Genomic DNA, 72,089 nt, shown 5'->3' with positions numbered 1-72,089 from the left:
AGTGGCAGTCATCTGTTTGAAGTTGGTAAGGAGTTCTGTTCCCGTTTCATACCTTATCGGTAATTGAAAATGGGTTAAAAAGGTTGTGGCTAAGGTACTGAAGTTGTCGAACGAAGCTCTAGGCAATTCAATGTACCATTTTGCCGCTGGACCCATTAATGTCCTCTGAAAGAGGCGAAGTCTTATCGAATCATCATTCAGGGTGTTCGATGAACACCATAGATGGAATGTCATCACATTTTTCGACGGATCTTCACCTGGATTTCCATTAAATTTAGGAATATCTGACGGAAGTTTATGCGGAATCGCTGGCCACCAAGGGGCATAAGCAATTGGATCATTCGTCAGCTGGTTTAGATCTGGTAATTCTAGAGTTGCTACAAAGGGCAACTGTTGGTTTAGGTTAGGCGAAGCATATCCAGGATAAGATGGTATCGCCTGAGCAATGGGTCTTTGCAGACCAGCATAATGCTGGCAACTTTGACAAGGTTGATGGGCATAACCATTATTGCATGGTTGCCCATTACTTACAAAGACTTGTTGCTCAGGTCCTTGATATGATTGTTGGAATGGCGGTTGTTGAGATTGAACCAGCTCTGGTTGTTGGACCATTTGCTGTTGACCAATACTGGGTGATTGACCAAGATGAGGAGTCACAATACTTGTTTGAGCCTGAGTCGCTCCAAATAAGGAGGCACTACCCTGAGATTGTGATTGAGTCGTTGAGACAAGATGCTTTTGTATTGCAACCTGAGAAACTTGGGGTTGACATACAACATGTAGCGCTTGTACTAGCGACGCATTCACCATAGCAGGTGTGGTGGGAATATCCAACACAGGGTGTACTGGTTGCATTGAATATACAACCCCTGGTTGTCGAGGTAGTATTGGTACCCAACCGCTGGATGTAATTCCAGTTTGACCTGAACTTTTTTGTAAACTCCCATATGGTTGTTCTCTAGGAGGGAACAATGAAAGAGCATACTACCCTCCATACGGTGGAAACCCAGTACTTAAAGGGTAAATTGGCCTTTGAAGACACATTGGATCAATTTGTTGAGTTTCAACATAAGAAATACCAGATGATAATCCGGATGAAGAAATAGGAACTAACCATGTCGTCGTCCCTGATGGGACTCCAGCTTGTTGTTGAGGACTATTTGTCGGGATAGATGGTATACCAGCGAACATCGTTGGAGTAGCGGCAGTAGGCTCTGCCGCTGTTGTGTCGGACGACACAGTCCTAGACGTCGACGGTTGTTTAGACATATTGATTCTATCCAATAGATTGCCTAGCGATTCTACAGGAACTTCACTGGTGATAGACTAACTTTGAAGATCAACGAGGGAAAGGTGATGATTATTCCGCTTAAAATAAATTTTATAACGACGCTTTTAGACACAACTTGCTTTTTCACTTTTAAAGAGTCGAGAAAAAGCTAAAGATGACTCTAGTCTCCTTCGATGTTTTAACGAGCCCGAAGTGACAAATGCTCGGATGGAATTTTTCAGTTATAGAGTTTGAAAAAGGCCAAAAGAAACTGCTCTGGAGATCTAGGAAGAGGGTGTGCCAAACCTTTCGCAAAACCACATAATACGTTTTACGGTACGGGTGGTCAATCTTTGTGAATGCTGTGTTCACTGCATTGCGATCAGTAGGGCGGCCGACACGAATTCCTATGGATAAAAGATATATGCCTATAGGGGTCTCCCAATATATACGCGACGGTACGTGGGAGCACAAGTCCGTATTAGTGCCACCGACTCTCAGGAGGAATCACCCACCTTCGTCGAGATCGACAGTCACTACGTTTAACGACGCCGGAACACGTCTCTAGCTTAGACCTCTATGTGTTTGCGTTATGTTTCAAAGCGTTGTTAGGTTCATTCAATATATTTGAAGTTGATCTTTTTTAAAGTTTGCCTTTCAAGGTTCACCACGAGATGTTTTGATAAAAATTCCTAAATGCAGTCTAAGATGAGAAGCAAGCTTTTTCAATCTTTTCGACTTATGAAAATCTTAACTACTGAGGGAAAAGAAAGACATCATCTTTTCACACAGATCAAATAGCATACACTAATGCAATTTTTCCCTAAATCAACATACAAACTTATCAAATGCAAAATGCATAATGCAGGTATTTCTTTTCTCTTTCTTAATGTTGATGTAATACAAAAGAAAGCTGTTGTATAACTTTGAATTCAATTTCAAGTGAAAGCAAACAAGCTTGTCCAAAATCAAAAGACACCTTAAGATTTACTTGTCTCGACACTAGAAATATATAAATTCAAACCATATGACGAAAGAAAAAGCTCAATCAGCTATGAACAACAAACAAACTAACACTTAAGATCGAAACGACAGTTATCACAGGTCTAGATCTAAGAGGCCACAGCAAGACTAGTTCACTTTCGTTATGGGAAACTGCAAATGATATAAGAAATACACAAAGAACAAAAAAAGTTTCTTTATACAACCGAGGCGGAATAGTGGCAAGGAAAGTTGGTTTCAGATAGGTACATTGACTGGTAACAGGCTGAAAAAACAAGGATGAAAACAGGGCAATAAACAACAGGGAACCCCAGTAGCACTAGGAAAAACTGGTTCAGCGCAGGTGGTACACTGTCAGTTTGACATTCAGCGCAGGTAGCCCCTTCGGGAACTGCGCTGAAATGCAGACTGCCTTCACAGTGCCTGCACTGAAGAGACAAACTTTCGTTTTTCTCAATTTCCGGGTCACAGATTGCTCAAAAATTCACTGTTTTTGGCCAAATCAGAAGCTATCAGTCAAGTACACACTAAGGGATGAAAAAGAGGATGAAAAGCTATCACTAAGAGCTATTTAGAGTCCTTGTGGATCATCTTTTCAAATCATAAACTTGCCCAGAAACTGAGCTAGAGTAGTTGCCCTCTACTTTGCATTTGAAAGATCCAAATGCAGTCCGATTCGGTACTCCCTGTGTTTATGAAATGAATAGAAAAAAACACAAACAACCAAAAGATACGATCCCCAGTCGAGTCGCCAATTTGTTGTTGGGAAAAGTATCCAATACGGAATGACCCTATCCCACTCTAAGGGTGATAGTACCTCAGCAACAACTGAATGCAAAGCTATTTAAGATTACTTCTTTAAGAGATGTAAGAGAGAGGAGGAAGAGATCCACTAACCGTTATCTTCCGCTAATGATTGATCCAATCTTCCCTCTTTGCTGCTTGTTCCCAGCTCCTTGCTCTTTCACTGGCCTAGCTACACAAAGATCTTGCAAAAGCACAAGAAAGGGAAACTACAAGAAGTATACATCCATGATTGATTCAAGGATTAGCATAAATCAAATATACAAGCATCAATATGCCATTGAGACACATGCATATAGAAGAACCTCAAATGCTTTATTAATGGAAGAAGTAAAGTCCTGAGAGTGTTACAACCATAAGAGTCCGAATCCAGCAACACCTCCCAATAGAAAGAAATCTCCTCTTCACCTCCTTCAAAGCAATCACCCAATAGTTCTATACTCAAACCAACAACACTTCCTTACATTCACAATATTCCAGCCTCCTTAGACCTCATGAGAGAGCTCTATATATAGGAGTTTTGGAGAAAGGATGAGTCAGCTTGAGGCTGACTAGTGTCCTCTCCCACTTCAGTTATTCTTCAGTTCTTGAGTCCACTTGGAGTTTCTTGCTTCCACTTGGAGATCTAGATCCTCTTACTCATCACAAGGCGAATTCCCTGATCCAAGTGTCATTTTGGAAGCTTCCTGGGCATTTGACACCTTGAGGAATGACTGTGCCACTTGGCCAATCTCGCCTAGCGCAGGTAGCCTTCATTACTGTTGACATTCAGCGCAGGTACAGAGTGGAGCAGTTGAAATTCAGCGCAGATGCTCAGTGGAGCAGTTGACATGATCCAGAATTTGCTTGTTTTTGAGTGTTTTCAGGTGGAGAACTGATATTTAGTGCTGTGGTTTGCTGACCTTGTTCCTCTACGGGTAGGAACAACATGTTTAGGGACTTTGGATCCCTCAGATTATTGACATTTCATGCTTCATGCTGTAAGGCACAAAAATGTCTATAACACCTAACCTTTTGGATGAGACCTTGCTACGGGAGCCTCGATGTGGAGTAGCAGGAAATTACTAATTGGGTAGAGACAGATGTGGATGGAGTAGCAGAGAGAGCAACAGTGTAGGGAATCCCAGGACAGCGCATAGCTAGTAGGCTGCAACAATGTGAGAGGCACAAGTGTTTTGCACAGTGCTAGGTGGCACAGAGAAGTGTGTAGTTGTGCGAGATGCATGGAGATGTTGCAGTAGTACAGATGTCAGAGAGGGAGCACTTGTCAGCAGTAGGTAGAGCTTCAACATCAGAGTATGTTCTTAGCCCAACAGAGTGGTCAGTTGGGAGTGTTTTTTGTTCCAAGTGTTGTTGGAGCAAGTGGACTGGGAAAATGTGTTGCATGCAGAACATTCCAGAGTTGCAGGATAGGGGTTGTAAATAATCCATATCTTGTTGAGAGGGAGTGTTTAAAATGCAACAAGATGATGGAGCTTAGTGGAAAGGAGTCACCTTCACTAAGTGGGCCCATAGGCTATTTTTGGCGCGAAGTCTATTTTTAGACTATGTCTATTTTTAGACATATTGATCATGGTCTATCAGTTGCAGGATGTTGTTTATGGATGATTGGTCATGTTGGGAAAAATAGATGGACTTCTATTTTTGGTTCACAACGGAGTGATCAGAGACTATTTTTAGACTACCAGGCTAAAAATAGAAAAAGTCAAATATTATTAGCCCTTAGTAATATTTGGACTCTAAACATTATCTTATTCTCTTGGAGCACTTCAGTTCGAGCTATGGATGTGAAACATGCAGTTGAAAAAAGGAATCATGTTGTTTCTTATGTGTTAGTTGAGCTATTACATGGAGGACTTCAGTTAGAACTCATGCATGTGAGTTCTGTGGAGTTGGATGTGGAGTTGATGGAGTTGTGTTCAGTTTGACTTAGTTGAAATAGTTGTACTTAGTCTAACTGCAAATACACTAGTGATGAGTGATGTGAATTAATTATTAATTAATTCACTAATTATTAGCTCATAAAGCAACTAAAGAATACATTAGTTAACTCAGTGCATGGACAGTTCAGTGGAGACAGGTGTTAGAGGTTGAGATTGCTATCAGTTGTGACTATAGTTGTGCATGAGGTCTTGCACAATCAATGGGATTGAGTTATGCCAATGAGGATTGTGCAGTTTGGGGCAATACCAAGGCAATTGTAGCTTGTGCCCATGTGATTTTCACTTTGGATTGTGCAGTGGAGGCAGACAAAGCAGCAGAGGAGATTTGAACCTGTGACTTGTTCGGATCTAAGCTAGTTTTGTGTGTAATAGGTGGAGATAGTATTGAGTACTTGTGAGGAGTATTGTAATATGTATTGTTACATGTTCTCAATCATTATAATATATAGATAGTGTGGGTTTTTCAGCTGTATGCTTTCCCCGGGTTACATACTGTGTTAATGTGTGCATGCGATTGATGTTTCATTGTTTTTAATTCCGCAAAATTGATGATCAACGTAGAGGAGGTTATGTATTGTGCATGTATTCCGCAATAGTGTATAATCGGGATAATCTCTATGAATAAGTGTCATATTATTCAAAATTTCTACATGATTCTGCTAGCTTCGCTTTATCCTCAGCTGAACTGTGATCACATAACTGCATAAATTGGCCACAATCCTAGAAAGGTATTGCACCCCTCTGGGCATGTTTCTTCATCTAAAATTTGAGCCTTTGATCTTTGAGGTATAGTGCATATGATTTGGATGGCTGCCTGCACTGTAATGCCTCCATTGCCCAGCTGGCCATGTAGGCTAACTAGGCTTCCTTTTCCTGTAGTTGTCTTTTCAAAATCGACACTTCATTTTCTGCCTGGGATTCTTTTTCCTGTTACTGTTTCACCAATGTCTCACTGTCTGTTTGGGGTTCCTCTTCTTGTTGTTGTCTTTTTTCTGCCTCACTGTCTGCCTGGGGTTCCTCTTTTTGTTGCTCTCCTTCTAATATTGATAGCTCATTGCCTCCTTGAGGTTCCCTTTCTTGTAGCTGCTTTTTCAAAATTTCATTTTCTTCCTGCAATTGAGTTCTTTTGATGCTTTATGTATGCCTGACCATGCTCAACTATTTTATCATCTCTCTCAACCTATTCTCCATGTCCTGAATGTCTTCTACCCCTTTTTATTTTGCAATTTGCATCCATGTATGGGTCCAGACTCTTTCCTCCTCCGGCTCGAAGAAAGAGGCACTACAAACTTTTGTGGGATGATCTTCCCACCTTCCAGAAGGTCGTAGTAGGAGCCTAAGTTAGGCTAAGGTCCAAGCTCTGGTATTTGTTTTTCCTTAACTTCCTCCCAGCTCTATTATTCTGCCTTCTTTTCAAGTTTTTTAGTTTCTTTGAGCTTTTCCAATGTCTCCTGTAGATAGTTTTGTGCCTCCTATAGGACTGCTTTAGAATCCATTAATTTAATCATTTCTTTCTAGGTAGAGGTCTTAGGACTTCCTCTCTCGTAAGTGATGGAGATTTTGGAGGGAGATTCCTCCTTTGTTATAGTAGGTTCATCCTCAATAATGATGGGTTTCTTTGAAGGTGGCTAAGGCTTCCCCATCTTGATTCTGGTGCTCTTTCGAGCTTTGAAGTACATAGATGGTTGTCTTTTTCTTCTCCCTTTTTGCTTGGCTAGAGTACTAAGTGCAACAAGAATAGCTGCTTCTTTTCTTGCTAGTGTCTCAGGAGACACTTCTTCTTCTTGTTTTTCTTCTCCTTCATTTGTTGTTTTGCCTATTTCTGCTGGTTTTATGTTTGTTGTCTCTGACTCTGTTGTCTCCTCTGCTTGTTTAGCTTCTGCCTTTCCTGTGGAAGCCTTTTTCTAAGCTATCTTGGGTTTCTTCTTTTCAGTTCTTGTTCTCTTCTTTTTCTCTGGTGTGGTTTTCCCCTTTTCTGCTTTGGATGTTGTTTTCTTTTCTGCTTTAGGTTCATCCGTGGTGGTGTCATGCTCCTCATCTCTTCTCTGTTTTTCTTCTTTTTCTTCTTCCAATTGAATATTTGCTGCTTCTTCATGGATTTCCTTCTCAGGTTCCTCTTTCTACTCCTCTTCACTGCTAGATGGACTTAGGTCATCTGTGAGAGTTTTTTTGTCATCTTCTTTAGTCATGTTTTTGAAAATCTCCTAGGCTATAGGGATTGTGTATGTGTGGAGGGCATCCTCCACTAGTAATTTAATGAGCCCATGGTGAGCCAGCTGGTCTGGAACCCCTGCATTCAATTTGGTGCTACATTCTATCAAGGATAGGAGGAGAAAATATGGAACACTGAGTTTTCTAGATGCAGGCAGGTCCATGCCATATCTTAATTCATGTAACAGACTAAAATGAAAACCATAAACGATGTTGTATATCCCTTCATAGGAGATATACTTCATGATCTGATAGCTGACTTCACCCCATGGATAAGGTATAATTGTCCTTCTAATCCCATTCTTATCCTCCACAGGATGTTCATCAGGTTGGAAAAAGGTCTTTTTAGCAACCTGTCCTAGTGGTTTTTCTTCTTTTCTCCAGGGGATCCCAAGTGGAAGACTTGTAATTCTGCTGATGAACTCTAGTGTAAGTTCTATGGTTAGACCCCTAAAACTGACTGTAGCATGAGTTTTTGAAAGGGATCTTAAAGACAATAAAAATTCCTCTGTAATTTCCTCATCATACGCATGAAATTTTTCAAAGAAAGGAATCCAATTTGCCCTGGTAAAGAGGGCTACCACTTCTGGGTGTTCATGCAGTTTAGTGGAATTCAGAGGCTCCTTCCTCATAAAACCCCCCACCATGATGTTCAAAGATTGCTGAAATGTTTCAGGTGAGGAGGAAGACAACAAAGTTTCAAACCCAAAGACAGAGGAACAACTGAGGTTTTTTCTGGAACCAGAGAGAATTTTTCATGTTCTTCCTTTTTGACAAAATCAATTTGCAATTTTCCTTCCCTTCAAACTCTGTTCTCAAACTTAATTTACTTCTCAATCTGTTTGAGGGAAACAATATCTTTTAAAAAACAGAGTGTACAAGATAGTGTTTTTCTCCTTTTCACATAGTAAGCAGACCACCCAATGCAAATTCATTGTTTTACAGGCTTAATTTCCTATGGTTGCATCATTTCTTTACACAGGAGAATACCATGGAGGAGAAAGAGAGAGACTTTCAGTGCAGAGAGTAAAATGAAGAGACTGTATATATTCCAAAAGAAACACAGGCAGACTTTTGTTCTCACTTTTTATTTCTTTTTGACTCAATACTTTGCTTCAAATCCCACCACCTTTTGTAGATATATAACATGCAGAGTGGATTTTCTGAGCCTACCTTTTTTGAGCTCGAATTTGGCATAAAATCCCAAATTTTCCCTCTACAGAGCTGTTCACTGGCCTTCCTGTAGAAAGGCTGTTGTAGACTGTGTTTCCACTCCTGTAGAGTGTGATAATGCTCCTGTAGAGCTCAATAAGAGGAAGGGTTTCAAATCTGATAGAAAACAACTATTTCAAGGTTCTTAAGGCGGTAGGTAAGTTGTTGCAGTCGAGAGCATGACGATGCGAATGAAACAAAGTTGATGAAGGGATCGACTGCAGCATACTTAAGCTTATGGCGTGTTTTGCGGTGACAAGGTGAGGTGGCAGGAAGGGTATGTTATCTTCATCCAGACCGTTGGTCCCTACTACAATTCCATTATGATACTTCATGCCGCCTGCCCGCAATCACTTCCATCATTCCCTTTATATGCCACCACCACTACCTGTTTTGAGTTTTTCTTCCTGAGTTGACTGAACACACGTGCCAATTTCACCCACTGAACGTTGTTTGAATTGGACGAGGCTTATTTGAACTGGATGAGGGTAGCTAGTTAGCTGGCCACCGATTTCATTTAATCACAACCATCTCAATGGTTCATGCAGTTTCTAAATCATATTCATGCAAAAAAGGAACAAGTTTAGTCACTTACCTGTTAGTCGAGAATTGCGTGTTGTCGTGTTGTTGCATGCTTAGGCTTTAGCATTCTATCCATGGATTTCTATTGCTAGTGCCTATGGCTTTTGGATTGGTTTCTCAGCTTCCTTGTATAGGTGATCTTGAATGAGGATCCTGCTCCTTGCATGTTCTACACATCTGTGGCTGCATTGATTCTGCTTCTAGAGCTTGATTTTTAAGGGTATCAGCTGCTATGCTTTGTTGCTATCTGATGTGTGACTATTTTTCTTGTGTAAGCATCCTCTGGTTGGATCTAAGCTGCAAGAGTCTGCTTCAACCTTCAGATTTGCATGCTCATGCTGTTGATGCTAGATTTTAATGGGACAGTGACTTGTTTTGTCCATATCTCCCAAACGGTATACTGGATTGACCTAAAATTTTCTGAGCATGTTTCCATCATCATTATGCACCTCCTATAGAAACATTATGGTCAATGGATGCACGGATTTCAAGAAAAATTGAAAATGTCTGAAGGTGATGGAGGCCAATTTCTTGGAAATTGTGCACTGGAATTGGCTGAAATTGCTTGGTCATGTTAATATGACCCATATGCATCTCCCCATGAAACAAGTTTTTAAATGGATGCACGAATATGGAGAAAATGCAAAAATGGCTAAAGGTGACGAAGGTTGATTTCTTGGAAACCGTGCACTGGAATTGGCTGAAATTGCTTCGGCACATTGCCATCGTCCCTATACAACTCCCCACGAAATTTTTTTTAAATGGATGCACATTTTTCAAGTTACAGGAAAAACACATTTCTGCCCTATGTATTTTTGTATCAGAGCATTCTGCAGTTTTTTGGACAATAAGAAAAAAAATGAGCTTGGGCTGTAATGCAGAATTGGAAATGATGGAAGAGAGGTTTGAAGATTGCAGGGGGATTTATAAACCCTTGATGAAGCTTCCCTGTTCCGCAAATTGCTTTTAAAATCCATCTCTAGCTCTCTGTAATTTCTACAGGAGTCTCCTGTAGAAAACACGGTTTTTAGAAAAGAAGCATAGTGAGGTGGAAAGAATGTCAAGAATGATGGAGAAGGGTGAGGGAAGGTAGGATAGGTGTTTTTATTGGTTTCAGAGATTTCTTGGCACCTTCTACTACTTCCTGAAGTTCTCCTACAGACTTGCAATACAACTCGAAATTCTTTTTTTCTTTTTCTTTTTCTTTCTTCTTTTGAAAACAACTAGGGCACCTCAAGGGGGTTTTCACCCTAATTGTCTGCCCTGGGCACCTCCAAGAGACGTTTTCACCCAGGGATCTTATTCTCTTTTTTTCTTCTCTTCTTTCCAACCCATTGACCGCCTCATGGAGGTTTTCAATAAATGAGCCAATCTGAGGTGCCTCCGAGGAGGTTTTCATTTTTCTTTTTCTTTTTTTCTCTACCCTACCCTACTTGAAAAACAAAATCATTTTCAAGTATAATAATACCTCCAATGGAGCCATGTACACATCGAGATCATAGACAAAATGATGTGGAGGCTTGAAATGCATTCTTTGATAGGTAACCGATTTCAGAGACCAAATGATTTGACTTTGAAGGGATCAAGCATAGTCGAGGAAGATAGTGATGCTGCAACTTACTGACTGTCTAGAACCATATTGGAATATAGTTGTGATATCCTTGGTCCTTTTACTGATCTGGATCATTCTTCATGTTTTCTTCTATCATGACCTTCACATCTTCCTCTTTTTGCTGATTTTTCTCTTGAATACATGGAGGATTTGATGGTAACCATGAGGGAGCTCTCTCGAACTCTGATTCTAATGTCTTCTCTTCATCAAATGCAACCCGTGGTTATTTGATCTTCTCTTTTGCATCTTCTTCTGTTGGATGTGAGCTTTCAATGATATCAATATAATCTCTTTATTGCAATACTCTTCCTGAGCTATGGTAAATATGATTGAGCTCAAGAGGAGTTGTTTGGAAGTGTTGTACCTTAGCATTGTAATTGGATTGAGCTATTCCAATGTGCGGGTTTGGAAATGGTTGTTCCCCACTATACACTTGTTTTGCTATCTGTTATTTGGGTTCATGTTTGGTCAAGTAGGCATTTGGGGTTGCCTTGGTGGAGCAAGAGGTGATGGTTGTGGTTGAGTAGGTGGTGGAGGCAAAAGAGTGGGAGGAGTGTTGTACTAGGGCCTCCACCCCTGATGAGGTGTATTCCACTGAGGTTGTAGCTGAGCATAAGAGTGAAATGAATGAGCAACTGACTGAGCATGGTATTAAGATGGATATGACCAAGGAGGGGGTGTGGACTAGGAAGGATGAGTTGGGGGACCCCAAGAAGGTATGGATGTGACTTGGTTGGGGTTGTAGTATGCCTGAGATGTCCCTTGCATCCCCTATTGATATGGTCTAGGTCCATGCAACCTACTTTGGTCTATGTAATAGGTCTTTTCAGTGAATTTTGCGGCCCCTTGGTTTACAACTTTAAGTTTGGGCAAGGAAGGGCACTTATCTGTAGAATGATTTTCTTCACAGATTGAACAAACATCTATAGATTTCAATGGGCATTCATTCCTAGGATGCCTCCTGGTGCACCTAGGACTAAAAATGGCTAAAGCCCTTTCTAATTCCTCTTGTTTTCTTTTGATATGCATGGCAAGAATCTGCCGCATCTCACTTTTGAAGTCTTCCCACATGGTTCCAATTTCACCTTTAATGGATGAGTTGGAAGAAAAGGTACTGCTCCCAACATTTCTATTTTTAGCCATTGGCTCCAAAGGAATGTTTTCTTCTTCTTCTTCCCCTAATTACCGAAGGGTGTTTCTTGATTGTGGCCACCGAAGAAAAGAGAAGGTTGGTTGTGTGAAGCAGTAAGGGTGTTCGACAAACATTTTCCTGAATTATCTCTACTCCTACGAGGCATGAAAGGAAATCTTTTTGAGTGATTTTTGTTTTTTTGTTTTTTTTTCTTGTACCTGCAAAACTACAATTTATTAATCAAACAAATTGCAACTAACTGAAATGAACTTGCTGAAATGAAATTGTAGAATTGAAATGAAAGCAAGGAAATGACTAATCTACTTTGTTGAAATGGAAATTGAAGAATTGAAATGAAAGCGAGGAAATGACTAATCTATTTTTGCTGAAATGGAAATTGTAGAATTAAAAGGGCTAATCTACTTTTGCTGAAATGGAAATTTCAGAATTGAAAGAACTAATCTACTTTTGCTGAAATGGAAATTGCAGAATTGAAATGAAAGCAATGAAATGACTAATCTACTCTTGCTGAAATAAACTACATAGAAGAATGTTGTAGTAGAAAATAGAAGAAAGCAGTAATCACAAAATAATCTGACGCTTCCCAGACAATGGAGCCGAAAAGTGGTGAGCACCAGTATTACAGCAATAATTTTGCAACTCCTGGGGCTTCGTACTTTACTTTTATCAACCCGGTAGTTCGTAACAAACTTGGAAGCGACGGTGATGTATTCACAAGTACTAGCTCTTACCGCAAGCTGTCACTTGATCAGCTGGCATAAGTTCGCTAGGATTTTAAGCCAACTTCTATGAGTTCTCAGAAGAATCTTTGATTGTGATGAAAGAAAACTAACTCTACAGGGGCTATTCTATTTGCAGAAAGAGAAGGAGAACTGAAATGTAACGCAAACCCTAACAAACCCTAGCAAACCCTAATTTACTTATTAACCCTACTTTTGCAAGAAAAGAGATGGAAACTGAAGAAATGAGTGCCATTGACTAATGAAAAGGTAAATTGCATTTATTCAAGCTACTTCTGAAAAGAAATGAGAAGAAAACATATTTTTGTGCTTTTGAGTGTTTTTATGTGAAATTATTATGCTTGTGATTTATCTGGTTGTGATTGTGCAGAGGTTTGGTGGAAAGGAAGATGGAGTTGGTTGTTGTAGAGGTGGATGAAGGTGTGGAGAGGTCTTAAGAAGCACTTAGTACCCTTCTGAAGACTTTCATAGCGATAGGACTTCGAAAAATCACTCACGGGAAATTATACAGGAGGCTGCAGGGGATCTACAAGAGGAGGCCGAGAGCTATTTTTGGAGTTTTGAAGGTGGAAAAATAATGGGGAAGGGTTACTGAAGGCTAGATGAAGGTTTTGAGGTTTTAGAGCATGTCAAAGAAGATTAAGAATGAATGTGATGGTTGGATTTGTTCAAATGGCAAGAAAGTGGCTTTATGGAAAAAACACAGAAATTAAGGCAGATTGGCGAAATGTTGCGAATGAGTTGGGAAATCTATTGAAGTGGGTTGGTGCTAGCTATTTTATGGATGTATGGTGAGCTGAGATGTCCTACAAGAGATATGTACATTTACTTATCAAAACTAACCAAATAAAGAACTAACTATACCATGAAAACAGAACTTTCTCTAGCTTGACCTAATTTCTGACCTACAAACAGAAAATGCTAAATAGTAGCCAATGAACATAAAGGCATCCATAGAGAGCTATGGTAAAAGAATAGAAAATTATCTAAGAAACTGAATCTGAACTAATATCAACTTTTCCAAATCAAGTTATCACACTATCAGTTGCATGGAAGAGCAAAAACTGTGTTTTTGGTGGCAACAGTAGTGCCTTGACCTCAAATCATAATCCCAGGAAGGGAAATGTTACCAGGAATAGTGTCTATGCAGAGCTGCTAATCCCACTAAGGCTGGTAGCTACCTTATAAACAAGCAAACTTAAAACTACTTTCGTTTTCCTTCATGAAAGATAGATGAGAGAAGAATAAAGGAGACCAACCTCTGTCTTGCGCTTGGTTCCTTGCTCGATTCCTCTCTCTTTTGATAGTCCTTTGCTACTTGCTTTCTTATATACCCAGCTTCACCGAGTACCTGTAGAATCAAAGTAGCATAACACTATATGAGAACATAGATCTATTATCATAAGCAATATAGGATCAGATGTATATTAACCATACAAATGCACAAAACATAAATCATACAAGAGTATGGAGGAAAACTTGAATAGCTTTATTGATAATCAAGAAAGAGACAAGAGAATTACAACCAATTGCTCTGACCCAGCATCATCCTCTCAACAAGAAGCCCATCTTCACCTCATGAAAAGCTTAGATCACTAGCACTATGATATTGCAGCAATAAACCAGCAGCACTTCCTTACAAGATACAAAATTCAAGCCCTGGATCTTTGGGATGAGGGATCCATATATAGATGTCTACAAGGGAGGTGAGTCAGCTTGAGATTTGATTAGTGTATCCCCTCTGATAGTTCTTGATTCCACTTGGTGATTGATGATCTCTTACTCATCCCTGGTCGAATTCAGAGAGGCAAGTGTCACAGGAGAAGTTTCTGGAAGGTTCCATGCTTTTCCACCTTGCGGATTGACCCTGCCATTTGTCCCTTCTTGCCTATCGCACCCCATAGAAGGGAGTTTTGAAATGCAACGCACCTACTGTGTGTATTTAGGTGGTATGCAATGCACTTTTCCTATGGAGCAGGTGAAATGGTGCAGTTTTGACCAGTTCTGAGTAGTTTTCCATGGAGAACTTCTAGGAGATGCCGTAATCAGTTGACCTTGTTATTTTAGGGGTTGGAGCAACACCTTTAGGGACTTAGGAGCCCTTGGTTTATGGACATTTATGCTTGGGGTTGTAGTGCCCAAAAATGCCTATAACAATTGCCCCCTAAAGCATGAGGTTGTTAATCTTTTTGATGTTGGGTGAAATGCTTTATCATGAGGATCCGAAGTTCTTTCAAGCTGGAAGGAGACCTGTAATAAGATACAATACAATACATTATCTTCATAATATTTTCATGATCTAGCTGAGGCTTGCACTCCCATGCTCAGCTTTATAAATTCATTTTCATGTACATAGGACAGACAATCGTATGAGTGTAGACTAATGATTCTGGTAGAGCCATCATCCCTTAGATTGGATGATTATCTGTGCAGAAATGATGTACATTTGATGTCTTTATTTTCCTGAATATATATCGCAGCCCGGATGGATGAAACTAGATCTGGGGTCTTCAACCTCGTTCGATCTTCACTCAAAGTACAAGTCGATCCATGTGAGAGATGTTCTGGAGTTGAACATGGAAAGACATCGCCTAATTAACAACCAATGATGTAAGTTGTTAACAGGCGCGAGAGGAATCACCGATAATGATAATGATCCTCAAGGTACTGCAGGAAAATTCACGTGGTGTGAATAAGGGACTTGGCATCGAACACAACGTAAAATCTTTTGGTCGAAGGCCATTGATGTAAACCTGTTTCCGAAAGTGAGAAGCTTGCCATTGAGGCATGCCGGCTTCAAAGTACTTAAAGGGTTGTTCCTAGATCGACTTCTTGGATAATGAGCTGATGTCAACAAGAAGTGATCCATCATAGGAGGGCCTTAATGAATCCCACATCAATGACATGGAATGGAGAAAATGATTTTAATGGAGGTGAAAACAATATGGTGATATATGGTTCAGGGTGGCGGTCATGAAAGGATGGAGCGAAAATATATTATAGTGGGTGAGACACAGGTGAATTCTCTGAGTGACTTCTCTTGAACATATCGGCGACACTGACATGATGGATTGGTAGCATTAACCCCAAATGTGGATGGTGTGATGGAACCATGGTGATATGACCAGTGAATGGAACAACCCAACCCGACTAGGATGCGGAGTGAAAGTGTCATGTTCAAGAGTGACTTGCTACCAACAAAGTTTCTTCAAGTTTTCTTCCCAATTTTTCCCCAGTCATTGCTAACTAGTACCTCTTTATTTTTGTCAAGCTTGAGGAGGATAACATATTCTTGTTCTATAATTTTCCCTTCGGGCAAACCCATCTGTTAAATTTGCAACTAGGGCCAAACTCCATGTGGCTCAGCTTATTTATGGCAGCTGATATTTTTATTGGATCCCTCTCGTCGAGAGGTGTAGGATTGATCCAAATATCATCCTATTCCGATAAGTATTTATGGAGATATGAATTTATTTCATTTATGTAATTATTATCAAGCCGACCATCACTTATGTAGGCTCTAGAAGTCCAACCGACATTTCTATTCAACCTCTACATTTTTAGTTTAAATTGGTGAGGATTCGAAGTCATTTTGGACATGTATTCTTGAGGTGATCTCCTCTCCACGTTTGGGTTTTTGGAAGGAGAGAACCAAAAGATACACTTGCCCAAGGTTGATGCCCTAACCGCAGGAAGCCGCAGACATATGAGGATGAGCAGCAGATAGAGTTGGATACGAGGCATGCAGGCTCTAATCTATAATGAATCCGACATCACAACTCTTATACGCATAGCGATGAATGTTGAACGTTGGCATGGAAGCAATCCGCATGGCTCTTTTTCGGTTCTGAGATTTGGGTAATTGTTTGCAAGGGTTAAGGTACGAGACAACAAGATTATGTTTCGTATGGGTTAGGCTGTCTCATATCTAAATGGATTTCTCACGGACTCTCTCACAGAACTACTATGCTTTGTCTATAGGACTTTTACTCCACAAGGCTTGCTTGCTCAATCCACGGGACCCCTCTCGCATACCTGATCTGAACATGATCTCGAATAGGTATAATTGGCACTTGGATAGTCATTATAATGCTATGATATCATATAACATAATGTCATGATCTCATATGACATCTTTATATTATCCCTGGTCTCGACTTTGTGATATATAGTCTCTGCAATGTATGGTGTTAATCCTTATGCATCTATATATTGTCTATTAGTCTCAGATTGATCTTATACGTCTGTAACAACTACAGTCTCAGATTACATAGATTTTTGGGCATCAGGTCATTGCATTAAGGGCATCACACCGACACTACATCCATGGCACATTACTATGTGTTGATTAATAATAAGTATACACATTATAAATGGCGTTTGATTTATGGCTCAATGATTTGATCTCCTTTGCTCTTCAGTAGCATCACTCATTGAATCTTGGAGACAGTCATACGAACTCAAATACTTTTGGATGTTTTGAAGAGAAGTTACAAGTATACGCAGTTAAGGAGAGACAGACTTCTCATATCCGCAAACAAAAGAAGATTCACATTAGGTGCAGTCATGGCAAAATCTCAGGTACATGATCTAATTCGATGAGGACGCAACATTAACTAAGGTCTGGTGTAGGTTCCATTCTCAGCATACCTGTAGGTGCAGTCTAGATGAATCTCAGATCTCATACTTTGTAGATCATGGATGGATGAAGGAGAAAGGACTGCAGATAAGGTTACAACATTAGCATGAAGTCTGTGCTATTAATCTCGGCATATACATAAGTGTTTTTGTGCCCTTACTATCCTCACTGTCTGGGTCTAATTGAGATCATATTAATCCTGTAGTTGCTATCTCAGTCTTAGCATTGATGTGATCATGTTGGAGAGTATTTAAGTGATGACTGTGTTTACTACACTCTAAGCATAATCTGCAGTGATAAAATGGCTTACCTGTAGCAGCCCTATCACAATGAACAACAGTGATAAAATGCCATCTATCAAGGCAGGAACATGATGATGATGCACATTAGTATGGGCAACATGATGATGAATGATGATCATGGACATGAAGGGCAGCATGATGATGGATAAGATCATGGACATGAGCAACGTGATTAGTGAAGTATTGTGCAGTATGAGTGGTACAACAAGAGAACCAAATGCAGCACGATGATAGGTGAAGGAGTCACCTTGGAGAATCAGTTGAAGCAGAATGTCTTCAACTGATCTCATTGTTATAGAAGATGATCTATGCTTAGATCTAGACAAGTCAAAGTATTGACTTCTGTTGTAATTGTACTCTCTCTCTCTCTCTCTTTCTCTGCTGAACTTTGAAGATAAAAGAAGATTTGATCAAAGGGTTTCCCTGCACATTGTGGGGTTTGTCCCTAGCTTGCGCCATATCTTGTGTCATCTTGTCTTGGCTTGTCTTCTGCATATTATATTTATGTTCTATCTGCAGTTTATCGTAATGCTGATGTGATTGCTAACTGCTAAAATTTAAATAAATTTCTCTAGCATAGAACATACCAAAAATTAACATGGTATCGGAGCTGAGGTGAAGATAATGCCCAAGAAAGAGTGAAAGAGCAATCACCAAAGACAGTTGGGACAAGACAGAAGGATCAATGGGTTCCTCATAATTCACCTAGAGTGAAGTCAAAGTAGAGAATGTTATTAGAATGGCGTAGCGGAAGATTATGATGGTCCATCTTAAGATCACTTCATCGGGAAGTTCAGATCTAAGGGTGGAAGGAAAGGCGGATGCCTTGTTGAAATAAGTTTGGCCGTTATGCGAAGGAGTGTTCGAATGGCAGAGACACATCTCTTGATGAAGATAACAATCATTCTTGGGGCATCTTCGAGGATCAAAAGAATGACTGGTAATGCAGGTCATCAAGGAAATGGTCGACTCTTCCACGAAAGCAAGGAACCCCAAAATCTCTTTTATGTACCTGATCGAACTTGATGTCCATCTCAGAAATGGAAGTCAAAGGTTGCAGGGTGGCACTTATCGATGGAAAGGTACGTGTTTGAAAATATATCTTTTAAAGATGTTTTTGAGTTCAGGGTTGTATCAAGTTGCAGGAAGTCCACTGGGGACCATGTCCATTGACTCAGCTCTAGAGGTCTGTGAGTCAAATGGTGACTAGGATGCCTGAATTCAAAAAGGAGAATGAAGGTACATGTCTGAAATGTACCAAAGGAAAATATTATAAGGGGATCATTCCCCTCATGCAGCAGGTCCACCGGCTTGGAACAACCCGAGGAGTTTGAGACTCATGATCGGGAATCTCATGTATACAGGTGGAAGAAATCCCTCTATGGATTGAAGAAAAACACCTCGGGCGTAGTATGAGAGGATTGATAGCGGTCTAATGCAGCTGAGATTCACTAGGAGTGAAACCGATCCAAACCATTACTCGAAGGTTGTGGATGATAAACCTCTCTTACCGGCACCTATGTCTGACAGGTGCAGACCCTCTCATTTATAGGAGACAGAGGGAGTTGGATTCTGAATGTGGGAAGATAAGATGCAAGCTTGTGACTGCCTCGAGGATCTTAACTTTTAGAAGTTATATGGTAATGATGTCGGACCAGATTTGAGAAATGCCTCTGAGTTTCATAAACTCATTCGCGTTGATGTTCTTGGAGAACCTCCGTTTGGACATCTTTGTTGCCGTTAGCATGGTGAGCTCATATTTGGTTGAGCCTCACTAGATTGGTGCCAAGAATCTTCTAGGATAACTTCCGGGCACAATCTCTCATGAATTGAGATACACTACCGGAAATATGAAACCACATGATTATTCGAATGATGAGTGGGCAAGAAGTATGGAGGATCACTAGCGCACTTCTCAGTGCTATTTGGAATCTGCCTTGATATCCTAGATGAGCAGGAAGCAGAAGTCGGTGACTCTGAGCACCGCCAAGGCAGGCAAAATACATTGCTGATAGTATGGCCTTCTGTGAGGCAGTCTGGTTGCTGAAGCTCTTCAGTGAGATGTTTGTACACATGATGAATACCACTGTGAATCTCTGTGACAACCAGAGATGGGATTCGATTATTGAGGAATCCTGTATTTGACAATTGCTCCTGCAGATAGACATCAATTACTGCCTTATTTGGGATATGGTAAGTCGATGATCAAGAAGGCTCCATCACACTGAGATAATGTACAGGACAGAGCCCTGAGGAAAGATCAAATTTGTGATTTTCCTGAACGACTTGGAGTCATCGAGAAACCTTTGTAAAAGGGTCCTGCATGCTGCATACATTGAGCTCTAGGAGCTTTGGGGGGCTTGCAGTTCTATTGGAGCAACATACGACCACAGGGTGACTCACCCTCCCCTGGTGGTGTGCACTGAACAAGATGATTCGCTCTCTTTTGGGACAAGATGATTTGCTCTCTTGTGTAGCAGGATGATTAGTTCTCCTGTGAGGCCTGGATTGATGTGTTCTCCATGGCGATTGTAGCAGGATTGATGTGTTCTCCTGTGAGGCCTGGATTGATGTTTTCTCCATGGCGGTTGTAGCAGGATTGATGTGTTCTCCTGTGAGGCCTGGATTGATGTGTTCTCCATGGCAATTGTAGCAGGATTGATGTGTTCTCCTGTGAGGCCTGGATTGATGTGTTCTCCATGGCGATTGTAGCAGGATTGATGTGTTCTCCTGTGAGACCTGGATTGATGTGTTCTCCATGGTAGCCTAGATTGATGTGTTCTCCTGTGAGGACAGGATTGATTAAGTTTTCCTATCGAGGCATCCTACCCATGCAGTTTGGGACTCATGGGAAGTACCTCTCATCTGATCAATGAGAATGGAAATGAAGTTAGGGACCACAATAGTACCGATGGACTCATCATTGTATCTACCGTACTCCATATGCTAGGATGTCCTCCATTGATCTGGGACCAATGATACTGGTCTGGGACCAGTGGTAGGAGTTGTACATACTATGACGCTGACTTCGGGTCGGCTGAGGCTGGTCTAGGACCAGTGGTACATACTCTGAGACTGACTTCGTGTCAGTGCAAGAATATTCTGGGACCAGTTAGAGTCGTACATACTATGACGCTGACTTCGGGTCGGTTGAGACTAGTCTGGGACCAGTGTTATGCACCCTGAGTCTGACTTCGGGTCAGTGGAGAATGGTATGAGACATTCTCGATCAATTGTTCTTCTTCATAGGTCAGCAGAGCTGAGCAGAGCAGAGCTAGCAGAGCCAACAGAGTTGAGCAAAGCAAAGTAGAGCAAAGCCAACAGAGTTGAGCAAAGATGGGCAGAGCAGTGCAAGGCACTGATGGCAGAGATAGTACAGTCGGACATATGGATCAATAGATGGAGTTCCCCCTAGTTGAGAGGGAGTGTTAAATTGGCAACTAGGGAAAAACTCCATGTGGGTCAACTTATTTATGGCAGCTGATATTTTTATTGGATCCCTCTCGTCGAGAGGTGTAGGATTGATCCAAAGATCATCCGATTCCGATAAGTATTTATGGAGATATGAATTTATTTTGTTTACGTAATTATTATCAAGCTAACCAGCACTTATGTAGGCTCTAGAAGCCCAACCGACATGTCTATTCAACCTCTACATTTTTAGTATAAATTGGTGAGGGTTCGAAGTCATTTTGGACATGTATTCTTGAGGTGATCTCCTCTCCATGTCTGGGTTTTTGGAAGGAGAGAACCAAAAGATACACTTGCCCAAGGTTGATGCCCTAACCGCAGGAAGCCGCAGGCATATGAGGATGAGCAGCAGACAGAGTTGGATATGAGGCACGCAAGCCCTAATCTATAATGAATCCGACAGCACAACTCTTATACACACAACGATGAATGTTGAACGTTGGCATGGAAGCAATCCGCATGGCTCTTTTTCAGTTCTGAGATTTGGGTAATTGTTTGCAAGGGTTAAGGTACGAGACAACAAGATTATATTTCGTATGGGTTAGGGTGTCTCATATCTAAATGGATTTCTCACGGACTCTCTCGCAGAACTACTATGCTCTGTCTATAGGACTTTTACTCCACATGACTCGCTTGCAAAAATCCACGGAACTCCTCTCGCATACCTGATTTTAACATGATCTCGAATAGGTATAATTGGCACTTGGATAATCATTATAATGCTATGATCTCATATAACATAACGTCATGATCACATATGACATCTTTATATTATCCCTGGTCTCGACTTTGTGATATATAGTCTCTGCGATGTATGGTGTTAATCCTTCTGCATCTATATATTGTCTATTAGTCTCAGATTGATCTTATACGTCTGTCACAACTACAGTCTCAGATTACATAGATCTCTGGGCATCAGGTCATTGCATTAAGGGCATCGTACCAACACTACATCAATGGCACATTACTATGTGTTTATTAATAATAAGTATACACATTATAAATGGTGTTCAATTTATGGCTCAATGATTTGATCTCCTTTGCTCTTCAGTAACATCACCCATTGAATCTTGGAGACAGTCATACGAACTGAAATACTTTTGGATGTTTTGAAGAGCAGTTACAAGTATATGCAGTTAAGGAGAGACAGACTTCTCATATCCGCAAACAGAAGAAGTTTCACATTAGGTGCAGTCATGGCAAAATCTTAGGTACATGATCTAATTCGATGAGGACGCAACATTAACTAAGGTCTGGTGTAGGTTCCATTCTCAGCATACCTGTAGGTACAATCTAGATGAATCTCATATCTCATACTTTGTAGATCATGCATGGATGAAGGAGAAAGGACTGCGGATAAGGTTACAACATTAGCATGAAGTCTGTGCTATTAATCTCGGCATATACATAAGTGTTTTTGTTCCCTTACTATCCTCACTGTTTGGGTCTAATTGAGATCATAGTAATCCTATAGTTGCTATCTCAGTCTTAGCATTGATGTGATCATGTTGGAGAGTATTTAAGTGATGACTATGTTTACTACACTCTAAGAATAATCTACAGTGATAAAATGGCTTACCTGTAGCAGCCCTATCACAATGAACAACAATGATAGAATGCCATCTGTCAAGGCAGCAACATGATGATGATGCACATTAGTATGGGAAGCATGATGATGAATGATGATCATGGACATGAAGGGTAGCATGATGATGGATAAGATCATGGACATGAGCAATGTGATTAGTGAAGTATGGTGCAGTATGAGTGGTACAGCAAGAGAACCAGATGCAGCACGATGATAGGTGAAGGAGTCACCTTGGAGAATCAGTTGAAGCAGAATGCCTTCGACTGATCTCATTGTTATAGAAGATGATCTATGCTTAGATCTAGACAAGTCAAAGTATTGACTTCTATTGTAATTGTAATCTCTCTCTCTCTCTCTCTTTCTCTGCTGAACTTTGAAGATAAAAGAAGATTTGATCAAAGGGTTTCCCCACACATTGTGGGGTTTGTCCCTAGCTTACGCCATATCTTGTGTCCTCTTGTCTTGGCTTGTCTTCTGCATATTATATATATTTTCTATCTGCAGTTTATCGTAATGCTAATGTGATTGCTAACTGTGAAAATTTAAATAAATTTCTCTAGCATAGAACATACCAAAAATTAACATCATCGCTATGTTTTAACGAGCCTAACGATAGTGAAACTCGTTCTTGTCTGTTATAGACAAGTTTGTCGCTATTAGGTTTTAACGAGTTTAATGACAAAGATAACTCGGTCCTTTTCAATTTTAGAGAGTCTGAAAAGGAACGTAAAGGAAACTCCAAAAATCCTTTTTCTTCATCTAATCCCTTAAGTCCGAAAAAGTATAAAATAATATGAAAGGGGTGAATTTTCGGTAGCAGCTGATTTCAGGTAAGGTTTGGAATTTTCCAATCATGACAGTGTCACAAGGATGGCTAACAAGATCACTCTTCGCAGCTGTTCCTCAAAAGGGGTAAACAATCAAGTGTAGGTGAATGATCAGCCAATACAAAGTGGAGGTGATGATGAGAACACGACCAAGGCTTCAAAGGCTGAAGTACTACATTCATGATGGTTATTTACCAGAAATTGGTTCATTTTTTATTTTAAAATGAGCTTAAATGCTGGGGGAAACACTTGCTCATTGCTTATGTTTATTTTTTAACGAGCATGAAGTCTGCGTTAAAACTGCTCGATCCAGTCATATCATAAGGATGTTTCATCTAAGATGCCATTTTTGTGGAGCTTGCACCTTACAAAGCTTTGCTCCGGATCCTTTCTTTATGCAAGTTAGGAAACGACTAATCCTATGAGTTTAAAGGGTTAGAGGACCTACAAATTTAAAAAATAAATAGTCGCTCTTCACTTGCATGCCAAAAGGTTTGCATGCCCCCAGGTATAGAGCAAGATTTCCAGGTTGCCAAGAAAGTTTCATCCGCGTAGCAGCTAAAATTCTTTCTCGGTGATGCCTATCGAAATAGGCAAAGGGGAGTGGTGTCATCCCACATAACCTTAACGAAGGTATGTTATTCCATTCTGTTCCCATTTTCTTGTAAGGACGGGTTTCCCAGATTAGTCATATATCCCTCGCGGAAATCAACCCTATACCCAAGGTTCTTTTACTAAAGCAGACCAGGGTGCATGCCCCCTGGGTTTCAGTCATATCTTCCGAATCACTCGCGCTCATCAGGAGGACAGACTGGGGATTGATGAGACATTCCTTGCGTGAAAAGACCATTCAGAGACGGTATATGACTATTTGCTATGCGTGAACTAGGGAATGAAAGCTGGTCTACGAGCTTGACCACTCTTCCTCCGTGCGGAAAACACATTACTCTAAAGAGTGAGGAGAGAATGGCTCCCATGCAATAAATATATTCTCGTCCAAGGAGTAGATTATAATCCAAGGGTCCTTGGACTACCATTACATTCATGTGAACGATTTTCTCTCTTAATGTAATGGGCACATTGGGAAGGATCCCTAATGGTCGACTAGTTCCTTTGTCAAAGCCTGTTAGATTTCTCATTTCAGGAAAAAGCGATGGCGAACCAAGCGCTTTCCAAGCAGTTGAGGAAAGGATTCTCACAGAAGCCCCTTCATCTATGATGGTACCGGCTATAACGATTCTATATACTTGAGCGATGATTCAGAATGGTACACTGGCTGGTAAACGAGGTCTGCCTAGTAGATTCCAGTCAAAGGAAACAACTAGGTTGCTTGGAGGTGGGACCGAATAGATGGCCGGGTATGACTCTGATGAACTTCCTTCCTGCAGTAAAGGAATGCGTAAGTTGCCCCCATGTTCATCGGCGTCTGTGCTTACTAAAATAATTTGGACGGTGTCATGCTTATTCTCTTCGATGACTGTATCATCTGAAGATGGAACTTCTGAAGGAAAGACCGGGTCAACTGCCACCTCGACCTTTTGACTTTTATCTGGTATGGATTTAGATGGTTTATCTTCAATGATAGATGCTTCAGCCGACCACAAGGGCGTGTCAGCCGGATTTTCAACTAGTGACAAACTTGGCAAGAGTTTCTTATATCCAAGAGGGAGACGTAACGGTGAAACCGGACGGTCATCCAAAACTCTTTTAGCCTCATCTAAGAAGGGACAATGGTGGACGACATGATCACCTTCACATAGTTTACAAGGAAATTTACATTTTCCTTTTTGTCCAGGGGCTTCACTTTCACTAGTTGACGGTGTATTTTCAACATGATCATCAGAGGTTGACAACACCTGGTTGTGCAAACGAGGAGACCAGTCCCTTATGATCCGAGGGATGCAAGGACAATCTCGATGATAATGGTCTCCTTTGAAAATGACACGTGGTGATTTAGGCCTGGTCGGTGCAGTGTGTGGATTTTCACTAGATGACGCTTGGTTGCCACTTTTTTCCTTTGGCTCCTTCTTCTTCTTCTCTTTCTTCTTCTTTTCCTTCTTCTTCTCAGGTACTTGATTTTTAGCTTTACCAGCCTCACCAAGCGAAGAGGAAGGAGGAGAGGAATAATTAGACGAAGTAGAGGGTTGGAGGCTAACCCTGGTATCATCTAGTTGCTGACTCGATTGTTCAGGAATCGCGATGTTCTGAACGATGGAGGTTGAGAAGATCCATATGGGCAAGCCAATTGTCAATCCTGGAAGCGACAATGTGGTCATATGGGGTGCACCAACATCTCCCCAAGAGGAGAAGGGACTAGGATTTCCTCCAAGGGGAACTCCTTGGTTGGTGGACTCCATTTTCCTCAACCTAAGACCAACGTAGGAAAGGTGATAATTATTCCGTTTAAAATAAATTTTATACGCTTTGACACAACTTGTTGTTTCAATTTTTAAGAGTCGAGAAAAAACAAAAGATGACTCTAGTCGCCTTCGATTTTTAATGAGCCTGAAGTGACAAGTGCTCAGATGGACCTTTTCCATTAAGGAGTCTGAAAAGGAGCGAAAAGGACTGCTATGGAAATATAGATAGAGGGATTACCAAACCAATCGTGAAACTGCAGAATACTTTTTACGGTACGGCAGTCAATCTTCCCGAATGTTGTGTTCAGTGCATTGCGATCGATAGGGCGGCAGACACGGCTTCCTATGGATAAAGGATAAAGCCTATTGTGGTCTCCGAAAATATACTCGACGATATGTGGGAGCACAAGTCTGTACTAGCACTTATCGTCTCAAAGTGGAGGAATCACCCAACCAACAGTGAAAACATCAGTTACGAGGCTTTACGACGCCGGAATACGTCTCTAGCCTAGACTTCTAGATGTTGTGCGTTAGGTTCCAAAGCATTTTTAGATTCATTAAATTTATTTTATAGTTGATCTTGCTTAAAAAATTTTCCTTTCAGGTTCACCGCATGATGTAGATGTACAATTCCTAAAATGCAATCTAAGATGATAAACAGTCGTTTAATCTTCTTTTTGCAAATGAAAATCCTAGCTACTAAGGAAAGAGAGATGGTGTTCTTTCAACAAAGAGCAAAAAGCACACACTATATGCACTGTCCTAAATCAAACCAACAAACAGTCTAAATGAAAATGCACGTGCATGTATTTTTTTCAGCCTTCTTAATGTGTAAATGATAAAAAGAAAGCTAATGCGCAAATCTGAACTATTTTTCAAAGTGACAATTGCTAACAAGATTCTTTTCAAAACAAAATGAGGAAACTGACAACAATTTGCGATTTGGAATTGAAAACTTGCTTTCGACACTAGAAAAACTACTAATTCAGATCCAATACAATAGTAATAGGGTAATCGACTATCAAGAACAATCAGATTCTCTTCTATGACTGAAAGCGACACTTGCGACACTTTCAAATCAAGAAATGACAGTACAATTACGGTACTTCTTTGTAAAGGAGAACTAAAAATGACTCAAAAAATACATAAAAACATTTACAGTTCTTTGCACAATGGAGGTGGAAAAACAGCAAGGAAAGGGGTTTCAAACAGAGGTGTACTGATTATAGGCAGCAAAACTCCTGAATAGATCTTAAAAGAGTGAACACAAAAACCAAAATTTAGGAACAAGGCCTTGTCTGATCAGTGCACCTGTAACACATTGAAACTAAAATGCAACGCACCTACTACACTCGGGAAGTGTGCTGCATTTGAAGTTCACAGAACAGACAGTGCACTGGACCAGGGACGAGACTTTGATTGGATTTCGGGTCACAGTTTGCAGTTCAGTTCAGGAATTTAGGCCAAGCAAGTGGTAATTAGTAAATCAATCACAGGGGTAGATCCAAGGAGGTTACTAGAGCCATCACGAGGGCAATTAGAGAGCTTGTAAATCAATTGTCTAATTCATAAACAAAACCCGGTGATTGATTGAAGCAGCGTTGATCTACTTTGCACTTGCATAGCAAATTCAATTCAAAGGCTAGCTGGCTTGACTTCAGGCTCCGTCTGTAAGTTTATAAAGTAAACAAATGTAGATGAACAAACAATCTACTCGCTCCCCCGTGGGGTCACCATTTTGTTACCGGGAATAGTGTCTATGCATATCTTCCAATCCCACTAAGGCTGGTAGCTACCTTAGAAACAAACAAACTTAAAACTACTTTCGTTTTCCTTTATGAAAGATAGATGAGAGAAGAGTAAAGGAGACCAACCTCTGTCTTGCGCTTGGTTCCTTGCTCGATTCCTCTCTCTTTTGATAGTCCTTTGCTAGTTGCTTTCTTATATACCCAGCTTCATAGAGTACCTATAGAATCAAAACAGCATAACACTATACGAGAACATAGATCTATTATCATAAGCAATATATGATCAGATGTATATTAACCATACAAATGCACAAAACATAAATCATACAAGAGTATGGAGGAAAACTTGAATAGCTTTATTGATAATCAAGAAAGAGCCAAGAGAATTACAACCAATTGCTCTGACCCAGCATCATCCTCTCAACAAGAAGCCCATCTTCACCTCATGAAAAGCTTAGATCACCTAGCACTATGATATTGCAGCAATAAACCAGCAGCACTTCCTTACAAGATACAAAATTCCAGCCCCTGGATCTCTGGGATGAGGGATCCATATATAGATGTCTGCAAGGGAGGTGAGTCAGCTTGAGATTTTATTAGTGTCTTCCCTCTGATAGTTCTTGATTCCACTTGGAGATTGATGATCTCTTACTCATCCCTGGTCGAATTTAGAGAGGAAAGTGTCACAGGAGAAGTTTCTGGAAGATTCCATGCTTTTCCACCTTGCGGATTGACCCTGCCATTTGTCCCTTCTCGCCCATCGCACCCCATAGAAGGGATTTTTGAAATGCAATGCACCTACTGTGTGTATTTAGGTGGGATGCAAGGCACTTTGCCTATGGAGCAGGTGAAATGGTCCAGTTTTGACCAGTTCTGAGTAGTTTTTCATGGAGAACTTATGGTAGATGTTGTAATCAGTTGACCTTGTTCTTTTAGGGGTTGGAACAACACCTTTAGGGACTTAGGAGCCCCTGGTTTATGGACATTTATGCTTTGGGTTGTAGTGCCCAAAAATGTCTATAACAGGAAAAAGGAGATCAAGGCTTGCTGTTGGCCTTTTTGAATCTTATTCTATCACTGCAGTAACCTACTTAAGGAAATTGAAACAAAAACAACTATACTAACCATCAAAAGCAACCTAATCTAATAAAGTAAAATGAATCTATGCAACAGAAATTAACTCATGAATTGAAACAAAAACATATAAGTACATAGTAGGAGATTGTTATAGACGTATTTGGGCACTACAACCCCAATCACATATGTCCATAAACTAAGGGCTTCTAAGCCCCTAAAAGTGTTGTTTCATACCCTAAAGAAACAAGGTCAGTTTATTACATCATTTCCCAGAAGTTTTCCTTGAAAAACTGCTTAGAACTGGTCAAAACTAGACCATACAGACTGCTCTATGCTGAGGCTGCGTGCATCTCACCTATTACACATAGACGGTGCGATGCATACTAAAAATCCCTTCTATAGTGTGCAATGAGCGAGAGCAGACAAATGGCAGAGGTTGTTTGCTAGGTGGAAACTTAGAGAGTCTTCTAGAAACTGCTCATTTGGCACTTGCCTCTCTAAATTCACCCAGGGATGAGTAAGAGATCATGAAATCTTCAAGTGGAACCAACAACTATTAGAGAAATGACACTAATCAAAATCCTAGAAGTTGACTCACCCACCTGCAAATATCTATATATGGATCCTCATCCTAGAGATCCAAAGGTTGGAATTTTGTATTTTATAAGGAATTTCTATTGGTTTCTCTATGAAACACCATAGTGTTGGGTTATCTAGCTTTTAATGAGGTGAAGAGGGCTTTCATGTTGGGAGGATGGTGCTGGGTCAAACCACTGGGTTGTAATCATCTCTTCTACTACTTCTATCAATAAAGCTATTTGAGTTTTCCTCCATATTTTTGTATATTTCTAAATCTTGTATTGATATATGCATTTGTATGGTTAATATATATCTGATCTTATATTTTTTATGGTTATAGATCTCTATGCTTTGATGGTATTATGTTGCTTTGACTCTATAGGTGTTGTTTGAAGCAGGACAAGTGAGGAAAGAGTGGCAAAGCTCCGTCAAAGGGGAGAGGAAACAAGCAAAGAGCCAAGAAAAAGACTGAGGTTGGTACTCTCTACCTCTGTCTCATCTATCTCTCATAACGGAAAACACAAGTAACTTAAGTTTTTTTGTTTCTAAGATAGCTACCCGTCTTATTAGGACTAGCAGCTCTAAATGGACACTAGTTTTCCCAGTAAAAAAATGGCAACTCCACTGGGGAATGAATAGTTTGATTGTTAGTCACTGTTGTTTGTTTTATAAACTACAGATAGAGCCTGAAGTTAATCCAGCTAGCTAGGGAGTGATAAAAAGGTGTCTTTTGAACTCCTAATTACCTTCACATTAATTATCAACCCAGGGACGACGTTTTATTTCAAGAGTTTACTCAGTCTGAAGCGGTTATTTACTCAAGAGTAATGTTTTGCAGTATAGTGCTTAAAATGCGAAAGTAAATGAAAGCTTGAAAAAGAAATCTAACAACAACATAAACTGAAATGCTCTGAAATCCAACTATTCACTCAGCAAACATCAATTGAGGATACAGTAGCAATAACTCATTCCTCTGGATATTGATGCAATTGAAATCAAACTAGAACAAGACAATCAATCTAGGAACGAGGAAGCAATAACCAATGTTCTCTACAGTTGACAGTCCTGCTTTAAAGAAATCAAAAGGAAATTGAACTTGAACTAAAGCTGCCATTGAAAGTAAACTACGAAAACTCTTTAAAAGCAAACTAGTGCAATTAATCAATAGAAATGAACAACAAAGTAAATGGGTGCATGTCTACAACTTAACTACTTCAAAAGGCTAAATCACACCAAGCATTGCATCAGTCAAAGGTTCGGTAGCAATAACCCATCCCTCTAGAAACTGATGGAAAGGAAATTAGAGCATGGACCATAGGTCTGGGAGCTAGGTAGTGACTGCTGAGGCTCACTACAGCCTTAGACCTTCTCTCACACCAAAGCAGCAAATGCAAGTAAATGGAATGGCAGAAAGTAAAATGGAACAACAAATCTAAAATGGAATAGCAGTAAATGGAACAACAATGATATATGAATGTACAAAAATCCAAATCAAGCACGCAACGCACTTATCATTAAAAGGGACAGTAATCCGAGCTTTGATACAATATGCATGAATCACAGTTATAAAGTAACAACAATTCTAACGGAACAACAATCTCGAATAAACAATAGTCACAATTTAAGAATACATCATATAGTTGTACCGATTTAGGAACATACAGAGCGGTTAATCTGTAATTGAATGACAATCTGTAAGGAACAACAATGTTATATCAATTATCAAAAGGAACAGTAATGCGATACGAAGTTAAAATGATAACATAGCATTCCTGTTGTAGATAACGATAGTATCCAATCAAGTATATCTAATAGCGCTGATATGTAAAACATTAAAGTGCATCAGATTACTGAACAGAGTAAAAGAAAGAAATCAAACCACACATGAAGCATAAAGATATAATACAGCAGCAGCGTACTCCACCAGAGGCTGGGCCCTTAGCCGCCAGCGGATGCTGCTGGGTTACTTCAGGACCAAAGATGAATTGGCAACTAGATTTATATTAAAATATCAAAGCAGAGTTACAATGGATTACAACAAGAAATCTCTCATTCTCTCAGCCATTATCCATTCTCTCTGCCATCCTCAATTCTGAATCTCTAATTCATCCTCAATTCCATCATTCGAATCCCTCTGAAATCACCCTGAAATCACCCCGAAATCACCCCCCTTTCTGATCTCTGTTGTGATTTAAATAAAGAGAGATTAGAGAGTAGTTACAATCAAGACAAGTACAACATGATTTCTATTACAAAATTAGATTGTTTCCAACCAATTGATAAACAAGAAGATATATTTCCATCCAGCTTTCAACAAGAGCAAGACGAATTTGGCTTTGCAGCTGAGATTTGGAGGACGGCCGCAACAACAAATCTGAGAAAATCGTGCTCAAAGAACCCTGCGTTTCTCTTAGTACAAGCCGAATTTGGGCAAACCATTCTTTGATAAAGTTAATTGTGCTCGTTCTGGACAAAACCCATGTTCCGGATTTTCCAGATTCTGCTTCATTTGCTCAGAATCTCAACCGCAAAACCGTCACTTCTTATTCCAGCGAATTTCTGAGTTGGCACTTTTAATGAACAAGTCTTCAATCTGGAAATTATCTTGGAGGCTAAAAATGGTGAATAATGTTACAACTAATTTATTAAAACTATCATTGATAAAATCACGCATAATCATCAATTTATTAGAAATAAAAGAGAATAAATAATATTCATCCATGAGAGCATAAATCATTTATAAAATGGATTTAAATGATAAATTATAATAGATGATATAATAGAGAAGAGTGAAAATGGATGAAATAAGTGTTACAAAGTGGTCGTATTCATGGCCCAACACTAGCCTTCGAACTGCTTTTGCTATGCAACTGCAAAGTAGATCAACACTGCTTCAGCTAATCTATAGGTTAGTTTATGAACTGAACATCTGAATTGCAAACATCCTAAGTTCCTTGGTGATAGCTCAAATAACCTCATTAGATCAGCCCCTATACTTTTTGTTTACTGTCTATCATTAGCTCAGCCTAAACCCCTAAACTTAGCTACAAAATGTGAGCAAAAACCGAGCTTAATCTCGTCCTTAGACCATCGTACTATCTCTCATTGGCAACCTAGATGCATTGCACCTCCCGTGTGTTGCAGGTGAGATGCATCCCTATTTCCCTGTGTTATAGGTGCAATGATTGAGTGAGACTATCTCTGCCTCCATATTTTCGTTTTTTCTTCATTCTCTTCAGCTTTATTCAGTAGTTTTGCTATCTGTGATCAATACATCACTGTTGAAACTCTCTTTCTTTGAATTATTCAGCCTCCATTGATAAAGAATTGTGAATGTTTTTATGTATTTTTAATCATTTACAGTTCTCCTTTGCAAACAATAGCTTAATCGAACTATCGTCTTTTGATTTGAAAGTGTCGCAAGTGTTGTTTTCAGTCAAAGAAAAGAGTGTTGTAAATTCTTCCTCTTTTAGATATTCGATTACAATTTTGCCATTGTATTTGATTTGGATCATCAATTCTTTGAAGTGTCAAAAGTAGTTTTCAAGTCAAAATTGAAAGTGTCGTCTAACTCTTCCTTTCGGTTTTGAAAAGAAATTGCTAAAGTGTTTCTTTGAGGAAATATAGTCCATATTTGTACTTAGTTTTCTTTTTGTCATTCTCACATTAAGGAAACTAAAAAAACAAATACATGCATGTGCATTTGCATTTAGACTGCATGAAAAAATTGATTTAGGACAATGCATCTTAGTGTGTGCTCTTTGCGCTATGTTGAAAGAATTTTACTTCTCTTTCCTTAGTAGCTAGGATTTTCATTGCAAAGAGAAAGTAAACGATTGTTTATCATCTTAGATTTCATATTCAGGAATTGTATATCTACATCATGCGGTGAACCTTAAAGGCAAACTTCTTAAGAAATATGAATTGTAAAATAAACCTCAATGAACATAAAAACACTTTGGAACCTAACGCACAACATCTAGAAGTCTCAGCTAGAGACGTATTCTGGTGTCATCAAGCCTGGTAACTATCATTTTCATTGTAGGTTGGGTGATTCCTCCTCCTTGATACGACAAGTGCCAGTACGAACTTGTGCTCCCACATACCATCGAGTATATATTGGGAGACCAAAATAGGCTATATCCTTTATCCTTAGGAAGTCGGGTCTGTCTCCTTATCAGTCGTAATGCACTGAATACAACATTCGGGAAGATTGACTGCCCTACGTAAAAAGTATTCTACAATTTTGCGATTGGTTTGGCAATCCCTTTGTCTAGATTTCTAGAGTAGTCACTTTCGTTCCCTTTCAGACTCCTTAAAAGAAAATTTCCATTTGAACACTTGTCACTTCAGGCTCATTAAAAATTAATGGCAACTAGAGTCATCTTTAGCTTTTTCTTGACTCTTTAAAATTGAAAAAGAAAGTTGTGCGAAAGCGTCATAAAATTATTTTAATTCAGAATAACATTATCCCCTTTTTATTTTGAGTTGATCAAGTAATCCGCAATCGTGGAATAAAGTCAATCAAAACCCCGTCATTCATGGAGACTAACAAGTCAACCATCTTTGACTCCAGAAACGAAACCATTCTAGGCCAAGTGATCTCGTTTAACTAAGTCAAAGTCTCCTGGTTTATTTGAAACTTGTGTTTCAAGTTCCTCAGAGACTCCATTTACTCCAACTATTTCTGGTATCCCTGCCTCTAGAGAAGAAGTTCCGCAGTTACAAGAGGACACTAGAACTGATCCTACTGTAATGACAAACACTTCTATTCTTGAACTAGCTCCATCTAAGGTTGATTCGAAAGGTATCGCCCCTCCAGCATCTGTCACTACAAAGTCTATACCTTCTTTGGCACCAAAAATATTCTACGGACCTGACGGTCTACCTCTTCCACCTAGATTGATTGCTATAGAAGAGATTGTGGAGGATCTTCCATCCAGTACTACGTTGCATTTTGGAACTGAAATCCACCTATATCCTTCTACTATAGAAGTTAATCATCCTTCATCGCAAGTTCCTATGGAATCACTAGGAAATCTTTTGGATAGACTCGATATGTCTGAACAACCATCGACATCTAGGACTACGTCATCTGATACAGCAACAGCAGAACCTCCTGCCGCCACTCCGACAATGTTCACTGGTGTACCATCTATCCCAACTAGTTCTCAACCACTAGATGGAGTCCACCCAGGGACTGTTTCGACAGTATGGTCTGTTCCTATTTGTTCATCCGAAACCTTATCTGGAATTTCTTATGTTGAGTCTCAACAAATTGATCCTTCACAATAGTATCAATTTGGGTAGTCCAATCTCCAAAGGCCAATTTTCCCTTTGAACATTGGATTGCCGCCATATGGGGGGTAGTATGCCTTTTCATTGTTCCCTCCGGGAGAAAAACCATAAGAGAGTTCACAACGGAATTCAGGTCAAGCTGGAATCGCATCCGGTGGTTGGGTACCAATACTACCTCAATAGCCGAGAGTTGTATATTCAATACAACAAAATAAACCTATGTCGAACATTCCCACTACACTAGCTATTGTGACAGTGTCACAAGTACAAGCGCTGCTTGTTGTATGTCAACCTCCAGTCTCTCAGGTCATCATACAACAACATCCTGTCTCCGTGACTCAATCACACCTGCCAATTAGTGGCTCCTAAATGGAAATGACTCAGGCTAAAACGAGTACTATAACCCCTCATGTTGGTCAAACATCCAGTATTGGACAACAGCAAATGGTCTCGTAGCCATGGCTGGTACAATATCAACAACCGCAATTCCATCAAGCTTACCGAGGACCTGAGCAACAAATCTTTGCAGGTAATGGGCAGCCATATCTTCAAAACGATTACCAACAATCATATTATAATGGTTACACCCATAAACCTTATCAAAGTTATTAACATCAAATACATTATGTTGGTATGCAAAGATCCACGGCTCAGGCGATCTCATCTTATCCTGGGTATGCTTCGCCAAATCTGAATCAACAATTTCCTTTTGTAGCAACATTAGAATTACCATATATGAATCGGTTAACAAATGATCCAATTGCTTATGCCCCATGGTGGTCGACGATTCCTCATAAACTTTCAATATTCCTAAATTCATTGGAAATCCGGATGAAGATCCATCGAATCATGTGATGACCTTTCATCTATTCTGTTCGTCCAACACTCTCAATGATGATTCGATTAGGCTTTGCCTTTTTCAGCAAATGTTAACTGGTCCAGTAGCAAAATGGTACATTGAATTACCTAGAGCTTCATTTGATAACTTCAGCACCCTTGCCACTACCTTTTTAACCCATTTTTAGCTGCCCATAAGGTACGAAACAAGAACAAAGCTTCTTACCAATTTTAAGTAGACGACAACCACTCACATATCTGATCATATTCATGAGTGGTGATGTCATCGTAGAATGGTAAAGACATATGTTCCTGATCAGCTATTGGCTAAATGGTTTATTAAGTCATTGTTACCTTCTATTATAGAAGATGTGGCCAAGGGAGGAGTTGTCACTGAAGAGCAAGTCATTGCTCGTGCACAATATCTAGACTTGATCTATACTCAGTCTGGCATTCTCTACAATAAAATTCCTGATGCTCCTAGATCGGAGTTTTCCATTCCTCCTCCTAAATCAAACAGGGACTCTCATGCCAGAAATGGCGTGATTGGTACCTCTAGTATGCAAACTGCGAAGGCCTCATCTGCTAAAGCCTTGCCGTTTCCAGAAAAAAGGAAAATGAAAATCTTCCTGCCTCGAAGGTTAATGCCGTGTCAACTGACAAAGGCAAAGAACCGAAGCAACCAAGGGGAAAGAAGAAAAATAAAGGCAAAAAGAAGAAGCATGATGATTCGTCTCCTGAAAAATCTTCTAAAAATCCTTCTGGGTAGAATAAACCTAGTCATCCATGTTTTATATGTGGTGAAGATCATTGGACGAGAGATTGTCCACATAAAGCTGAGATTAAGAAGTTCTTTAAGAGTTCAAAAACCTCAATGGTATTGACTAATCCGTTTCCAAACCCAGAAACCAATCTAGTTGCTAGCGACAATGCTTCCCCATCCCAGGTGCTTATGTTGTCCATTTCGAAATAGAAAAATGATGCTTTGATATCAATAAGGAATAAAGATTACGGGAATCCACAGCTGTCGAACAACAAGGCTATAGATCAACTTAGTAGTTCGACAACAACTTCAACCAAAGTTGCACCACCCATCATTCCTGAACTAACGATAAATCCGCCAAAGGGAATAGTACACAAATCGACATTTAATCCCCGTGGCATAGCAGCACAAAATTATAGTATAATAGAGGATCTGACGCAATCACCATCCACTATGTCGACACTTGAAGTGCTGCAAAATTGCCCCTCCCAAAAGCAGGCTCTATTATCAGTAATAGGTGGGATTGACCCAGCGGATTCCAATCTTGTGGCCTTTAATCATAAAGGATATGAACCTCAGTTACCAGTTCAACTCACTTTCCTCATCCAAGTGAAAGCCCTCAACAAAACTGTTCATCGAACAATTATTGATGAGGGGGCATCTACATGCATTATGTTAATGAGTTGCTGGAAAAATTTAGGCTCACCACCCTTGTCACGATCGTCAACAACGTTAAAAGCATTCAATGGATGAACATACACCTTGTACGGGATCTTAAGTAACTTGCAAGTTGAACTGGCGGACAAGACAGTAGAAATCGACGTCAAAGTTATGGATGGAAACTTTGATTACAATATCCTACTGGGAAGGCCCTGGATTTATGCTATGGTTGCAGTTGTGTCAACATACTTTAGAAAGATTTCATTTCCTTTTTGAGGAGGAATTATAATCGCTGATCAATAAACCTTCCTCACCAATAGTTCACAAGTTACAAGAAGCATTCCAATGATCCATGGAAGCTCTCAATCGCTTCAAAATATCGGAGTAGGCCTCCTAAAAGACCCTACCTTAATGGGTACTTTTGCCCTACCGCCTTCGAGTAATCTGGCGAAAGTGGCCACAGTGGAAACCTGCAAAATGGTATATTCTATATCTACAAAGGTTCAGAAGATTTCCAGACATGATGTTAGCGTGGATCATTGCCAGGTATTGCCTCCAAGCCCAATAGAAATATTGTAGCAATCAATTTTCTTGGCCTCGGCAGCAAACCCAAATCAATGCTCATTGAGTGTTTGGATAGATAGATCTAAGGAATATGGCACCTCTTCAGATACTTGGTCGCATATACATCCTATAGACAAAGGAATTATTTAGTCAATGATGATAGGAGAGGCACGATGGGAAGATTACCACCATCGTTCCCATCTTCCGAGTTACCTCGAAAATTGCTCCAGCGACCTTAATTATCCTTCAATTTTTGATTTTCTATCAAATACGGTAAATACGGTGGATTCTGAGCGAAATATGTCCAATATTGAAGAAACTATCACCATCAATATCTTGACCAAACCAAATGTAGTAGAGAATATTCATGTCAGCGAATATTGTTCTTCTTTAGAACTGGAAATATGTTACACTCTCTTTCGCGAGTTCAGAGATGTCTTTGCATGGTCATATGAAGAAATGCCAAGCATTGACTTGAGTATAGTTGAACATGAAATCAAGATGTATCTAGATGTCAAACCGGTACAACAACGGATTCGACAGGTGGACCCGAGGAAAGCCGCTGTCATCAAGGCAGAAGTTGAAAAACTTTTACATACTGGTTTCATTTACCTAGTTCCTCTAACTGATTGGTTATTGGTTATTGAATATTGTTCCTATGATGAAAAAACAAGGAACGATTAGAGTGTGCATTGATTACAGGGATGTAATTCAAGCTTGTCCAAAGGAAAACTACCCTACACCCTTCATCGACTAGATAATTGATGAGTGCGCCGGATGTGAAATCTTTTCATTCATGGATGGATTTTCCGGGTAGAATCAAATTAATATCCACCCATAGGACCAGTCGAAGACTGCATTTATATGTCCGTGGGGCACATTCGCGTACCGTAAGTTACCTTTCGGTTTAAAGAATGCAGGGGAAACTTTTCAAAGGGCTATGAATTATGCCTTCCATGACATCAAGAACATCGTTCAACCATATCTCAATGATCTTCTAGCTCACGAAAGCTGACTAATCATCTGCAACATTTGAGAGCTATATTTCTATGTTGCTGACACTACAAGATATGACTCAATCCGCACAAGTGTGTGTTTTGTGTAGGTTCTAGTCATTTACTTGGCTTTGTGGTTTCAAAGGACGGGATTCGTCTCAACCCATGTAAGGTTCAGATGATCATTGATATGTCTCCACCTTCAAATTTACCTCAGATTCAGAATCTCCAAGGGAAAGAAAACTTTCTGAGGATGTTCATTCCAAATTATGTCGAACTTGCTAAACGTTATATGTCTTTTGAAAAAATAAGTGCCCTTTAATTGGAACCAAGTTGCACAAGCTTCCTTTGATGCTCTAAAGGAATCCCTAATAAGAGCATCATTAATGTACACTCCTAATTATCAAAAAGACTTTAACCTGTATCTAGCTGTAATAGATAAGACCATCGCAATGGTTTTAGTTCAAGAAGACAATGGAATCAAACATCCTATCTATTATTTTAGTTGGAACTTAAATGATATAGAAAGCAACTACTCCTATGTTGAAAAGCTAACCCTTGCAGCTGTTCAAGTAGTACAGAGATTTCGACACTATATCCTCTTTCCCAAAACTACCATTTTGTTAGATTGCAACCCTATGACTTACATTCTGTCTCGTTAGTTACTTGGGGGAAAATATTTGAAATGGATAGCCATTTTGCAAGAGTTTGATCTGGTATTTGTAAAATCCAAATCAAAGAAATCTCTGGTTTTCATGGAGTTACTATGCGACTTCCCATCATCATCCACCGATTCAACATCCAAAGCATCAATCATGGATGAATCTTTGTTTCTGATATCATCGAGCAATCCGTGGTATGGAGATATAATCATCTATCTCCAAACCCAAACATATAGGCCTAATACCTCTCACTCAGAACAACAACGTACTCGATACCAAGCAAAAAACTACATGATCATCGGTGATACACTTTACCGTCGCAGTATCGATACAGTTCTGCGAAGGTTCCTCATGCATGAGGAGGCTGAAAGGGTCCTGAATGATTGCCATTCGAGCACGTGTGGGGGGCATCAATCTGGTTATGCTATGGCACAAAAGATTTTACGAGCAGGTTACTTCTGGCCAACAATTTTCAAAGATTTCATAATCACAGTCAGAAGTTGCGATGCTTGTCAGATCTTCGACTCCAAAACCAGAATACCACCTGCACCTCTGCATCCAGTAGTTGTTGTTGGGCCATTTGCCAAATGGGGCATATATTTCATGACATGTAACCCCACCTCGGCTGGGGGGCATGGGTATATCATAGTCGCATTTGACCATTTTACAAAATGGCCCGAGGCGATGCCTACATTAAACAACAGCGATGAAACGGCTACCCTTTTATTTTTCAATCATGTAGTCTCTAGATTCGATGTTCCATAAGCTATAGTCATAGATCATGGATCACATTTCTGCAATCACATGATGGTTGAATTGGTTGCCAAATTAGAACTATCCCATGACAGTTATACTCCGTATTATCCGCAAGCTAACAGACAAGTTGAGGCGATCAACAAAGTCCTGAAGCGCATGCTGGAAAGGATGATTGGAGTCCATAAACGGAGCTGGCACCTAATCCTATACTCGGCCTTATGGACATACTATACATTGGTAATAAATGCAACCAGATTTACACCCTTTCAGCTGGTGTATGGCCTGGAAGCGGTCTTATCAGTTCAATGCGAAATTTCATCTCTCAAGCTCGCAGTCGACCTTCTCCCCAAAACTTCAGAGGAAGAGGCTCGCTTCTTGGAATTAATCCAACTGTATGAAACCCATTGTGATGCCGCCTTGGCTAATGAAGCTCATAAGAAATGAGTCAAGGCGCAATTTGATAAGAATGTCAAACCCTATGTCTTCTCAGAAGGTGACCTGGTCTTACTTTACGATCAGGAATCCGATAAATTGGGAGCAAGAAAGTTCCAATCATTGTGGATGGGTCCTTACATTGTTAAGCGAGTATTAGCAAAAGGAGCTTACGAGCTAGTAGACTATGATGGGATTCCACTGTCGCAACCTTGAAACGAGTTGTACCTTAAGCGTTACTATGCTTGACTAAGTGTAGTAATCTCTTCATATGCTTTTGTTACGTTTTTGTTTTCGTCAAGAGTGATTGTTTTGGTTAGGTCATCCACTTTTTAATTTGTTGCAGATGTCGAACCTATTGTAATCATTTGTTGGATAAGCCAACAGAGCTAGTCGTAGTATGCAGAACCTATCTTCTGCAGCTTGGTCCATTTTTGATCCAAGCGACGAGTTAGTGAGTTTCAGAGGAGTATGTATTGGTTGATCAACAAAAAACATAACTGAGTATAGCAAGTTGATATAGCTTCTCTCTGATGCCATCGCACATGGCATACATCGACTTGTTGTCAGGCTAGACGCACAATTCGTCATCCTACAGCTTACTGGCATCTATTCCGTTCAAAATTCAACTATCTAACGTATGTTCCTAAGGGTCAGGATTTTGGAAAGGCAGTTTGATTCTATTCAATATCAACACATTTCCAGAAAATTAAGCACATTAACTGATTCATTAGAAAATTATGTGTTAAATAGACATTTGCAACATTTATAAAAGGAAATCATTTCATCAACATTTGCATCAGGATCATATAACTTAACCAAAATAAAGCTCTGAAAATCAAAAATATATATAACTCTTTATAGTTTTTAAAAAATGTTTTGTGTCTAAGGCAAAATGGGTCACATGACCCAAAAACTCAAAAATGCAAGAAAGCAGCCTAGACTAATGGTGCTGGTGATAACAAGTCACCGCCTGTGAGATCATACGTAGGAGCCTAGTCCATCGACTCAGCATGACAATAGTATGGCACTGTAATCTCAGAGGTAACTCGTCAATCCTCACATTTGGAATACCAAGGGTGAGACCCTTGATCTGATCCTACAGTACTGCAAGGGTCTCGGCTACATCCAAATCGTGAAGGATAACCCTCCCTACAATCTCTCCTACTAGAACGACAGCTGCTACCCTCAGGCACACTTCTGGTCGCACTAGTCCAATATCTGCACAAATACATGGGTTTGATTACTCTTGATAAAATTTAAAATGCACAAGAACATTATAAAATAAATAAATAGAGATATGGTCAAATATTTTTACCTATGACACCCCACTGCTTGCCAGCCAGCAACACCAAATCTAGGTCATCCCGGAAATCCATCTTGGCATATGAATACTTGGCATAAACCATCTGTTGACGGTTGAACCACTCGAATAAGGCATCAGAGAATGAAATCTGCGGTTGACCAGCACGTCTGGCCATAAGGTCAACCCATCTCTACATCCGTGGCTCTGTCAGTGCTGGCAGTCTAAGTGAAATATATTGTGGCTGCATCAGTGGGATCTTCTCCAAGGTGAAAGCGGTCAGAATAGAACCATAACCAAAGTTCTTGGATCTTCCATTTTTCACCTTAGTAAGTTGTTCTTTTATCTCCGGAAGTACTGCATCACACCAGTTGAATACCTTTGGTTCAAGGCATTCCAAGGCATACTGCATATAGGACTTGTTGGCCAAGTGAAGAACCGTGTTGTCGGCCAATCTAGAAAAGGTGAATAAGATAGTCCTCAAGGACCATTCAGTGACGTCTCTAATACTGATCTTGCTGTCCCTACTCGCCTGAGATCCATCTCTATAGTATCGATGAATGTAATCCCTCACGGATTCGCCTCCATGGGTGGAACCTGATAGTGATAGAGGGGCACCATGCCTCGATAAACTGGTCAAAAATTAGATATCCTCAACAATCAAAGGGATGAATTTACCTCTAATCTAGAACACTTGGTTGGTAGGATCTTAGGCTTTGAGAAGATATTGCAACAAGTTGATTTGTTGCCTCATCCTAGATATGCAGAAGAACTTGAGAAAGCCATAGTTTCGCAATGCAGTTACTGTACTTAGATCATGTAAGGCAATCATATCCTCTTCTTCATGCTCATGTTCATGCCATGTAATGACCATCTTACTCTGATGAATCTTTGAAAAACAAACAAGAGAAGAATTAGGATCCTGATTTGGGCAAAACCAGGAAAAAATTCCATCAAAAATCAATGCATAAACTTTCCTCCTTGTGCCCATCGCACCCTAGCTGTGTACTGGGTGGGATGCATACTAACTAGCTAATGGCCAGCTTAGTATACATCGCACCTTCCGACGTGTACTAGGTGTGATGGGGAGAGAACAAAATTTTCAAACCCCAAAGGCTCAGAAAAGCAGGAAAACATGCTTAGAATCAGAAAAGGAAAGAATGAAATTGAAGAGCTCAGGGTTAGCTCCTACCTAGTCTATATGGTGCCAAAAATCATCCACAAAATCTCCTGGAATCAGCTGATGAAAATCGAGGGGGGAAAACACCTCCAACGCTCCAATAATCCTAAATTTGAATGAAATGGTAAAATGAGAGGTAAAAACTACTTTTATGTTACTACTCACGTAATTCAAGTAAGGTATTGGTTTTTAAACTCATTTTCAAACATGTATGTACATTTCTAATCAGTTTGATGGATCAATTGAATAGGCAGTACAACCATCAAGAGAACATAATGTTAATGGTGAATTGAACATCTTTAACTATTATCATGAGCAACGTTTCCGCAAAGTTCAAGCTCATTAAAAAATAAACCTAGTTATGAGCATATGTTCCCCCAGAGTTCAAGCTCATTAAAAAATGAAGCCACTTTTGGTAAATAACCTTTGTGATCACATTACTATCAGCTTTTGAGCCTTAGTCATGTTCTTACCATCACCTCCACTTTTTAGCCGATCATCCACCTCCACTTGATTGTTTACCCTTTTGAGGAACAGTTGCGATGAGTGATTCTGTTAGCCATCTTCTTTACACTGTCGTGATTGAAAAGTTCCAAACCTTACCTAGAACCAGTTGCTACCTGAAAATACCACTCATTCCTCAAAGACGAGTCCCTTTTAAGCTTGTTTTAGACTCGTAAAACATAAAAAGATTTCTAAGCAATTGGCCTCTCCAGCTCATTAAAGTGATTGGAAGTGCCATCCCTCCTCTAGATTTTAATATTTTTGGACCTGAGGGATCATTACATAAAAAGATCAAGCTCTTGTCTTTTTCGGCTCGTTAAAGTGATCGGAAAAGTTATCCCTTTCATATCATTTTATACTTTTTCAGACTTAAGGGATTATACTATGAAAAAGGATTACTGGATTTTCCTTTCCATCTCTTTTCAGACTCTCTAAAATTGAAAAGGACCGAGTTATCTTTGTCATTAAACTCGTTAAAACAATAGTGACAAACTTGTCCATTACAGACAAGAGCGAGTTTCATTGTTGCTAGGCTCGCTAAAACATAGCAAGAGGTTTGTCCGAAGGGAAAATTATAGAACAAGCATATGTTATCCTCCTCAAGCTTGACAAAAATAAAGAGGTACTGCCTAGAAATGACTGGGGAAAAATTGGGAAGAAAACTTGAAGAACTTTATTGGTAGCAGGTTGCTTTTGAACATGACACTTTCACTCCATCACCATGATTAAGTTGAGTTGGGTTATTCCGTTCACCGGTCATATCACCATTGATCTTCTGTACCATCCATTTTTGGGATTAACGCTACCAATCCATTTCAATGTTGCTGATATGTTCAAGAGAAGTCGATCAGAGAATTCATCAACCCAGCTTATGCCTCATCCGCTGCAATACCTTCACTCGCCATCTTTCATGACCGCCACCCTGAACCTTGTATCATCAGATCATTTTTCACCTCCAAAAAATCATTTGCTCCGTTCCATGTCGTAGATGTGGGATTCATTAAGGCCCTCCTATGATGGGTCACTTCTTGTCAACATTAGTTCATTATCTAAGAATTTGACTTAGTAACAACCCTTTCAGTACTTTGAAGCTTACATGCCTCAACGGAAAGTTTCTCACTTCCGACGACAAGTTTACATCAATGGCCTTCAACCAAAATATTTTATTTGGTGTTCAACATCAAATCATGTATTCACACCACGTAAATTGTATTACAGTATCTTGAGGGTCATCATCATTATTGGTGACACCTCTCGCACTTGTTAACAGCTTACATCATTGGCTGGTAATCAGACGATGTCTTTCCATGTTCGACATTAGAACATCTTTTCACATTGATTGACTTGCACTTCAGGCAAAGATTGAACGAGTTTGAAGACCCCGGATCTAGTTTCATCCATCTAGGCTGCGATATATTTAGGAAAATAAAGACATCAAATGTACATCATAGCAGCACAGATAATCATCCAAGCCAAGGGATGATGGCTCTACCAGAATCATCAGTCTGCCACACAGACGGTTGTATGTCCTATGTACATGAAAATGAATTTATAAAGCTGAGCATGGGATTGCCCACCTCAGCTAGATCATAAAAATATTATGAAGATAATGTATTGTATTTTATCTTATTACAGGTCACCTTCTAGTTCAAAAAACCTCGGATCCTCATGATAAAGCATTTCACCCAACATCAGAAGATTTACGACCTCATGCTTTAGGGGGCAACTGTTATAGAAATATTTGGGCACTCCAACCCCAATCACATATGTCCATAAACCAAGGGCTTCTAAGCCAATAAAAGTGTTGTTTCATGCCCTAAAGGAACAAGGTTAGCTGATTACATCATTTCCTAGAAGTTCTCCCTAAAAAAATTCTCAGAACTGGACCATACAGACTGCTCTATGCTCAGGGTGTGATGCATCTCACCTGTTACACATAGAGGGTGCGATGCATATTGAAAAGCCCTTCTGTAGGGTGTGATGAGTGAGAGCAGACAAATGGCAGAGGTAGTTTTCTAGGTGGAAACTTAGAAAATCTTCTAGAAACTGCTCATTTGACACTTGCCACTCTGAATTCGCCCAGGGATGAGTAAGAGATCATGAAATCTCCAAGTGGAACCAAGAACTATCAGAGAAATGAAACTAATCAAATCCTAGAAGCTGACTCACCCACCTACAAATATCTATATATGGATCCCTCATCCTAGATATCCAGAGGCTGGAATTTTGTATTTTGTAAGGAAGTGCTGTTGGTTTTTCTGTGAAACACCATAGTGTTGGGTGATCTAGCTTTTCATGAGGTGAAGAGGGCTTTCATGCTGGGAGGATGGCGCTGGGTCAGACCACTAGGTTGCAATACTCTCTTCTACTACTTCTATCAATAAAGCTACTTGATTTTTCCTCCATTTTCTTGTATATTTCTAAATCTTGTGTTGATATATGCATTTGCATGGTTAATATCTCTGATCCTATATTGTTTATGGTTATAGATCTCTATGCTTTGATGGTATTATGTTGCTTTGACTCTATAGGTGTTCTTTAAAGTGGGACAAGTGGCAAAGCTCTGTCAAAGGGGAGAGGAAACAAGCAAGGAGCCAAGTGAAAGACTGAGGTTGTTACTCTCTGCTTCTCTCTCATCTATCTCTCGTAAAGGAAAAAACAACTAACTTTAGTTTGTTTGTTTCTAAGATAGCTACCCGTCTTAGTGGGACTAGTAGCTCTGAATGGACACTAGTTTTCCCAGTAATAGAGGCACTAGGCAGCTTGGTTTGGGCACTAACCCAAGAGCTTCAGCCCTATGAAAGAGATCAGTGTTGGCTCAAAAACTGTTTCATCTTCATGATCAAAAATAGTAGTTACATTACATAAACTATTCTCAAAAAGGAACTCGGAAAAGAGCTGAACATAATGCTGCACACAAGTACGAAAATCTACTGATAACTGGCTAACCTACTGAGGCACTAAGCCACCTTATTTATACAAATGGAGTCCTCCAACAGTCCTCCTAAAATCAAGGAACTCAGCTTCCTAGAACTAGAGATAAACAGCAGTCCTACTTTACTTGCTCGGTTGCCCCTTGGAATCATCAATGTGGACCTTTGTGCTCCGAGTTACTGATGGAGGATTGGAGAAAAGAGGTCATAAATGAAGGATACAGCCCCCTACAAGTCCTCTTCCCTATTTTCCTCAAGTTTTGGCTGCCATTTTCTCATAAATCCCTTGACTTTATCCAACATTGACCAAAAAATCTGCATAAGGCACATATTAGACTACATGGCAAAATGACTAACCCAATTCACTTTATTAACATAAATATATTAAAAAACATGCAATAAACTAATTAGAATGGTGGATTAAGTCAAAATAAGAGGAAAAATGAGCCCATACAATTACCCATTTATGGGGCTCATCAGTATTGTATTAAAGCTATCTTGTTTACTCTAAATGGCATATGTATTTGCTTTCTTACATATGCATGTATGGACTCTTCTGTATGAGTATGTATGAATATTTCTGAAATGTTTTGTTTGTTTAACCATCACTTTGGATTTCCAGCTAAATTTCTTTCCAACTTGTGTTGCATCTTCACTTGTGTGTTCCCTTCCCATCCAAGTACTAATACAGGTTTCCAAGGGGTGCACTCATCTCAACCCCCATGTGTTAGAACCTCTCATGCACCTTCCTTGAATCACTGTAGCTGTCACACCCTTGCTACCAATAGAGTCATCTTACTTGCCTCTGTGTGAAATTACGATTAAGGCATTACCATACGACCCATTGATGGGACTCCTACACCAAACAGTCTGAGGCCTAATTGGGACTTCTTACCAGGGAGATCCCCTTACATGTTGGCAGGTCCATCACCATCAACATTTTGGTGCTAGAAGTAGGGCTAGATGACAAGCTGAGTCCTCACATATGTTTTGAATCTCTACACATCTACCATGACTAAATACTAAGTTTCTCTTCTGGAATGTATGTCTTATGGGAATGATTTGATCATCTCGGAAAAGCTCTCAGAGAACTTGCCTCATAAAACATTCAATGGTGGAGGCTATGTAGCCTTTGTTAGGCATGCAATCGGCGTTGTAGGCTCATGAAAAAGTCATAGATTCTTTGAAGAATACATGAGATGCGTGATGTTCGTGTACACACTTCGAGGGCACCCAATGCATTGGTGTGCCATGCTACCCAAAAAATCTATTCATTCTCTTGCTCATCTAGTCACATATATAGATTGTGCTTTCAATCACTTCGACTATAAAGAACTTAACAAAGAAATTCGAGAATTACGAAAAGCACCTGATGAATCCGTTGAACATTTTTACACACGATTTTGTAATCTTGCATACTGATTCCCCAAAGATGATATTGATTGGGAATTTCTTGATGGGAGATTTAAGTATCTTCTTCACATATTTGAAAATCCACAATTCTTGAAATCACTTGAATCTCGCTCATACTCTGGTGATGGAACTATACAATCGTAGGAAGGCACAGTTGTTGTCACAAGTGACTGTCCACCTTCACCTCATCAAGCAGTTCCACCACTGCAAAGTGAGATGGGAGATCATGCACATGCCTCTGTTGAGCTATCAGATCCTCCCACTCACCTGCTCTTGAGATATATTCAAAATTTGCTTGCAATCCTATTGGTTGTCACGTGGATTCGTTCCCTCGACCTCTATCCTTGCATTCTGTTGATCCTTTGAATTGTACTATCTTGTGTTCTTCCATTCCAGACTCCTCACCTATTGTGAATGAGGATCAAGTTGTCGACGGAGTTGGTGTCATGGAACCAACCTGTGCCATCATTCATGATGAGTGTGTGCGGGAATCTTGTTGGGCACAAGATCCCCCAAGGGAAATTTTGGGGCTTAGAGCCCAGATTTTGGTCGAAAATTGTAACCTCGATGTAAAGACTCCACATTTTGTGGGTGCGGAGAATGTAGTTTGTAAAAGAATCATAGGGTTGTCCACCCTCAATTTTGCAATGTAATGTCGGCTGTAGGTATAAATAAAGCGAGGCTCTAAGTAGTTAATAGATCAATAGATGATGGAATAATATTTATAAGGATGAAGGATTGAGTCGCATATAAAGCGTAAAGTCTAGTTTTGGGTCGTAGAGTAGAGAAGGCTTTGCAGCTAAGTGTGCAGAGGCCTAGTAGTCTGTAGCTGAGTGTATGGATCCCTGTAGCTGAGTGCATAGGGTGAATCGAGTCTGTAATAGTTGGAAGTATTAATAAAGGGAAGTTTCATATAGATTATGAGTGATTATTTCTTGTTTTATGCATTGAATATATTGGGTATAAATTGCACTTCTATTGTTTATATGATGCGCGAATATATATGATTGTATTGATTAAGTGAATACAAGGTATAATATTTGTTTACGTGAAGTTGACTAACATTTGTAAGAAGATATGTAAGATTCACGGTGTAGATTGGGGAAATAGTGCAGTTTTCTCATAGCAACATGAAAGCATCTCAACCCTTGGTTAGGGTTATGTAGAAGGTGATTATAACATATCATGAGGGTATTGAAGGTTAGAATAGTGCACGAAGTAACCTACGCAAAGACAGGCACAGTTGGACTAAATCGACAACTCAGACATCTCAAGGATGCAAAAAGTTGGTTCCAACCTCTCCCCATACTGCTTCGGGTGAGACTTTAGTCCGCGCTCCATGAGCGGATGCCAAAAGGGCCAATAGTTTAGGGATTTGTTTGGCTAATTAACAACGAACCTAGGCCAGGCCCCCTCAAGCCAACAAATGGTTCCATTTCTAGGACCTCCCTTTCCAATTTATTCAAGAATGTATCTACCTCACTTAGGCCATCATAAGTAGGTAGGTCTCTTACTTCTGTCGATACACAATGCAATGACCTTGTCATCATATTACAATTTAATGTAGTTGCCTCATGTAACCGATTCTGCCATCGCTCTGTTTCCTCATCTAAATCCAAAGTACAGGAGATTTCACTCTCCCACGTAATCCACCCATCTGCGGTAGGATTCACCTAGTCCTAGTTTCGCATTTTTATCTTATAGATGTAGTCCAAATCATCATCACTTTCATAGTCACGCACCGGCTCTGTATAGTGCGAGCCTTCATCAGGGTCCAGGGGTATAATTATGCGTAGTGACTTCTTTTCAAAAGTCATTTTCCACTTTTTCAGATTAATCACCCTGTTCATGTCAGTGGCCCAATCAATTCTGAAGAGCGCAAGGTAGGGATTGATGTCATCAACAATCTCTATCACTTCAAATTCTACTAGCGTGCTCCCTCCTTCAATGTCCATGATTATTTCCTGCAATTGCTGCATGGGTATTATTTTCCGTTGGTTCGCCATTTGCAGTTGAATAGGAGACCACTGCAGTGTAGGTCTCCCCATTCACTCCCATGTTTGTTTTGGCAGAACATTCACATCCGATCCTAAATCCGAGATAGCTTGATCCATCTCATGTTCTCCGATCTGCATGGTAAGTCTCATCTCTCTTCCCATTCTTTTCTTATGTTTTCCGATATTCCTAACTATGCACAGTTCTCTTGGCATGGTCCCAGCGCATCTGTTAATGAGTTCCTGTAACCGTTTTACTACCTTACTATCGTCCAGTAGCTTCATACATGTTTCCAGGAACGTTGTGAGCATAGACGGGTCAAATGAGGAAATGACTCTTAATGTTGGGGAAACATTATGTAGGAAGAACAATCACGCAGAAGGTTCTTCACACAGAAGCATTCCACAATGTATGCAATGCGCTGAACAAAGTATGTAATGTGCAACAATGTGATGGGACTTGCGCGTACCCGTAGTAATTATGGGCTTATAGGATGACATGCAAGAAACTGATGGGACAAACACCTTTTAGGCTTTTCTATGGAATGGAAGCTGTAATGCCTATGGAATACATCATGCCTAGTTTACACATAACAATTCTCATAGGTATGATGGACTGCGAAGCTCTTGAGGAGAGGCTCGCGTAGTTGGAGGAGCTTGAAGAAGAATGATTTTTGGTTGGATTTCACAAGCAGGTCCAAAAGAAACGCGAAAATTCTTAGCACGATCAACATATTAAGTTGCGCGCCTTCAAGGTGAATGATTTGGTGTTGTTGTGTGATACTATATTTGATAAATTCCCAGGGAAGCTTAGAATGCATTGGTTGGGACCATATGTTATTAAAGAGATCACCGATGGTGGCATGGTACAGTTGGTAAAGTTAAATGGAGAGCTCTTCCCAGGAAAAGTTAATGGCAGTCATTTGGAGGCGTATATAGGTGGCTTAGCCATATGACTAGCTAACAAAAGCACAATCTTAGCGCTCCAGGAAACTGAAAGGAGGCATGGGACTATAAAATACTCTACCCAGAGCTGTGCAATGTCAAGTCTGCGTGCAGTAGTGAAGTGTCACAGGGTCTGTGATAGCGCAAGGGTAGCTGTGATGCCGCATGGGTCAGCTAGAAAGTGATCGTTATAGTCACTATTCATGATGTGATGCTTGATTTGAGACCAAATGGAGTAGGCAACAGGAATTTAAGGTAAACTTTATGGGCTAGATTCTTAAAAATCTGCTGCCAAGTGAGCGTTAATGGACTGAATGTGGGGGGAACGGTCAAATTCAAATTCAAAAGGCGCTATAAATTGTAAAGGGATGTACAACAAACAACACTTGGCAATTGATAATTGAGTTGTTGCATGCCCAGACATTCATGAACCCATACTTGTTCAATCTATTGAAGGCAAATTCATTGTTTGAGAACTTACCCGAACCATTGAGAGAATTGTGGAATAACACTATGGTCACTCCTGAGGAAGCCATGGATACCAGAGCAATGATCGCTAAGGAGGCCGCGCAGGCTATGATGGAGGATAAGCCCCAGAAAGTGCCAGTATAGTCACAAAAATCCCTAAATCTCCATGTGCACTGAGACCAAAGAAAGAAAAGCAGCCTATGGTACCAATGTGCGTGTCCTCTAGGAATTCGTTAAGGACTAGGCTTACCATGGAAGAAAAGGGGAAGGCGATCAATTTGGAAGCTGATGAGAAGGAAGATTTTGAAGAAATCTTAGTAGAGGAGGAGGAGGATGTAGATATGGAGGTAGAAACCGAAGGTGCAGACCCTCTGACCGGGCTGCTCACATATGTTCCTCTATGAAAGGGAAAAGCAAGGGTGCCCAAAGATCTTGACGAGAGAAAAAGCTCTCTACAGACTCTACTCCTCCTTGATGACATTAGTTTGACAGAGTGCACTTGGGGCGAGTGCCTGTATTAAAATTTGAACACTGGGATCTTTCGGACCACGAGAAGTTCCCACATTCGGCAACCACATATCTCATGCGCCAGAAGATAGACGCGCCGACAGGAGTTATAGAGTTGGAGCTGCATAAGTGGTTGAGAGGTGTAGAAAAGGTAGGATTGTTAAACCTGCTCTAGGCACCACATTACCATCATGCCCCAGTGGCTATTGTCATCATCAGGCAACTACTCTGCCTGGTGCATGATGGGTGCTTATGGCTGGAGGAGTCCATCCCCATCACGAACAACTTAATTCACAGAATTATCCAGCTCCCTTGCAAAGGGGAGGACCCAACGAACATATTAGAGGGTAAAAGTGATGATTTGGCCATCACGGAGGCCATGAACAAGAAGTTAAAGTTGGAGAAGAAGAAGAGAGGATACGCGATTTCCAGCATCAACAATGCTATGGTCAAAGTCGCGACACCGATATTGTTCAGAAAGGTTATGTCGAAGTGTCGCGTGGATGAGGTATCCGCGCTGGTGGTTCCACTTTCCATGCAATGCGTAGAAGTGTTACACTAAAAAATGTCACCATGACTATTTACAGTTAGTATGGCTCTATCAACAGTCATGCTACCCTCTTAGGCAAGTCTTATACCTCTGCTCTCCATGTCAAACTCCAAAAAGAGAGAAAGTCTTTATAAATGTATTTATCTCTGGGTACGCAGGTTCTCTCAACCTTACCTGCGGGTACGCACCCAATGTTCACAAAAGCTGTGTCTTTGGACGCTTTGTATGTAAAGGGGCAGGTGCGTCCCCCTGTAAAGGTCAAAATGCGCAAGTTTCATCTTTAAAAAGTTACTTGTGGTCATTTCTAGAGCATTCTAGAAGGTTGTTCGACGTGTATTGAGCGCCTCCAGATGGTTCATGCACTCCTATCAAAGAGGAACTTATCCCATCAATGAGGGAGCTATCCCATCCAAAGAGGGGATTATCCCATTGATGGTGGACCTGATTAACTTCCTCTTGAGCACTATAAATACAGGCATTGGGCCAGAAGGAGGAGAGGTTGATAGCTATACATTTCTAAGGGTAAATGTTGTAGGAATTAGGACTCCCATTTAGAAGCTTGTGAGGAGAGTTTGCCATCTTTTCTTGTTCTATTTGGAAGTGGGTGAGCTTTGTCAAAGTAAAGGAGAACTCTTGATGGACCCTGGGAGGGACTTGCACAACACCAAGGCTCAGGTTGTATTTGTTCCTTTTGTTACCTATTAATGCAAATGAGTCCATTCTTCTCAATAACTTGTTATTTATGAGTTGTTTCATGTACTCCTTGGTCTATGTGTTAAATATGTTTTATTCTATGAGATTATCAAGTGCTATTTAATCGTTTGATTGTTAGTGGATGCAGGTTTCAAAGTGAAGGAGGAGCTCATCCGGATCAGCGGAGCTAGACTGCTACAACAGCGCTGGACTACAGGTAGGATCTAAACACTTGATTTCCCATATAGTAGATGCATGTTTAGAGAAGGATTGCTCTTGTTTGTCACTAGAGAGTCTTAGGCTCCTAGGGAGGTTGGTTGTGTCCGCACAATCGACTCTTTCCACCTGACAAATTGGCGACTCCGCTGGGGACACCATTGATGTGAAAGTCTTTTCCTTTGTATGCAAATTTGATCTGAGAAAAGTCATTTATTTTCTAGTTTTTGGCTCTGTGACTTTGTTTTTGGGTGGGTTAGCTTAGGGATAGATTGAATTTAGTTTTTCTTGGTTTTTTCAGTAGGACGCACCCTCTGGGTATTGCACAGTGCGTACTTGTACGCACTGTTGCTGTGTGCACAGAGCGGGCCCGCACCTGGCTTAACTGGTTGCCTGCGTCCCCTGCTAAAAATTAAGAAATTTCCATTTTTTGCATTTTTTCTCTTATATTTTGCTTTTTCTTAGTTTTTACTGCCCAGATCCATTAGTCCCCTGTCAAAGATCTGCACCTGAGCTTGTTTCATTAGCATTCCTGCTTTAAGCTTTCATCAATTGGGTGTGTTGAGTCTCTTTTTTGAGAAATTCTTAATTTGATTTCCTTTGATCATTACTTGGAGGTTTATCTCAGTCTTTTCACAATTTTGCATCTTTTTGCTTTTGTTTTTGCAAAAAAATTTCCCGCTCATTCGCCGGGGGGGGGGGGCTAAATTGTGTATGAGTGTTAATCGCCTTTGAATTTTTTTATTTTTTGATCTTTGGAACTCTCACCCAATTTTCTTGACTTGCACTTGATTGGTTCTTAGATCACATTAGAATCATCTTGTGTTTGAGAATTATCTTGCATAGATCACATTTGCATAATTAGAATTCTCATTTTCAGAATATTAATGAAAAACGTGCATAGATTACATTTGCATACTTTTCAAGTGAATTGTGCATAGATTACAATTGCATAGTTTACATTCTGAAAAATCAATTGTAGATTTAGATCAGTTTTCTTTGATTTGAATTTACACAAAAATAAAAAAAATAAAAAAAAAATTGGGAATTGATTTGCATTAGTTTTTCTTGATGAAATTAGTACATTAGAGAATTTGTTATCTTTTCTCTTAGTGATCAATTTTTTGCATTGTTGGAAGTGAATGGAAACTCTCTCCTTACTTTAGTTAGGATTCAGCGAATTGAAAAGATCATATTATCATATTCGATTGCATTCAGTTGAGTCGGGTCATAACACCATTGGTTTCGTATCCATTTACCCATTTGAGTAATAACAACCTTAATAACACAGCGCTTAATTAAAATTCATCTAGTAATTTTTACATTTCTAGGGCTCTGAAACACCAATATAGATCAGGCTAGTGTCTTGGAGTAGGAGAGTAATTAACTCTCGAAGACAGCAAACCCAAACAAGTAGCTCATCTTGTGGTAGGATAAATCCAATTGTTTCATTTGTACTCTGGGAAAGCTCCTCTTAAAGGAGAAGCACGAGCTCGTGTCCGAACCAGTGAGGGGATCAATCCCCCCTCGTTGGGAACGACGCCAGACACGCACGTATTACAAACGGTAAACCTCGGATTAACCATTGTCGAGGAGCCAGGGGTCACTTGTCGGTAAACCTTGGATTATTGTCAAGGAACCGGCAAGGGGATTGAGCTTGATACTCTGCCCTTGCGTGCTGTCAAAGTGTAGACTGTTCCCCGAGGTGCATTTGTTGTTGTTGGTAACCTTAGTGACCATTATATTTAGGGTTCTACCCAAGGTGACGGTGGAGGGAAGATCCCACTGTACCTGGAGCAGACGTCGGCTAGACTCACTTGGATTTTCTGGGGGGTTCACTTCACTCGAGACGGTTAAAGTGGAGGAACTTGGTCCAGTCTATTCATTAAGCAGGTTGCCGGGGTAACTGTTCCACCCACCACTTCTGTACTGAATTCTGCGATGTTGGATTTCATCCCCAACTAGTGTTTTCGGTCCGGAAGGCTACTGTTTGTGTGTGGTTTGACTCCTAGATTTGATAGCGCGTGTTAATTTGTTTGTTTTTTACTTTTAGAGACCATAGGTGTGAATTGTGAATTTTAATTGTTAGGTGTGAATTGTGAATTGTTAATTTTAGTTATAAATTGTTAATAAAATTCACAGAAGTTGAATATAATGGCAAATGTTCTGGAATTTATCAACCTAGGAACCCCTCCTAATGAGAATCCTAGTACTTTTCCTTACTTTGGAAATGTTGGTCCTCCTTATATGGCTACTTTTTCATTACCTGGATTTACAATAGGCTTACCGATATGGTTATTTTCAACTTCGTTGGCCCAAAGTACTCCAATTGTTCCATCTCAACCGGATGCTTCACCTCAACAGAGTTCACCATCTCAACATCACCAACCTTCTGTTGACCCTTTACCTTCTTCACCTAATTTTTCTTCCTCCATTTTTGCCTCTTCGCCTGGTAAAAGCCTTGATGCTAGTAACCAGGAGGCTAAGAAGAAGAAGAAGAAGAAGAAGAAGAAGAAGCAAGATAAGAAAGAAGTCAACCAACCAACCATGGCTGTAAGTGTTAGTTGTGTTGAGGAAAATTCCGACATGCATCGTAAACCCAAATACCCTTGCAGGCTTTGTAAGGGTGACCACTTCCTTGTCAACTGTCCTGGTATTCCAAAGGTCTTGGAAGTATGGTCAGAATAATCTCATCAACTTTCCATTGATCCATCAACCTGTGATAGTCAGGTTCCTGGGAAAAAGGGTAAAGTTAGGTTTCCTTGTAAGTTATGTAAAGGGAGTCATCAAACTCACCTTTGCCCTCACATAGATGAAGCCTCAACATTGTTGGAAAACCTTCCTGTTCTACAGCAAGAATTTCCAACTGGTTACCGTAAACTTTCTCCCAACCTACCGTCAACTGACGGAGTGATTGATCTAATTTCAAGTACAGTCGATCACACTCTTCCATTGGAGAGTGAAACTCATGTCACTCAGGTTGATGATCCGTTAGTTGATCAAGTGGTCGATTCAATTTCACATTCGGTCGATCCCACTTTCCATTTAGAGAGTGAACTTCATACCGCTCAGGTTCTTCTTGTTACATCAGATTCTTCTATGCCGGGGGGCATTTCACCTGTTTCTCTAGAACCCCCTCCAAGCACTGAGGTCTTTTCCTTTGATTGGAATAGACTGACAGAACCTCGTCTTCCTTCCTCCATCCCTTTCCAAATCATTGTCAAGTCTGGTGGTAGGGACATACATCGTACTCAGGTAGATGAGGGTGCTTCTGTTAGTATTTTATCCTCAACAGTTTGGAAAGCTTTGGGTTCCCCTCAGCTTGCACCTATTACGCAGAATCTGAAAGCTTTTAACAGAACCATTAGTGAACCTTTAGGGATCCTTCCTAAGTTTTCTATTACCTTGGAAGGTAAAATTGTCTGTATTGATCTTATGGTAGTTCGAGGTCCCTTGGATTTCAAATTACTCCTTGGGCGAGACTATGTTTATGCAATGAAAGCTGTCGTATCGACACTCTTTCGCGTGATGTCTTTCCCTCACAATGGCAGTATTGTGACTGTAGACCAGCTTCCGTTCCCTAGTCTCCTCTCAACTACCAATAATATGACACCCCTAAATGTTCCTAATTCTAAAGTGGTATCTACCCTGCCACGGGTTAATTATGTGGCAACTGGTCCCATGTTTTCAGTTACCGAAGTAAGTGAGCCTCTCACTGTTGATTTAGATCCGGTAATTGACATGGAAAACTCTATGGGATTACTTGAACACGATGTTCTTATCCCTTTTGAGTCCCTTGACATGTGTTCCTTCCAGAGAAGTATTCTTCCTTCTGATGAAGACCTTTTGGAAGCCATGATCAAGGTGTGTCCATTGACATGTCTTTCTTCCAGTTGGAAGACATGATCAAGGATTACGAGGATAGTTCCTGTTACTGAGTCAACCTCATTAAAAAAATGAATCAGATGTGAGGATAGTTTCTTCTAGTCTCAACCTCGTTAAAAAATGAAACTGGATGTTGTGAGGAAAGTTCCTTTTACTGTGTCAACCTCGCTAAAAAATGAATCGGTTAGACGAGGAAAGTTCCTTTTACTGTGTCAACCTCGTTAAAAAATGAATCAGTGAGTATGAGGACAGTTCCTTTTACTGTGTCAACCTCGTTAAAAAATGAATCAGTGTGTACAAGGATAGTTTTTTCCTGTATCAACCTCGTTAAAAAATGAAACAGGCTAGCATGAGGATAGTTCTTTTACTTAGTCAACCTCATTAAAAAATGAAATCAGCTATATTTTAGGATATGTAGGTAGATTGTAGAAAGTAGAGTTTTGAGGATAGTTCCTGTTACTGAGTCAACCTCGTTAAAAAATGAATCAGGTATGAGGATAGTTCCTGGTACTGAGTCAACCTCGTTAAAAAATGAATCAGGTATGAGGATAGTTCTTTTCTTGTGTCAACCTCCTTAAAAATGAAACAACTCCCTTTTCAAGTTAAATATTGAAAGTAAATCTTCATTCCATCCATCTGGTTGAATGCAATGAAGCCAGGGGGGCATGTACCTCGCTTTGCATCATTATATTGGGGGCATGCGAACTTCTGGAGCACAGTTCCTGTTACTGTGTTAAGCTCGTTAAAAAATGAAACAAGGAGTCATGAGCATAGTTCCTTGTCTTGTGTCAAGCTCGTTAAAAAATGAAACAAGGGTAGGTTAAGTAGGTAGATTGTAGAGCGTAGTCATGAGCATAGTTCCTTCTCTTGTGTCAAGCTCATTAAAAAATGAATCAAGGATTTTAGAGCACAGTTCCTTGTCTTGTGTCAAGCTCGTTAAAAAATGAATCCAGGTTTTTAGAGTAGAGTTTTTGTTAGGAAGATTGTAGAGAGTAGTTATGAGCATAGTTCCTTATCTTGTGTCAAGCTCGTTTAAAAAATGAAACAAGGATTTTGAGGATAGTTCTTTTCTTGTGTCAACCTCACTAAAAAATGAAACACCTCCCACAATTCTTTCCAAGATCTTGAAAGTAAAGCTTCATTCCATCCACCTCATTGAATGCAATGAAGCTTGGGGGGCATGTACCTCGTTTTGCATCATTATGCTGGGGGCATGTGAACTTATAACAAGCATAGTTTTTCGTTTCAAGCTTGCGTAAACATGAAACCAAATCCGAGCATAGTTCTTTTCCTGTGTCAAGCTCGTTAAAAAATGAAGCAAATCCTCCTCTAATTAAGTCGAGATTTTGACTAGATCTCATAAATGTTAAGTTATATATTTAGGTTAGTTATTTCAGATTTTTACATAATTTTCTTACAGTTTTAGGTCGAGTCTTTCAAACGATCTCGTTCATGAACCTTCATTCCATCTAACTTGTACTTAGTTGAATGAAATAAAGCTGGGGGGCATGCGCTCTAGAAGTTATGCTTAGGGGGCATCAAGCACAGTTTTATCTCTGTTTCAAGCTTGTGTAAAAATGAAACTACTCTGAAGCATAGTTTTTATCTGTTTCAAGCTTTTGTAAAAATGAAACCTATCTCGAGTCAATTTCAGTTATTTTCAAGACTCCTTAAACTCATGAAAATACCGAGATTATTTTGCTATCTTTCATTCTCGTAAAACAAATGAAAATGCCGAGTTCTTTCTGTCTTTTCCTGCTCGTAAATTAAATTGAAAGTCGGCCATATGAGTACATTTTTATCATTTTTTCAAACTCATTAAAACTTACGAAAAAATGAAAACCTTGAGTACATTTTTATCATTTTTTCGAACTCGTTAAAACTTACGAAAAAGTGAAACCTTGGAGTTCTCTTTTAATCCCTTTTCAGACTCCTAAAATATGAAAAGATTGCCGAGCGTTTCTTTTACACTCATTAAAACGGAATTAAAAGACGGTCCCCTTATAGCCCTTTTCTGACCGTAAAAACAAGAAAAGATTGCCGGGTTTTTGTCGTTTCAAACTCGATACTGGAAATAAAACGACGTGTCCTTGATCGCTTTTTACTTTTCAGGTCAGAGGCACTAATCATGAAAGTACTCCTTGGTCGCAAGACTAAGCGGTTCTCTCAGGTATTATTTTATACTTTTTCGGGCTTGGGAGACACAAATTTACGAAAAATTTCACCTTGGAGTCTTCTTTAGTTTTTTCAGACTCTCTAAAATTGAAAAACGCCGAGTTTCTCCTATACTGGGCTCGTTAAAATTTCACAGTAAAGGACCTGTTCAATTACAAACAGGAACGAACCACTCCTTCCTAGGGTTCGAATCAAAACTAGGTTGGACTCATCCGAAGGATGAGCTTATAATCAAGCATATGTTATCCTCCTCAAGCTTGTTAAAAATAAAGAGGTACTTGCCAGAAATGGTGGGGGAAAAGAGAGAAGAATGAGCCTATTTGTTATCTTTTGTCTCAGAAGAAACTTTATTACCACTCTTGGACACGACACTTTTCATTCACCTGGGTTGGAAATCCTTTACCTCACAGTTGATCAAACCACTTTTGAAAGTCTTCAGCCGGGTTCCGGGGATTAACTTTGAGTCATTCATCACCAAACCATCTGTCGTGTCGTTATGTGTTCAACAGGTCTGCAAGCAAAACATTCATCTGCAAAATACTTGTCATCCATTTGACCATCCCTGAGTCAGTCCTTACAGCAACATTTCTTCAACTTGAACAATGATTTCGTGTTGTGGGCTTGCCTGCAACGGGTCGGTTTCTATCAACATCAGCACATTATCTAGAGAGATGACTTAGAAATCGTCAGTACCTTGAAGTCTGCATGCATCAATGGCAGGTTTCTCGCCTTTGACGTCAGTTTACATCATTGACTTTCGATCGAAGGATTCCGTGAAATGTTCGACATCAACTCATTCATTCACATCTCATGGATTGTACTGGGTACTTTGAGAACCATTGACATTACTGGTGGTCTCTCTCACACTTGTTAACAGTTTAAATCATCGACTGGTAATCAAGTGGTTTCTACCATGTTCGACATCAACTCATTTATTCGCATGGCTAGAATCGTACCAATTCGGGAAGTAGAAATGAAGACCCTGGATCTAGTTTCCACCATCTAGGTTGCGAGGAGTTTTGTATTCATTATCTAGTAGACTAATCATAAACAGATGGCTGCGCCCAAACTGTGTCTACAAAAGTCTATGATTATGATGTACTACAAGATCATTCTTGTATCAGAATAGTTAGTCTGTTAGTTAAAGTTTTGATCTGAGTATTGGAATGCCTACCTCAGTGATGATATAATCTTATACATGTATTTTGTGTTGAAAATTGCAGGTTCTGACCAGGTTCTCCACGAGATAATCCTTGAAATGATAAAGCGCTTCACCCTTCCTAGATAATACAAAACCCTAATCTATTACAGGCTTCGCACTTTAGGGGGCAATCTGTTACACTAAAAAATGTCACCATGACTATTTACAATTAGTATGGCTCTATCAACAGTCATGCTACCCTCTTAGGCAAGTCTTATACCTCTGCTCTCCATGTCAAACTCCAAAAAGAGAGAAAGTCTTTATAAATGTATTTATCTCTGGGTACGCAGGTTCTCTCAACCTTACCTGTGGGTACGCACTCAATGTTCACAAAAGCCGCGTCTTTGGACGCTCTGTATGTAAAGGGGCAGGTGCGTCCCCCTGTAAAGGTCAAAATGCGCAAGTTTCATCTTTAAAAGGTTACTTGTGGTCATTTCTAGAGCATTCTAGAAGGTTGTTCGACGTGTATTGAGCGCCTCCAGATGGTTCATGCACTCCTATCAAAGAGGAACTTATCCCATCAATGAGGGAGCTATCCCATCCAAAGAGGGGATTATCCCATTGATGGTGGACCTGATTAACTTCCTCTTGAGCACTATAAATACAGGCATTGGGCCAGAAGGAGGAGAGGTTGGAAGCTATACATTTCTAAGGGTAAATGTTGCAGGAATTAGGACTCCCATTTAGAAGCTTGTGAGGAGAGTTTGCCATCTTTGCTTGTTCTATTTGGAAGTGGGTGAGCTTTGTCAAAGTAAAGGAGAACTCTTGATGGACCCTAGGAGGGACTTGCACAACACCAAGGCTCAGGTTGTATTTGTTCCTTTTGTTACCTATTAATGCAAATGAGTCCATTCTTCTCAATAACTTGTTATTTATGAGTTTTTTCATGTACTCCTTGGTCTATGCGTTAAATATGTTTTATTCTATGAGATTATCAAGTGCTATTTAATCGTTTGATTGTTAGTGGATGCAGGTTTCAAAGTGAAGGAGGAGCTCATCCGGATCAGCGGAGCTGGACTGCTACAACAGCGCTGGACTACAGGTAGGATCTAAACACTTGATTTCCCATATAGTAGATGCATGTTTAGAGAAGGATTGCTCTTGTCTGTCTTGTTTGTCACTAGAGAGTCTTAGGCTCCTAGGGAGGTTGGTTGTGTCCGCACAATCGACTCTTTCCGCCTGACAAGAAGGGGTCTAGTTTAACTGGGCAAACTACTTGTGCAGAGAGTTCCTTGAGAACTACCATGAGGCATAGGAGTAGGGGAAGAATTTTCATTATGCATGGCTACTATTGTCTATAATAGTGGTGGCTTGGGAATTTCCCGAAGATAGCCAATTCTCGGTGATCGCGCAGGACCTTCTGGAGGTAGCGAAGTACGCTTTGTTGTGGGCAACTAGAGATGTGAAGAGAATCAGGGATAGTAAGATATTCTAGGTGTTCATGGAGATGAACATCAGAATGGGGGTTAGTCACAAGCCACTGTTATCGGCCATGGTCTATAACAGTCTGTAGAGCTTCACGAAGTTCAAGGTAGATTTCCACCATGTGTACATCAAGGCGAGGAAGGACCTTGCACAGACTTGACATGAGCTCCCTTATCTGGCAACGGACAGTGTCATATTAGCCATCCTTGAGTCATGGCCACTGAAGTGCTGTGCTCCAGCCAGCTCCGCGGTGGAAATAGAGAAGTCTACCACGCAGAGGAAAAATAATGAGATGAAACTACAGATGGCGTAGTTGGTAGAAAAGCATAGGAACGAAGCAACAGTAGCTAAGGCATAGGATCCACGCAACACTATGAAGGTGGTGGAAGAACAACAAAAGGTAGCAGAGGAGGAGTGTTGAGGCTAAAGGTCGCCTTCACCTTAACAAGAAATAGATACAGAGAAAGGTGGTGTAGACCCATAGACATCATCCACACAACTCAAATGACAGTGCCCAAGAGATCAGGTAGGGCCGCATAAGAAGTCAAATGCTTCGAAAACTTCTTTCGACCCAATTTGAGTGGGATCTGTATGACATTGGGGAGACAGTGAGGGACATCACCACGAAGGCCCGCCAACATTTTTTGGAGGAAAACCAGATGGTGTTGGGGGCCCTCTAGGCATAGATACAAGAGTTGTAGGTGCACACTCCATAGGCTGGCACTCTATCAACCAGTCTCGCAGTAGGCACATCCACGGCTGAGGAAATGCTACGTACCATAATGCCCAACACTATAGTGCTACCAGATGGAGCACTCGTTATAGAAAATGAGGCCCAAAAGCCTATGGTCAGTGGGCTAAAGGGGATCGGGATAAATGTGGTTGCGATGTTGGGTTGTGTTATATTCTTTCCATGACTAGCCCATGTAGTTAACCGGAGGGTTAGAAGGGGGGCAGAGCCCCCCCTTCATTGCCAATTGCGTAGCGGGGGGAGTCACAAGGGGTTTGATGGGTTCAGGTAACCCCACTCTATGGGGTCTAGGGTAGCGCCTTGAAAATTTTTGGTTTTGGACCCCATGTTAGCTTGGGCAGACTTACCTATGGTTTTGTGCATGATTTTTGCACATGGTTTTGGACGCGATGGTTTTCAGTCCATGGTTTTGGATGCGATGGTTTTCGATCCATGGAATTGGATGCTTCGGCATGTATAAATATGTATTGTAACATTGAAATGACTATAGTGAAAAATTAAGCTCGTAGTCTTGGTTTTGGGATCCAGGGGAAAATCTCTATGTATATGTGTTTTATGTGTTATGCTCTCGCATTGTTTATTTTCTATGTTTTAGAATTCATATGCAGGTAATTTTTGTACGGGGTTAAAACCTATATTTGGTATCAGATTTGTTTTGGCTTCAACGGGACGCCTTTATTGCTAAGGTGTTTTGCTTAGGCTTGTGGTAGACTCTGTTCAGTGGGAGATCTACGAGATCAATTCTGGTGGTGAAAGAAGATGGTGAGCAGTGGAAAGATAGAGATCGAGAAATTTAATGGTCAAAGTTTTGAGTTGTGGAAACTCAAGATGGAGGATATGTTGGTGGATAAAGATTAGTGGATCACAGTAGATCCAGGTACTAAACCAATGGGAGTGTCCAATGAAGAATGGAAGAAGTTGGATCGAAAGGCAAAGAGAACAATACGATTATGTGTCTCAGATTTAGTATTGGTGAATGTATCAGGGGAAGCTACAATAAAGGGTTTGTGGGAAAAGTTAGGGACTTTGTACCAATCTAAGTCTCTGGTGAATAAACTGTTCCTACAAAAAAAGCTTATGAGGAAAAGATGGAGACTTGGTGACAGAGCATCTGAATGAATTTAATACTATGGAAAGTCAATTATTATCTATTGATATTAAAATTTTAGATGAATAAAAGAGCATCAATTTGTTGTGCTCTCTACCAGATTCGTGGTATAGTCTGGTTATTACAATAGGTAGCAGTGAAACTGCCTTGTAGTTTGATGAAATAGTATCATCCTTGCTAACAGAGGAGATGAGACAGAAAAATATGGAGAGCCAGAATGGTGATTCCTTGTCTATACGAGGATGGTCCCAGAATAGAAACAAAAATAAGTCATTGAGTGAGAGATCTAAATCTCAAGGAAAACCAGTAAAGGCAGTGTGTTGGAAGCACGGAAAGGAAGGGCACTCTAAAAGGGAATCTAAAACTCCTAAAAAAGGAAAGGGATCTGACGATCCTCCTTCTGCAGAGGTGAAAACCACCGTAGATGAAGGTGGGGATGTGTAATAGGCTTCTTCAAGTACACATGTAGATCATCAGGCATGGTTTATTGACTGAGGTGCATCCTTTCACTTCACTCCCCATAGAGAGTGGTTCTTTGAGTATGAGAAATATGATGGTGGTGATGTCTTCCTAGGGGATGATAGGAAGGCTAGAATCATTGGTTGTGGAAAAGTAAAGTTGAAGTTGCAAGGTGGAAGGGTTAGAACACTTCTGGGTGTTCTACATAACACTGCATTGACCAGAAATATGATTTCTATAAGCAAGTTGGATGATGTAGGTGTAAAAACAGTGTTTTAAAAGGACACTTGCAAGATGGTTTAGGGAGCACTGGTATTGATGCGGGGAATTCGGATTGGAACTTTGTACAAGATACAAGGTAGCACTGTTGTTGATGGGTGCAACAGTTCTGTGGTTCCTGAAAGTGGAGCAGAAAATCTAGTGGTCTCTAGAGAGAAGACCATGTTGTGGGATCAAAGATTTGGACATATTGGAGAGAACTGCCTTTGAATACTTCATGGTAAAGGTATGGTAGAAGGTATGAGTAATAACTCTCTGGATTTTGATTTCTATGAAAATTGTGTATGTGGTGTTGTGGGGGAAAGTATCCAACTCGGAATGACCCTAACCCACTCTAAGGGTGACAGTTCCTTAGCAATAGCTGAAAGCAAAGCTATCTAAAGTTTCTTCTTTATAACATGCAAGAGATAAAAGGAAGAGATCCACTTACCGATGTCTTGCGCAAATGGTCGATCCAATCTCCTTTGATTGCCGCTTGCTCCCAGCTCCAAGTCTTTTCACGGGCCCAGCTACATGAGATCCTGCAAATAAGACAAAGAAAGGAAACTACAAGAAGCATGCATGCATAACTGATTCAAGGATTAGCATAAATCAAAGATGCAAGTAAGACAATACACTATTGAAACACATGCGAATAGAAGAACCTCAAATGCTTTATTAATATATGGAAGTAAGGTTCAGGCAGTGATACAACCATGAGAGGTCCAATCCAGCATCACCTTCCCGACGGAGAGAAATCTCTTCTTCACCTCCCTCAAGCAATCACCCAATGCTCACAACTGTAAACCAACAGCAATTCTTTGCACTAAATTCCGGCCTCCAGATCCCATGGGATGAGATCCTTATATAGAGTTTTGGAGTGAAGGTAAGTCATCTTGATGTGTGACTTGTTGTCCTCTTCAACTCCAGTTGTTCTTCAGTTCTTCACTTGGAGTTTCTGTCTTCCACTTGGAGTTTTAGAAGCTCTTAACTCATCATTAGGCGAATCTTATGATCAAGTGTCTTTTTAGAAGCTTCCTGGGCACTGGCACTTTGAGAAAAAGATTCCTCCACATGTCCAAGTACGCCCAGCGCAGGTAGCCTTTGTTCTACCTGCTATGCATAGCAGGTAGCCTTTGTTGTACCTGCTATGCAGCGCAGATGCCTAGTGGAGCAGCTGCTTTGATCCAAAATTGACCTGTTTTTGAGTGTTTTTCAGTGGAGAACTGAACTATAGTGCTGTGGTTTGCTGACCTTGTTCCTCTAAGGGTAAGAACAACATGTTTAGGGACTTTGGATCCCTTAGATTATTGACATTTCATGCTCTATGCTGTAAGGCACAAAAATGTCTATAACAGTTGCCCCCTAAAGTATGAGGTCGTTTATCGGGTGAAATGCTTTATTAGGAGGATCCGAAGTTCATTCAATCGTCGGGAGGTGACCTGTAACAAAATACAATACAATACATTATCTTTTCATACTTTCTTTTCATGATCTAGCTGAGGCGGGCATTCCCCATGCTCAGCTTTATAAATACATTTGTTGTACATAAACAGACGATCGTCTGATAATAGACGGATAATTCTCTGCTTTTAATTATCATCCTTTTAGTAGGATGATCATCTGCTGCACATGTCTATGTTTTTATCTCCTGAATATATATCGCAGCCCGGATGGATGAAACTAGATCTGGGGTCTTCAAACTTGTCCAATCTTCACTTTAGTACAAGTCGATCCATGTGAGAATTTCTTGAAGTCGAACATGGAAAGACATCGCTTGATTACCAGTCAATAATGTAAACTGTTAACAAGCGCGAGAGGAATCACCGATAATGATGATGACCCTCAAGGTACTACAGCACAATTCACGTGGTGTGAATATAGGATTTGACGTCGAACACCACACAAAGTCTCCTGGTCGAAGGTCATTAATGTATACCTATCGCCGGGAGTGAGAAACTTGCCATAAAGGCATGCAAGCTTCAAAGTACTGAGGGGGTGTTCCTAGATCAACTTCTTGGATAGTGAGCTGATGTCGACAAGAAGTGATCCGTCAAAGGAGGGCCTTAATGAATCCCACATTAGTGACACGGAACGGAGCTAGTGATGATGGTGAAAACGATCTGTGAAATATGATTCAGGGTGGCGGTCATGGAAGGATGAAAGATGATGTACGGTAGTGGATGGGACCTGGTTGACACTTTCTGAATGACATCTCTTGAACATATAACGACACTGATGTGATGAATCGGTAGCATTACCCCATGTATGGATGGTGTGGCGAGACCATGGTGAAGGGACCGGTGAATGATAATAACCCAACCCAATATTTACAGAGGCGAAAGTGTCATGTTCAAGAGCGACTTGCTACCATTAAGCTTTGAGGTTCTTCCCAATTTTTCCCCAGTCATTTCTGACCAGTACCTCTTTATTTTTTGACAAGCTTGAGGAGGATAACATATGCTTGATCTATAACCTGCCCTTCGGGCAAGCCCATCGCTATGTTTTTAATGAGCTTAGCGATAGGGAAACTCGTTCTCGTCTAAAGACAAGTTTGTCGCTATCTAATATTTTTAACGAGCTCAGTGACAAAGACAACTCGGTCCTTTTCATTTTTAGAGAGTCTGAAAAGGGTACATAAAGTGGACTCCAGGGGTCCTTTTTCGTCATCTAATCCCTTAAGTCCGAAAAAGTATAAAATAATACAGAAGGGATGAATGTTCGATATCTTTATCGAGCCGAACCAGACAAGTGCTCGATCTTTTTGTGCAATAATCCCTCAGGTCCAAAAAGATTAAAATCTAGAGGAGGGATAGCTCTTCTGGTCCTTTTAACGAGCTGGAAGGCCAAAACTCGGCAAACTTTTCATTTTTTACGAGTCAGTGAAAAGAGCTCAAAGAAGACTCGTCTCTTGAGGAACGAGTGATAAACAGGGATAGCAGCAGATTCCAGGTACAAGTTGGAATTTTCCAATCACGGCAGTATTACAAGGATGGCTAGGTGAAATCACTCTTCGCAGCTGTTCCTCAAAATAGGTAAACAATCAAGTGGATGTGAATGATCGGCCAAATGACAAGTGGAGGTGACGGTGCACAAACACGACCAAGGCTTTTATGGCTGATGGATTTACGGTCTCAAATGGTTATTTACCGGTTCATTTTTTCTGAATGAGCTTGAACTCTGGGGGGAAGCCTGCTCACAAGCTTATGTTTATTTTTTAACGAGCATGAATTTCCGCATTAAAACTGCTCAGATCTTGCGTTTATTTTTTAACAAGCATGAACTTTGCCAAAACTGCTCGTTTTTACCAGTCATAAAGTAGTAAGGTCTCATGGAAGATTTCTATTTTTTCAAGAGCTTCACCTTCCTACGCTTTGCTCCATATCCTCTCTTTGTGCAAGCCAGGTATCGGCTTATCTAAGGGTTAGCGGGGTTAGTCCTACCTAAAACAAAAAGCCGCCCGAGCTTGCATTCCAAGAGGTTTGCATGCCCCCAGGTGTAAGTCTAATTTCAAGGTTACCCCTCAATTTGCAGGTAAAACATTTGTTTTACCGGGAGAGGCCTACCTCTTTCTGGTTACCCAAAGATTGTCCCGTTAATTCTCTTAAACAGAACTTTCTTCGGCAATGTCTATCATTAGGTTACACAAAGATGGTTACAATTTGTTGCAGCAATTGAATCCCTTTCTTTGGAGGCTGCCCCTACTTATCCTCTAAAACATTTGCTTTAATGGGTGAGGCTTGCCTTTTATCCAAAGATGGTTACTACTTGCTGCCGCAAACGGATCCCCTTCTTCGGTAGAGCCTACATATCTAGACAAAGGTGAATGACCTTTGTCAAACAAGTAACCTTGACAGAAGAATCCTATTCTAGAACAACCCCACTCCTAACAGCCCCTTCTAATATTCCCAGTCTCTCTTTGTCTTCCTATCCTTCTTCTTCCTTTCGAAGAGGATGGCTCAGAGGAAGATTCACAAAGATGGAGGGGACGGGGTACAGACTAGTCATATTCTCCCGCGGAAATTCTACTTTACACCCAAGGTTTTTTCTGCCTCCAGAGCAGACCAGGATGCATGCCCCCTAGGTTCCGGCCTTCCTTTCCCGAATCACTCGCCTTCATCAGGAAGAAGAACCGGAGGTAGAGACCTTTCTTGATCAAATAGACAATTCAGGATAGGTATGTGACTATTCGCGATGCGTGATCCCGGAAGTGAAAGTTGGTCTACGAGCTTGACCATTCTTCCTTCGTATGGAAAACACATTATTCGAAAGAGTGAGGAGACTATTGCTTCCATGCAATATATGTAGTCTCGTCCAAGGAGTAGGTTACAATCCAAGGGTCCTTGGACGACCATCAAATTCATCTTGACAGCCTTCCCTTTCAATGTAATAGGCACATTAGGTAGAATCCCTAATGGTCGACTGGTTCCCCTGTCAAAACCCGAGAGACTCCTTGTCTCGGGCAAAAGCGTTGGGCAACCCAGTGCTTTCCAAGCAATAGAGGACAGGATACTCACAGACGCCCCTTCATCAATGATAGTTCCAGCCATCACCATTTTGTATATTTGGACTATAATTCTAAATGGTATACTGGCTGGTAACCGGGGTCTGCCTAGTTGGTTCCAATCCAAGGACACAACCAGGTTGCTTGGTGGTTGGACCGAATATACGGCCGGATATGATCCTGACGATGCTCCTTCCTGCGATAAAGGAGTGGGCGCATTGCCCAGATGCTCATCAGGATCGGTGTTGACGAAAAGAATATGGACGATGTCATCCTTATTCTCTTCGGTAGGGGTGTCAACTGAAGATGAATCCTCAGTGACTGTGGTATTCGAAGATGAAACTTCTGAAGGGAGAACCGGGTCAACTGCCATTTCGACCTTTGGACTTTCGTCCGGTCCGGATTCAGTAGGTTCACTTTCAGCGACTGACACTTCAGCTGGCCCTATGAGCGGGGCAGCTGTATTTTCGACCAACGAAGGACTTGGCGCGAGTTTTTGATATCCAGGAGGAAGTAGCACCGGTGCCACCGGTTGATCTTCCAAAACTCTCTTTGCCTCGTCTAAAAAGGGACAACGACGAAGGGTGTGATTGCCTTCACACAGTTCGCAGGGGAATCTCATTACCCTTCGTCGTCTAGGACCTTCACTTTCGTCGGTCGACGATAAGCATTCAACCTGGTTGTCAGAGGTTGACGCTTCCGAATCGTGCAAACGAGGGGACCAGTCCCTTAGTATCCGGGGAATACTGGGACAATCACTGTGGAAGTGGTCTCCTCTGCATATGACACATGGCGATTTGGGCCCGGCCCGTGCTGTGTGTGGGTTTTCGTTAGATATCTTTTGCTTGCCCCAAGGCGCCTTTGGCTCCTTCTGCTTCTTTTCTTTCTTCTTCTTTTCCTTCTTCTTTTCTATGGGAGCCGCGCTTTTGGCGGCTTGACCTTTCGAAGAAGAAGGATCGGAGGAAGGCTCATAAGAAGTGGAAGGCTGGAGGGTAGCTCTAGACTGGTCTAACTATCGACTCGACTGTTCAGGAACCGTGGTGGTCTGAACTACAGCGGTTGAGAATAGCCAAACTGGCAGGCCAATTGTCAGTCCTGGAAGCGACAATGTGGCCATGTGGGGCGCACCAACTTCTCCCCAAGAGGAGAAAGGGCTAGGGGTCCCATCATGTGGAATCCCTTTGTTGGTGTGTTCCATGTTCTCAACTTTAAGATCAACGTAGGAATCAGGGGTGATTATGTTTCGTTTAGAATGAATTTTATATGACGACGCTTTTTTAAGACACAACTTGCTTTTTCACTTTTTAAGAGTCGAGAAAAAGCTAAAGATGACTCTAGTCTCCTTCGATGTATTAACGAGCCCGAAGTGACAAATGCTCGGATGGACTTTTTCAGTTATAGAGTTTGAAAAAGGCCAAAAGAAACTACTCTGGAGTTCTAGGCAAGGGTGTGCCAAACCTTTCGCGAAACCACATAATACGTTTTACGGTACGAGTGGTCGATCTTCGTGAATGCTGTGTTCACTGCATCGCGATCAGTAGGGCGGCCGACACGGCTTCCTATGGATAAAGGCTTTGTTCCTATAGGGGTCCCCCAATATACGCGACGGTACGCGGGGGCACAAGTCCGTATTAGTGGTATCGTCCCTCAGGAGGAATCACCCACCTTCGTAGAGATCGACAGTCACTATGTTTAACGACGCCGGTTCACGTCTCTACCTTGACCTCTACTGTGTTTTGTTATGTTTCAAAGCGTTGTTAGATAAATTCAGTTCTTTTTAGGTTGATCTTGCTTAGCAGTTTGCCTTTATGGATCACCACGTGATGTATGATACAACTCCTAAATGCAGTCTAAGAATGATAAGCAAGCTTTTTCAATTCTTTCAACTTATGAAAACCTTAACTACTGAAGGAAAAGAAAGACATCATCTTTTCAAACAGATCATAGAGCACACACTGATGCACTTTTCCTAAATCGACATGCAAACTGTCAAAATGCACATGCACAATGCAAGTATTTCTTTTCTTCTTCCTTAATGTTTGGTCAATTACAAGAAGAAAGCTGTTGTATAATTTCGAATTCTATTTCAAGCGAAAGCAACAAGTGTTTGTCCAATAATCAAAAGAACACCTTAATATTTCACTCGTTTCAACACAAGAAATACTGAAATTCGAACCATATAACGAAAGCAAATGCTCAAGTAGCTATGAATAGCAATAAACTAACTCTTAGAATCACACCGACACTTTCTCACAGGTCTAGATTCAAGAGGTCATAGCAAGACTAGTTCGCTTTTGCTATGGGAAACTGTGAATGACAGCAAGAAATACAATAAGAACAATCACGGTTTCTTCATACAACTGAGGCGGAATGAAGGCGAAGAGAAGTGGTTTCAGCTGCGTATACAGGTTGACAACAGGCTGCAAAAACAATACTGAAAACTGGGCAACAGACAGTGGGGAATCCCAGTTGCACAAGGCAAAACTGGATCAGCACAGGTACTGCACTGTCAACTTGCGATGCAGCGCAGGTAGCCCCTTCGGGACCTGCGATGCAGTGTAGGTAGCCTTTGTTGCAGCTGCACTGATTGAGACAACTCTCGTCTCTCTCAGATTCCGGGTCACAGTTTGCTCAAAAATCAACGGTTTTTGGCCAAATCAGTTGCTATCAGTCAAGTATACTCTAGAGGATGATTAAAGGAAGATGAACACTATCACAAAGAGCTAAAAAGAGTCCTTGTGGATCAGCTCTTCAAATCATAAACATGCCCAGCACTGGGCTAGAGTAGCTGCCCTCTACTTTGCATTCGAAGAACTCGAATGCAGTTCGATTCGGTACTCCTTTGTTTGCGAAATGAATAGCAAGAAACACAAGCTACCAACAAGACACGATCCCCAGCGGAGTCGCCAGTCTGTTGTGGGGGAAAGTATCCAACTCGGAATGACCCTAACCCACTCTAAGGGTGACAGTTCCTTAGCAACAGCTGAAAGCAAAGCTATCTAAAGTTTCTTCTTTATAACATGCAAGAGATAAAAGGAAGAGATCCACTTACCGATGTCTTGCGCAAATGGTCGATCCAATCTCCTTTGATTGCCGCTTGCTCCCAGCTCCAAGTCTTTTCACGGGCCCAGCTACACGAGATCCTGCAAATAAGACAAAGAAAGGAAACTACAAGAAGCATGCATGCATAACTGATTCAAGGATTAGCATAAATCAAAGACGCAAGTAAGACAATACACTATTGAAACACATGCGAATAGAAGAACCTCAAATGCTTTATTAATATATGGAAGTAAGGTTCAGGCGGTGATACAACCATGAGAGGTCCAATCCAGCATCACCTTCCCGACGGAGAGAAATCTCTTCTTCACCTCCCTCAAGCAATCACCCAATGCTCACAACTGTAAACCAACAGCAATTCTTTGCGCTAAATTCCGGCCTCCAGATCCCATGGGATGAGATCCTTATATAGAGTTTTGGAGTGAAGGTAAGTCATCTTGATGTGTGACTTGTTGTCCTCTTCAACTCCA

The sequence above is a fragment of the Pinus tabuliformis genome, chromosome 8 (genome assembly GCF_031772625.1).
Source record: "Pinus tabuliformis cultivar Carrire ecotype Pingquan chromosome 8, CPIR1, whole genome shotgun sequence".
Lineage (NCBI taxonomy): Eukaryota > Viridiplantae > Streptophyta > Pinopsida > Pinales > Pinaceae > Pinus > Pinus tabuliformis.
Note: the sequence above shows the minus strand (reverse complement) of the source record.